Below are 72089 nucleotides of genomic sequence, written 5' to 3' on the forward strand. Positions count from 1 at the left end.
CACACCTCAAATGCTTCTGTGTATTCCTCATCTACTTGTACTGTCTTCTTCCCCTTGAGTTGTTTCGTCAATGGCTTTGTTATTGCCGCGAAATCTTTTATGAACTTCCTGTAGTAACCTAGCAACCCTAGGAATGATTTTATCTGCTTCCTAGTCCTCGGGACGGTGAATTTCTTAATCGCTTCAATCTTCCCTGGATTTGGTTTGATACCTTGTGGGGTCACTAAGTGCCCTAGGTATTCTACCTCGGTTCTTAGAAATTCCGTCTTATCTAGCTGCAGTTTAAAATTAGCTTCCGTAAGCTTCCTAAAAACCTTCTCCAAGTCTGTAATATGCTCCTGTAAGGACGCTGAGTACACCATTATGTCGTCCTAATAAATGAGACAACATTTACCCAACAATTCCCGAAGATGTTATTCATCAACCTCTGAAAGGTTGCGGGAGCATTGTTTAAACCGAACGGCATTCGGACGTACTCGAAATGGCCTCCTTCTGCGGAGAAGGCCGTTTTCGGAATGTCTGTTTCCTGTACCTCAATCTGATGATAACCACTTGCTAAGTCCAACGTCGAGAAGTACTTAGCTCTGCCCAGGTTATCTAACACGTCATTTATTATGGGCAATGGGTATCTATCCTTTACCACCTTCTCATTCAATTTCCTATAATCCACCACCATTCGCCATTTCCTTTCCCCAGAGGCGTCCTTCTTTTTAGGTACTAACCAGACTGGAGCACTCCATGGTGAATGGCTATGCCTGATTATCTTCTGGTCTAATAGCTTTTCCAACTGCCTTCTCACCTCTTGCCTTTCCTTAAAAGCATATCTATAAGGTCTGGCATAAATGGGCATATCATCCCTTGTTCTTATTTGATGTTTGACCGCATTTGTGAACGACAAGATGACTCCTTCCTTGTGGAATATACCCGGATACTTTTTGCAAATTCTGGAAAGTTCTCCAAGTTCCTCCTTGTTCAAATGGTCTGTTCTGATTTTATCAAATGGGATGCTGTTACTACATTTCCTCTCCCCTTCTATAGTGTTTAGTTCGAAATGTTGTGTGGACTTAAATTCTACAACATTTATTGGTTCTTCCAGAAATAATTCCTGGTCCGACTCCGCATAATTCGTCACCTCCATCCAGCACTGAAATTTCCAGGTCTTCCTTTAATATTGTTCTGTTTATTATGAAATCCCCATCGTTCAGTCGTACCGGAACAGATATAACCATTTTCGATTCGGCTTCTATCGTATACAATTCTGACGGTCTGTAGGCCTCAATCTGAATCTTCTGTTTCAAATTTGCTACCTCAAATCACCCGTTCTGCATATCGATAACCGCCTTCAACTGCTGTATCATATCTATCCCGATCAACCCCTCAAAGAATTGATGAAATTTAAAAAGGAACATTCTTTTTTTACCAACTCCGCCTAACTCCGCGAACATTGGTAAAAATGCCTCCCTTTCAACCTCATGCGACTGCGTGATGGTTTTAATGGCTATTGGGTCTTTTAGTTTCCTCACGTACTGTGGGTGCACTAATTCTGGTCGAATAAAAGAAAAGGTAGATCCTGTATCGATTAACAATTTTATTGATGTTTCTGGAGTAATCTTTACTACCAAATAGGGCAACGTTGAATGCCTTTTCCTAGGTCCTAAATATCCTGTGGATTGTTCGAGGCTGACTGTGGAAAATTTCCGTCATCCTCCTGAATGTTATGTAACTGGGCACTGACCGAGGCAGTGCCAGTTGAATTAAATGACCTCTTAGAATTGTTTGAGTTATACGACTGCCTGGACTGTCCCGAATTGTTGGAATTCCTGGACATCCTGGACTGGCCGCTGCCTTCCGTGTTTGATTGTGGTTCGATCGCTAACTGTCCCCTGCCATCGTTATTTCCATAACCAGTGCTGTTATACCCATTGTTGGAGTTGTTATAATTGTTACTATTATAACCGTTGTTGTTATTTCTATTATTATAATTGTTATTGTACTTGTTACTGTTGTAACCGTTCCACTGTCTATCTCGGTTTGCTTGGTTCTGATTCCATCTGGAGTTCCTGTTCTGATAACTGCGATAAGGACCTTGATAGTTTGAAGTATCACCCTGGTTAAAATTCTCTGACCTGAATGGATTACCCATCATCGGATAAGGGATTCCGAAACCTGTCCATCCATTCATACTGGGCATGGCAAATGGCATTGGAAATGGAGGAGGGTTGTTTCCCCCCCACTGGTACTGAGACCAAATGCCTGTCTCCCTGTGGGCCTCCAACACCTGGGGTTCCTCCTTCTCCTGCTCCTGTTTCTGAGTTTCTTTCTTGACCTTGTCTCCCGACTCTGGGCTCCGGACCATTAACTTCTAAGGAAGCTAACTTTTCCTCCCTACAAGCTATCTCATAAGCTTTGGCTATATTCGGGACTCCCATGTTCCTTATGGTTACTCCTATCGGTCCCTTTAAGGCCGAAATAAAAGCGTTGAGCACCATTTCCTCATACCATTTAATTTTCTCGCTCCTCAGCATTATGCTGTTCTCGCCTGTTTTGGTTAAACTCACTAAGGCTTTCTTTAGAGTCATAACCCTAGTGTAAAGGGCTTCTACGTCCAGTTTCATTTCCTTGATATGGGTCAGCTCCATTATCAAATCTTGCTCCGATCTCTTGTCTTTAAAATGGGAGACTAATATTCTCTTGATCTGATCCCAATTCAACTCTGACTCGTCCAAATCTAGGACCTTGTCCGCCGCTCCTACTATCTTGCTTCGGACAGCTCGAAGTGCTATCACTCCTTGTTTGGGAACGAGACACCCTGTATGCGCGAACAAGTCACCCTTTATCTTTGCTTACATTATCATTTGTCTGCAGCTTCAGCGGAGCTTATCAGCGGAATCAATGTAAGCATCGCACCGCTGTAATTGTCCGCGAGCTTGCCCAGTACTTTTCCAAACTTCTAACTCCCTTCTAACTGTAACTTGTTTACGTCTTATGCTAGTTTAATCGTATGGCGTGAGTACAGCCAAAGCTTAAGTTAGTCACATTTTTGATCTGCAAGAAAACGTACGCATCGGTGTCGAACTAATTAATATTAAGTGTCTGAAATTAACCAATAAATCAAACTAAACAGTAACACTGGCGGGTTTATTTATGAACACTCCTATATTCGATCTTTCTTCCCCCTTGATCAGGCTCAATACCTGTTCCACTGCTGCTATAAAACCATCTAACTTTCCCCCTTCGCCATCATATTTCGGAATAATTTCCACAAGGTCTATTACCTTGATGGCCTCTAGTACGCTCCCTGGCTTCCTAACGTCCTGTCCTTCTGTTGGATTCGACATAGTTATCTCACGTATATGTATTGTTTTGGTTAGTGCTACTGTCTTGTGTACCTTATCTCAATATTCTGACTTATTAATTAATAGAAGTGTGTTGTTTGTGTAAAGCGGTGAATCGCTGTGTGCTTAGTATAGCTGTGTAGTTTACTTAAAGATACGTGTTGAATTCCGAATTGCTTGTATATAGTGTGTGTAGTGGATCCTCGAGAGTCCGTGTGTGAAATGGAGTTCTGTAATTAATTATTATGAGTAATTATCTCCTTCTAAGGTTCAAAATTAATTTAGCAAAATGGGGTTTAATAATACTTGTCGCTTTTCCTTTCTTTATTTATTTGCTTATTTATTTTATTTATTTTATTTATTTTATTTATTTTATTTATTTATTTATTTTATTTATTTTTATTTATTTTATTTATTTTATTTATTTTATTTATTTTATTTATTTTATTTATTTTATTTATTTTATTTATTTTATTTATTTTATTTATTTTATTTATTTTATTTATTTTATTTATTTTATTTATTTTATTTATTTTATTTATTTTATTTTATTTATTTTATTTATTTTATTTATTTTATTTATTTATTGTCTAATACCCTGCATGCTGAAGCTAGCTGTTCGGCTGTGCGATACAGCCTCACAACCAATTGCGAACAGTCATTGCTATGGTATTGTCTACTCCCCTCTAACACCCTGCATGCTGAAGCTAGCTCCTTGGCTGTGCGATACAGCCTCTGAACCAAATGCGGACAGTCCTGCATCCTGGTGTTTTCCCTTGAGTATTGCTTAACCCTACCCATTCCTACGCTAAGCGGCCGCCCTGTGCATTACAGTGCGCCGCCTAATACGTGTGAATGTTAGGATCGCTGGATTTTAATTTATTCTTTCCAGTTTGATTCTTGTTAATATTCCACGATATATTTTCAGATAACCACCCCTACGCTAAGCGGCCGCCCTGTACATTACAGTGCGCCGCCCAATACGTGTGAATGGTTACCGCCCCTTCCTCTAATCAACCGAATTCTTCCTCATGCTAGGCGGCCGCCCTGTACAGTGCCCCGCCCAATACATGCGACCGAATCGGCTCTGTTTAACTTCTACATCGGGCCATTCGGCTCGACCATTTCCCCTTTCTGTCATACACTCGAACTTGTTGGCACTCCCCACAGCACACCAACTTCTCTTGCTCTCGACCGACGGCATGACGTCGTTCGACGATCGTTCGATCGGCGAGCCTCTTCGTCGCATCGAACTTCCGACAGCCAACACCATTCTCTACCGGTCATTCGTTTGATCGAACCGTTCTCTGCGACTTCGAGCCACGACATTTACCACCGGCCGTTTGTCCGTTCGAACCCATTTTCTTTCATTTCTTTAGACACAATTGAATTAATTTAATTCTTTATTTAAACCGCACCTCGGCTTTGCATTTCTTTGTGTGTTACACCAAGACTATGGCCTTAATTATGTAGTATTTCTTTATATATATATTATTTTGATTTGGCTCATTTAGCTTTCCTTTGTTACTATTATTTTTGGTTATATTGATTTGCACTTGCGTTTCTTATTTCCCACTGCTTTGGTCATTTCTAATTGGTCACTTGCGGCTCTTATTATTTCCACCTCCATTTTACACACTCCACTCTACTCACTGTTATTCCTTACAATGCTAATATTAATATTAACTGCATGTCCCGGTCGTCACGAAATCCTGTTGACTCGTTCTTAGGCCTGGAACTACCGACTGCGCCAGTTACCTCCCTTTAAGCGTAGGTTAGGGAGATTTGATGAGTAGTGGATAGAACCGTTCCCAAATAAACGCCTGTGGTTGTTAAGTTCTGAATTCTCAATGAATCTTATTTTATTTCCAAGCTTTTCATTTGCCTTCTACATTTGGTTTCTTATAATAATCTGCTGACCGGGCTAAAATGGAAGTGGAGCGGATGCGTTTCGATGGGGCTGGTGTTTGTTTGTTTCAGCTCTTAATGTTATTTGATACGACCACTCGGTTAATTATGTATAATATTCTGAAGATCGACAATAAAAAAAAAAAGAAAAATCTTCCGGGAGACTTCGATGTGATTGGTTGGCAAGCTAAGCGGCAAATAAAATAAAATTAAAAATAAAATGTTATATATTATTCAATAATTCTAAAAAAAAATGTCATATTATAAACAATAAATTAAAGTTAAGTTAAAAAAAAATGGAATAATAATATGCATAAATGGCCGAACCATTGCTGTTCAAAGTTTAATTTTAAAATTTTTTAGGGGTGTACGCAGAGATATGCGAGTGAGTGTACATCCCGAATTCCTTTGACCATTTACACCCTACGCTCCTTATAGAGGACGGTCCTAACTATGACCGCACCCGTGCAAAGTATTTATATATTAATATGCGACATTTTAAAATCTGTGGACGGACCTTGATTAACTTTGCGCTTGCTTTGCTATCAGTTGGCACACACTTCAAAACCATTACCTACTTTTGGCCCTACATTTCTTTTCCCTCTTTGTATCTTTTACATCGACCAGCGCACACTGGTTGCGTCCATAGGCCAAAAATCAAAAAATTCATCACAACAAATTTTTGCAAAGTATTTGCCAACTGTCTCTAAAAAGTCCAAACTTTTAAGTGGCAAACCGGTTTTTACTAGATTTGTAACGGGACTTTCAGAAAATTCCTCAAAGTTGTGAACACGTGTTCATCGGCGCGACGCAGCTGCAGTCGGTCGTTCAAAATAAAATTGTACTTTGAAGTGGTCAAACGTTTGCTATTGTGCTCCTATTTAATCGATTTTAAATGGATTTAAAAGTTGAAGGTATTGTTTTTTTATGTTCTTATTTATAATAAACTTGCATGCCATTTTGTCTTGTCCTGTGAAAATATTTTAATTGAACGACTTATTTTGTGTATTTTGTGAACGTCTTTTCTATGTTTAGCTAAAGTTTTAGTTAGGTTCCCGCCAAAACCCCCCAATGTGAAAATTTAATAATCCGCTGCGCAACGATATTGCAAGCCTTAGCATCAGGCTACACCATAGATGTTAAAAAATTTGAACGTGAGCTCTCAGAGGAAGCTGCAGAGTCAAACAATAAGGAAATTAAAAAAAAAAACCAACTGCAGCATACCCGAAAGATGTCTCGCATAATCACGAACAGGGATTTAACTAAAATACTTCTTTTGAGATCAGACCCCTACATAACAGGTCAAAGAAAAATAAAAAAGAATGACAAATCGAAATTATTATCGTCGACCTGTGATTTGTTAGAAAATGATTAAATTACAGGAACACGCTGTTGAAGCACTAAACTTTGCTAGGTATATTGTTAGCCACAATTCTTATATTTTTAATGCTTTAATTCTGAATTATTTTGTTTTGCTGTGTTTTTATTTTTAAATTAAATCATTTATAGATATAATAATATTAATATTTTTTTTATTTATTTATTAAGTGAAGAATATATCATAATAATATCATAATATTGTATCTTAACATCACAGGGGACAAATATCCTAGGGGTTACCAAACACTATATACAAATTAGTAAAGTAGGAAATAATAATAATACAAATAATAATAATGTTTCAAGAAAAAAAATGTAGCATGCTTTTAGGTGTATTTTTCGGTTTTTGCCTTCCTGTGGGCGTAAATATTATCGACCACGCCAATTTTTTACATTTTACCAATTCTTAATTTTTAGAGAACTTACTGTATCAATTTCAATACGCTATTACCACTAGAAGTATTTTTGGCCGCGACTCCATACAAGCCCAACCAGTGTGCAGCGCTTCTACAATAGATCGACCACACTAATGGAGCCCAAATTCAGTTTGGATATGCGGGCACACTATCCTCCGCCAAACCGCTAGCAGCAGCAGCTCGTTGCAAGCGCTTTCACCGATGAATGCCGCAGCTACAAAGAGTAAAACAAAGAAAAAGAAAACTTAAAACATCTAAACATTCGGTTTAGAGTACAAAAATGCAAACGACCAGCCTTCAAATTGTTTTCAAAAAGAAATGACGTTAGATTTGGATTTGAAAATGCAATAGGGAACTTCAAAAAAGCAAGTTAATTGTTTCATTGATTGTATGTATGTTTTTTTTTGTCCAGCCAAAATTAATATTCATTTAATGTTAGTTTTAAGAGAATTAATTATAATGCATTCTGAATAGATTTCTTTTAGTTGATGCAGTTCCGGTAAAATGGATAAAGGGGTCGTTGGAAAAGCCGGGAAGGAACGACCATAGGTAGGGTGGGCAGGTAATCACAACTCCAGCAGCCCACTAACGTTGTTCGTTACACACTACAGACAATAATGATACGAAGATATATTTATCGTTCCTTGTCAACTGGATGACTATAGATTTGCAATATATGCATTGACTTCTATAAAAGCCAACCTGCATTTCGTAACTGTTTTGTTTGCAAATCAATAGAAAAGAGGATGTAGCCCAAATGGCTGAGGAATTAGGAATTAGGAATTAGCACCCCAGTTGCAACAGTATGAGGATGGTGCCTACTTCTGTTTGGAGGCCAACATGGCGGTTGAACGACCAAGTACGTGGCAGGTGAAAATTAAAATTAAATTTTAAAAAAGAAATAATTTGAAAATTTCATGAATATGTAAATATGTTGTTATCTAAATCGCTAGAAAACAATATTGACAACCAAACTTCATTTAAGAATGTTGTAAAATGTCAATTTTAATTAAAGCAAGAGAGAACGATATAGTCGAGTTCCTCGACTGTCAGACCCCTTACTAAGCTAAAGCGATCGAGAAAGTAAAACATTCTTTTAACATTCCATCAAAAGAGTTTTTAATGAAAAATCACACAGACACTAACCTCGCGCCCAAAATTAAGCACAGTGTAGCCCTGGGATTCCCATGCAGTTGGCCACACTAAGCATACCAATTGATCCGTGCAGCCCTGGAATATCGATAACACGTTATCGGACACACTAAACATACCAGCTGACCAAGGCAACAGGACTTTCTCGACAGCGCGTTGTCGGAAGGTGCCCACAATCCAATAGAACGACCTGGGCACACTAGCTGTGGGCTATATAACAAGCGCAAAAATCCAAGCTAATCTTAGTCACGTTTGTACGGCAATAGAGTAACATCAGAAGTAGCAGTTGTGAAGATATGTAATCGTATCGATCCAGTCCTCATATGGATTACCACATGCTCTAGCAGTGGTATCGCTGAGGGCTCTCCCGTGCAAAAATGCGTTGAACGACCAGTGCCCAGTAAGCAAGAAAGACGCCTTCATCGAGAAACCAAACTTTTGATCCCGAAAACGAGAGTGATATTTGGGATAACCCTGTGCGTCACCCGTCCTGGTTCGCTATCGTCGTCTCATCTGTTATGCCAACTCAGCAGCAAGCACTCCTCCAAGCGAGTCTTTCTCTGCTCCCAGCTTAGACAAGCGATGTCCTCCCCTAGAGCCATTCGTTCTTTTCCAGCGGGTATCCACGCTTTAGATTATATTTGACCGCTAATTGCTTAGCAGCCAAGTCAAGCGGGGCGGCTCCACCAAGAACCTGCAGTGCCACGGTGGACACTGTTCGGCAAACCGGAAGGCATCCTAGCAGGATCAGCCTCTGGCAGGAGGCTAGTCGCCTCTTGGCAGCTACTTGCCCGGCGGTGTCATACCATACCGGGGCACCAAACAGCACACAAGGTCCGTCATATATGGTCCGCCTGACTGAAACCCCAGTCGGCTCGATGCACACGCGCCAATGCTCCAACGACTCCGGTCATCCCCTGGCGCAGCGAAGCAATGTGCGTGGGAAATTTCCTTCCTTCACTGATCGTGATGCCAAGGTACCGACAGCTACGCACATACGGCAGGTTCGCTCCAGCAAACCTTACCGTGGGCGCACGTCTCAAACTACCTTTGAGCAGCATTATTACCGTCTTGCTGGTCGAGACGGCAACGCCAACTTCCGCTTCCCACGTTTCTACGGTGGACATAAATTGCGCTCCTTTTTCCTTTAACACGACTCTGGAGTTGCCCTCGACGAGCAGAAGCAGATCATCCGCGTATGCACTCAGCAGGCAATACGGCTCGAGGCGCTGAAGCAGTACATCCATTAGCGTGTCCCAAATAAGTTGTTAAATGCTCCTTTGAAGGCACAAATGTGCCGGGCACGTATTGCGCCGGGCTGGCGTCAACACTGCTCTTCACGTGCCTCCAGGCATCCTCCAAACATCGTCCTTGGCGAAATCCGAATTGCCATCTGCAGCCATCCGGAAGAACTTTTTTCACACGATTAACCATGATTGCCTCGAGCACCTTACCAAAAACTGGCTTACACTTGTCCTTCGCGGCACCATTGATGCCGTCCAAGCACCGTGGTGAGGGTCTCCACTGGCATACAGATGGCATCCTGAAGATCCACTAGGATGGCTGCCTTCCCTCGCCGGTCGGTGAAGATCCTCATTCCTTCAGGCAGCACATCCATCCCATCGCCGCCAAGATACGGCTCCTGCACCAGTGCAAACATTGAGCCCGATCTCCTGAGTCGGACTCCGAGCTCGATGGTCGCAGCTCGGCCTCGGCCACAGTTCGCTTGGATAAAGCTAAACATTAATGTCTAGCTTGCACCCTCGCTAGCACCGCGCCGTATATCGGGCATACATCCGAGAGCATGTAATGCCACGAGGGTTGCCCTCTGTGACGGCAGTTCCGGCAGTCCACCGGGTTCTGGCACTTTGCCGCGGTGGCCTTGTTGCCCGCACTGGCGGCATACATTCGACTTCTGGCGGCATTCGCTGACCTTGTGGTCGAAACCCACACACCTATGGCAGGCATAAGTGCGAACCTGTGATCGGCATCGAAATGAGAACCACTTGATGTAGACCCGACCTACATCAAGTTTCGCCATCGCCTTGTCGCTGACCTCTAGCGTCACGTTAACGGTGGCGCCGTCAGTCACCGACCACGCCTTGGTGACCAGGTGCACCGACCTCTTGTACTCCGAGGCCGTCATCTCGCCGTCGAAGTTATTTTCGTGGAGCTCCTGCATAAACTCCTCGGGGCCGATTACTGTGTCGACGTCGTAGACGACGTTTAGCCCTACTTCGGCGAATTTTTTAGAAGTCACAACCTTCTGCAGCTCTCCGACTGAAGGAGTCCGGATAACTGCTCCACCACCTCGACGGAGCTCACGTACTTCATGCACCCCGACTCCGAGGGAGCCTTCCCCGATAGCGCTGGGTCGTTGCACTTCACCACTGCTGACCACGTCTCGCGAGCCTTCGTGGTCCGCGGGGCAGCAATGGGTGCAGCCTGAGGCGTCTGGGGAAGACGCGAAATTGCGGAAGTCAGCATAGACGGCGTCGGTGGGGGCGGCATAGCCAACCGCGTCTCCAGTTCTCCACACCGGAGCATAAACGCCATCACCAGCTCATCGTAGCGGCTAATGGCAAACGAGAGCTCATCTGTGTTTACTCCTCCTAGACTGCGAAAGCTGCTTCTCACCATGCGCTGCGTGGCCGACAGCTCTGCCGTCATGGCTGCTTGCCCAGCACGGGCGGCAGCTGAGGCAGCGGTGGCGGTGGCAATAGCAGGTGTAGCGGCGGGGGCAGCAGCAGTGGCAGCAGCGGGGGCAACGTGGTTGACGGCGATCGGGGCAGTGTTGGCAACAGAGACAGCTCGGGGGTCCTCCAGCGAAGAAGGCGCCTCGTCCAGCGCTCCCACAGGCTCGGGAACACCACGCGAGGCCACAGCAACGAGCTTAGGCTGCGTCGGTGCCGAGCTCTTTGAAGCCTGATGGCTTCTACGCCTGCCTCGCCCCGACTTCCGCGACGCACTGCTGGCGCTCATGGCACTCGCGCTACTGTCGCTTTCCATCGCACTTACCACGATTGTGGCTCCTCCTTTCGGCGACTCCAGTGACCGTGCGCTCACTGACACAAATTAGCTGCTGTGGTGCTCGAGCTTCACCTATTGGTAGATTTGCGCAACCATTCGGTCTGGTAGTACCGAACCGACCCAATACTCGAACCATAGCCGGAACAACAATTAATCAGCTGATTGCTGGTAGCGCAGGCACAAACCGAAAAGGCCCAACTGTTCAACAGCTGACCCAAAGCTTGCCTTGAACCACGTGCTGTCCACAATGGAAAATTTGCTATAATTAATAGTGACAGTGCGAAGGACAGTCAACACTGACAGTTTTTTGCGGTTTGTGGGCGTTAGAGTGGGCGGGGCAAAAAGTTTTTCTGCAGATCGAGAGAAATTTACAAAACTTATAAAAAAATGAAAAATATCAAAACATTTTTCAAAAGTGTGGGCGTGCCAGTTTTGGTCGTTTTGTGGGCGTTAGAGTGGGCGTGGCAACATGAATCGACAAACTTGCGCTGCGTCTATGTCTCTGGAGTCTGTATTCTTAATCTCAACTTTCTAGCTTTTTCCTGAGATCTTGACGCTCATACGAACGGACAGACGGACGGACAGAGAAAGATAGACTTGGCCATTGATGCTGATCAAGAATATATATATATATACTTACGTAGTTACTATTTTTGAGTCAAATAAATGATCCGTCTATAACGAAGACAAAGATCAACGCTGAAGCCAAGTATAAATTGAAACACGAACGATTTCGGTGAGCGTCTTTATTTTAAAACTGTCAGCTTAAGACTAAATGTACAGAGTTTTGATCGGCTCGAAGTGAGTCGCGAGAAACGGAAATGTGTTTGTCAGCAGTTTTATTTATTTGTGTTTAAGTGCATGCAAAAAGAATGATGAAGTTATACAACAATCATGCGCTTTACTTTTTTGTGGATTCAAGTTTCGTTACGTTATGTTGTGTATTTATGCACGCGCAAGATTGTATGCGCGTTGTTTTTGTTAGGTTTATGTTTATGTAAGCGTAATATGAGAAGCATATTATGCTACTTCCCTCTCCTTAAAAGGAAGCTTATGCTTCTGTTGGGGTTGACGCATATAATCTTGGTAATGCAGTTGGGTTTGTATCCTGTGTTTCCATAATTGTTTTTGTTGTTTTTAGTTTTAAGTAGATACAAACTATACAAAATGTGAGGCTAATGAGTGATACAATAATAGAGACTGTAATATTATTATTTGATATTAGCTTTACAATGTCCTTATGTTCTATTGGTTTTATTTTTATTAGTTCAATGGGTGTGTACAATGGGCTTAGATTTATTTCGGGATTTAGCTGGTTTTCGTTTAATGTTATCTTTCCTATTTTAATTTTACATTGTTTTATTGTTATTATTTTATTGCCGTTAATTGTTATATTTTTATTTATTTCTTGGCAATCTTGTTCTATAATAGTATTCTTTATGTTCCAAGTAAGGATATTGTTTGGTTCAACGTATTTAATTATCTGGTTAACTGTTGTGGGGACAAAATTGCAAATTGGTTTAGTTCTTTTTATAATGTTCTTAATACATTCGTTACTTATTTCTTTACAATTTTGATTATAAATTTTGCCATGTTCTTCAAAATAAGTATCTTTTTCGTTGTGATCGAGTTGGTACCCGTTATTATCTGGGTAAGGTATTATGTTAATTGTGTGGACAGTTTTTTGCTTAATGGGGATATGTGCTATGATAAGTATTTGGTTAGTATTAATCCAGGTTGATGTTTTAATTTGTAAGATGTTACTGTTGTCAACGTTCTCTAGTCTGTCGTAATTGAGTAATTTGGGATTAAATAGTCCTAGTCGTGAAAGTTGCATTCCCATTGCAATGTCTTCTATGTATATACTCGGTAAATTGGATACGTTCGTATATTAACTGTTCTCTGTTACTATGTTCGTCTAAGAATTCTTTTGTTCTTTGTATGTTACTGTTAATGAGTTGAATTATGTCATTTATTTCATGTAGATTTATTGAACTTGTTGCTACTGATTCTAATTGTTTTTCAATCTTTGTTCGGTCATTGTTATCTAATGTTCCAAATAAATATTTAAACGCTGATCCTACTATGTTGATTAGTCCTCGTTTCTGTCTATTTGTCTGGTGTAAAGTTATTCCGCTAAGTTCTCTTCGCATTTTATTGTACAAAAGGTCAATTTGGAGAATATTAGTGTAGTTAGTTATCTTATTGTTAAAATAGTGGGTTAGGTTATCTATATCGGAAAGGTTTACGCGAAGACAATGATGTTCGTATTCTGAAGGGATTTGAATCGATTTATCGGAAAATAGGAGGTATCCGTGGTTAGTGTCAATGTTGTTGATTTGAAGTTGTTGGGTTTGACATAATTTTGTAGACGTGAGGAGGAGTATTATGATGAACCAGGGGCCTGCAGAATGGGAAGTTCATTAATTTTATTCTGTTTTTTAAATTGAGTTTTGTAGTAATGTGTCTCTCTATTCCTATTGGTGATTTTATAATGGTCTTCGTCAGTTTGTTCGACGTTTTTTGTTAATTTAAAAGGGTTTTCTAATTTTCCTTTTTGTAATGGTCCCTTTCTGTATCTAGTGTCAACATTGTATTCGGTTCTGTTTTTGTTTATTTCGTTAATTTTAACTTCCTTATCGTGTTGTGTATCTAGAATTGGTTGTCCGGCATAAATGAATATGTGAGCGGGGGTTTGTCCAGTAGTGTCGTGTTTGGTCTTGTGATTGTAGATGTAAAGGATTGTTTTTATTTTACTTAACTTGGTCTCGTTGTCGTCAGAATTTTTTATGATGCGAATTTTTTCATTTATGGTCTTGTGTAGCCTCTCTATGTCAGCGACACCTGTTTTCGTAGGGTTAAGTTGTAATTCTACGTCTTCGGTTTCGAGCCAACGTTTAAGGGCTAGGCTGGAGAATGCGCCGTCTCTGTCTGCTTTAAGAAGTCTAGGTTTCCCCAACTGATTAAATATACGCATTAAGGCGTTTTTACATTCTATCCAGTCCTTTGTCTTTATCTGTTCGAGAGTGGCGAATTTGGAGTAAACATCGATACAGCTCAAATAGTGATTCCCTTCAGAAGAATAGATATCTATTACAAACTTATCGCGGGTTTAGGGGTAATTTTCATTGGCATTTTTGTATTGCGGTGTTCTGTCTTGGCTAAATTACAAACTTGACATTCATTGATTATATTTTGAATAAGGAGTTGGCTATTAGGAAAGTAGTAAGTTTCGCTAAAGAGTTTTACAGTTTTTTGAATTCCTGGGTGTAATAACTTTTCGTGTGTGTTTAGGATTAATTCTTTGAATTTTGCATAAGTAGGAATGTTTTTTAATAAGACGAGACTTCGGAAAATCTTTGTACACTTTGGATTCATGGTTTCTGTGTACGCGCTTTGAATCACTTCAAAGTCTGCATCGCTTTCGATGTAAAGGGCGCTATTCTTCGAACAAAAGTGGTTGAGTAAGTATTGTTTGGCTGTTTCGAAGGTCATTTCTGCATAGGAGATACGTACTATTTGTTTCTTGAAATAGGTTTCATATTCTGTATTATTATTGGGGCCTTTCGAAAAAATGATTTGTCTTTTATGGTAGTTTATTGCTTTTTCAGATAGTCCTATTAGTCCGCTACTATCTTCTTCCGCGCTATGTTGCGTAGATTCTCCGAAAAATGTCTGCTCTATTTTGGTTCTAGACAGTGCGTCCGCGACATGGTTTTCTTTCCCTTTGATGTACCTTATGTCGAAGTCGTACTCCGATAGTCTAATCTTCCATCTAGTCAACTTGGAGTTAGGCTCTTTTAGTTTGTGTAGCCAGCACAATGGTTGATGGTCAGAAGCTACTTCGAAGTGTCGCCCTAATAGATAATGTCTGAAAGTTTTGGTTGCCCAAACTATTGCTAATAATTCCTTTTCTATAGCGCTGTAATTGATTTCATGTTCATTTAGTGTTCTGCTGATGTAACTAATAGGGTGTCCGTCTTGTGATAAAACAGCTCCTAAAGCTACATTGCTGGCATCTGTTGTCAATGTAAATTTCCTCTCGAAATTCGGTATTTTTAGGATCGGATCTTCAGAGATTAATAATTTTAACTTTTGGAATGCTTCTAAGTATTCTAAACTGTTTATATCTATTGTTGCTCCTTTCTTTAGGCACTTGGTCAGGGGTTTGGCAATGTCTGAAAAGTTAGGTATAAATTTCCTATAATATCCTGTAAGTCCTAAAAAGGCTTTAATTTCTTTAGTTTTTCTTGGTAATGGATATTTAACTATAGCTTTGATTTTATCCGGGTTTGGTTTAATCCCGTCTTTAGTAATAACATGTCCTAAGAAAGTTGTCTCTTGTTTTAAGAACTCGCATTTATCTAGTTGTAATTTTAAGTTTGCCTGTGATAATTTTTCGAAAACAGCTTGTAAGGCTTGAAGATGTTCTTCTAAAGATGTGGAGAAAACTATGATGTCGTCTAGGTATACTAGACAGCATTTATTTAAAAGTGGACGGAGTAAATTGTTCATGCATCTTTGGAATGTAGCGGGGGCATTTTTAAGCCCAAATGGCATTCGTGTGTACTCGTAGTGTCCATATTTTGTAGAGAAGGCAGTTTTGGCTATTGACTCTGAGTCCATTTCTATTTGATGAAAGCCCTTTGCAAGATCTATTGTTGTGAAATAATTTGACTTCCCTAGTTTCCCTAATATTTCATCTATGTTTGGTATGGGGTATCTGTCGTTTATTGTTATTTCGTTCAATTTCCTATAATCTATTACGATACGAAGCTTCTGCTGTCCAGAAGCATCTAGTTTTTTAGGTACGACCCAAATGGGGCTACAGTATGGTGAATTACTTTCTCGGATAATGTCCTGTTCTAACATATCCTGGATCTGTTTTTCTACTTCCTTTTCATATGTCTGTTGGAAACTATAAACTTTAGAGTAGACGGGGATATTGTGTGTGGTGTTAATAATATGTTTTTCTTGGTTTGTGAACGTGAGCTTGTCACCTTCGCGAAATTGGATGTCTTGGTATTTTGTCAGTAGATTGGTTAGTTTCAGTTTTTCTTCTACGTTAAGGTGTTCTAATCGGAACAAGTTCTCCTGAAGTGTGGAGGTTTCTAAGTAAGTGGGGTCTTGTGGAAATGAAGTGTCCATTTGAATATGGTTCTGTTCTGTAATGTTGTTACCGTCTTTTATCTTGTATATTTTGTTAAATAGAGTGGCAGTTTTCTTTTTATAGTCGATTATTGCTTTGGCTTCGGACAACAATTTGCGTCCAATCAGCATGTCATAATGATCTGAGAACTGGTGGATCAAGAACTCTTGGGCAATAGGGAAGTAGTTGTTAGGTGGTATATTCGTAAGTTCATTAATTATTAACGGGCCATTACTGCTGTGGATTAGGTAATTGGTTTCTTGTGTTGGTGTTTGAAAAATATTTCGCGTGAGCATATTTATCGTAGATCCTGTATCAATAAGACATTTCAATTCGGTATTAATATGTTTGATCGTTATATATTGGCTTGATCCGGGGCTACTAGCCGAAAATTTTCTGCTTGTTCGGGGTCGTCTGGTTCGTTGTCATTTGTTGTCGGTGTCTCCTTTTCTGTTGTTTCTGAATTGTCATAGTTCTGTTCAGGAGGACATTGAATTAATTCTGGGGTATAGTTCGATTGATAGGGATAAGGCTGAGGTTGAAAATATTCTGGATAGTAGGGATAATAGTAATTATATTTATAAGGATATTCGGGTTGATTAGACGATACTTCTTGGTATCTTACCTCTTCTGTGCTCATTTTAGACTGTCCGCTGTCTGATGGTCTCTGTCTTTTTATTGGGTTATTAGTCTGTACGTTTCCGGTTTGTGGATATGTTGTAGGCATGTGAGTGTGGCTAGGTCCAAAGCGATTTTGGTCAAAAATATTTTGTCGGTTAAAAGCTGTGTTTGGTCTGGGTGCTTGTGTCAGAGGTATGTTAGGTTGTGGGTAGATAGGTCTATTTTGATATTGAGGTATCGGATTTGTGTTAAACCTGGGTACATGAGAATATGCTTGGTGTTAGGGTTGATAGACGTTGTTATAGAATGGTTGGAAGGGTGCAAGGGGTCTGGTTTGATAGCTCATTTGCCTGTTTTGGGGAGTGTTTGTTACTTTGTTTGGAATTGAAGTTGGCTTTATATTATCTTTATTTGAGGTTGGTGCCTCGTAAAGACCTTTTTCTTGTAATATGTTTATTAATGATCTCAGGTTTGGAATATTACAGTTAATTATTCTGAGATAAATGTGGCTTGGAAGTTTTTGAATTAGATTTTCGATGCTGGTTTGTATTAATCTAGTATATAGAGTGGTTTCAGTAATATTGTTTTCTAGTTCTAATTTACTTATAAGTATCTGCCGTTTTCTTTCGGCTTCTTCAAGGAAATGACGAATGTTACCTCGATATTGTGTGTTCCTGAATTCCTCTAGAAGTTGGTGGTTCGGTGCTTGGGGCTTGTAGTTAAGTATAAGTTGAGTCCTGAGTTCACTCCAGTTGCTGAGGTTGGTCACTCCGAGGGCGCGGATAACATCGCCACTGATGTTCCGTTCGATGTGTCCAAAGATTAACTTCTGCCTTTCATCTGTAGTCTGATAAAGAGCCTAGATGAAGTCGATGCGACTGATGAAAGTGTAAATTATATAAGTTCCGGTGGGTCCAGAGATCTTCCTTCTTTAGCTGAGGTTCGTCTTAGACACTGTTTACGGAGATTATGTTGGAGGGCTTGACTTCGCCCCCTTAGTTATTATCACTAGCCTTGTGGCGATAGCGATTTGATTGTAAATAAGAACAATTGTGTTTAACGGCAGTAAGCCGGAGCAAGTTGTGGTTTATTTCGACACAAGATTTGAACTGAGTAGAAGACAATATTGAAACTAAGTTTACCCTCGAGCAATGCATCGCGCCACCACAAGTCGGCAAGCCGACTCAGCATTTCTTGCAGCGTGAAGCAACACTCCCGATAGGAAGTGTCAGCTTTCCGCTGCCAGGCGTTCTTTGCGCGGAGCGCTGAACCCAATTCTGGCGCGTCAGCATTGTTTATACAAAGCTACTTAGTTGCTACGAAGCAATACATTGTTAATTGTTAACTACTCCCCCCTAAAGTTTATGGCCGTCCTCGGTCATATTGAAAGTGTCGATGGTGCGCTGTATCTCCCTGGAGGCTCGTCTTTTCCTTAATGCCAGATAAAGGGCGAGAGAGCCAATCAAGCCGAAGTTTAGGACCACACCAGCCACGAACCAGAGTCTAGGCGAGCCTTCAGATTCCATATCATCCATAAGGTTTTGGATGGAATGTAGGTTGTCGTTACTCATCCGGTGTAGCAGAGGGATGCTGAGCACAGGGTCGTGGCCAACGATGCTAAGTAGTGGTGAACGCACAATGCCTGGCTGCTTGCTTAGTGTTTTCCGTAGATTTACGAATTCTGAGCCGTTGATGGTTGCCGTTCGCTCGAAGGTTACCAGGTAGGTTCCCTCTATCAGTGTTTCGGGGCTGCCATCAGTGCTAACGTGAGCCGCGGCTTCGTTGATAATCACAACGCCGTCATCTACGGGGTTTACTTCTCGCAAGTGGCTGGGTTGAGTGTGGCATTGAGCAGCGTTTCCAGCATGGAGTGAGCGCACGCAAGTTTCGCGCCGAGACCGCTCGCAGAACGTGTAGTGTGTGGTATCTGTGCATCCGGTGACCGCAAAGGTGTCATGTTCGCATTCGGCCAGTGTGTCCTCGTCGAGGCGCAAGATGGTGTGTTGGTGAGATACAGGGTAGACGGCGACTTTCTTGCAACTGAACTTGACTCTAGGGTAGGCAATTAAAATATGAATGCTATTCTCGGACTGGAGGACTCTGATCTTAGATGCTTCTATTAAGCTGACAATTGGGGTATCCTGTTCTACAAGAGACTTCAAGTCGGCATGATCAAGAATTGTGGGATTTATAATGTTTGATTTGGCCAAAGTAATAGTGAGAATTAAATTTTGAATTTCTGTAGACAGCATCCTATTTCTTGCCAGTAGTGCTTCATATAAGTGCGGAGTGTCAACCAAGTCGCCTTTACGGGCAGTGATCACCTTATTGATGGTGTCAGTTAACTTATTTATCTGTTTCTGGGTTTCGGAGTTTATAGCTATCTGCCTGGAATTAGACTCTACTAGTTGGGCCTCTGTGATCTTAATCTTTAAGAGGTCCGTGGCATCGGGAGTGCCCGCCACCACCTTTAAGGCTGTACCTAAGAAATCTAGACTCCTAGCGATCCTATGGTGGACTTTGAGAACGGACAACAAGGTTCTAAGATGGTCAGTATCGACCTCTAGCAACTTACGCATATGTGAATGGGGAAAGGACTCAGACAGTTTCTGCGTTTCATCTATCATACTAGCGTACTCGGAAAGGTTACTCGAATGTTTCAAGAGGTCACGCTGTTCAAACACCAGCACATCCCCATCTAACACAGGAATGTAGTTGGCATGCGAAAAGTCGGTGATCCGAGCATTCGCTACTACCAAGGACATGAACATCATGAGGGTGAACCTGGAAATTAAAGACAAGGTGATACTACAGTGCTCGGGTTTTCCTTAACATAACTTACTACCTAACTGTAGAGGGGATGCCTACTTGAGGTTGTCCTTGTGGACCACCCTCCCCTTAATAAGAACAGACGTTCCCAGGTCTGCCTGCACTTTTTGCTCGGTGCATAGTGGAGTTAGCTTATTTCCTAACCTCTTGTTGTTTTTTACAAACACGTGTTCTCCCACCTCAAACACGCGGTTTTGCCGGGATGGGTTGCATCTTCCGATGCTGTCTTGCTGAGCCTTTACTAATCTTGCCTTGATTTCTAGGCAGCGCTCGTGGGCCCCTGGGTGAACCACCTCAATTGGTCTCTCACGAGTAACTGAGTGCACGGTTTTGTTATATTCTATCGTTGCCCTCAAGATTAGCTCTACTGTGTCATTCGTTTTTTTGTCCAACTTCAGGCACCTGGCGATTTCTGCCAATGTGCTGTGGAACCGTTCAACTTGGCCATTGGACGAGCTGTGGAGTGGGGGCGCATTTACTATGTCAATGCCGAAGCTGTTCTTGAGCATTGAGGTGACAGTTTCCGAGTTGAATGCGGGCTCATTGTCACAATAGACCGTTTTGATATTGGGGAACAGGTTAATGATCTGCAACAGGGGTGCTGTGATGTCCACTATTGTTCTAGACACCACTGGTTGCACTATTGCAAATTTAGAAAATTTGTCAACACACGTCAGGAATAGCTTCTTGTCGGTTGAGAATATGTCAATATGCACCATCTCACCTGTATAGCTGGGTATGGGCGTTTCCCCAAGCTCTTGCTTTTTCGGGTGCCTGTCATACTTTGCTTGGGTGCAAACCCTACAATTAGCTACTACTTCTTTAGCTAAACTGCCCATTTTAGGAAAGTAATAATCCCGAAGGACTTGTTTAATGTTTTCCTGCGCGGCTCTGTGAGCACGGTTATGCTCAGCAGTGACGATTTCGATCTGTTCGTTTTTGTCGGTTATGTCTAACACGACATTCTTACAGTGACGAAATTGGGTGGCTGGAAAGTGGGAAATGAGGTCGTGTTGGAAGTTTGCCAGAGTGGGCAAGTCGCAGTGAATAGCGTTCACGACGTCAGGATTTACCACCTCCTTAAGTGTTTTTAATAGCCAACTTTTATCAGTAAAGCTGATCAAGTGGCTAGATTTGCTTCGAAAGAGCACCAGGTTCCGTTTGAGCGGAAAACGTGCTGCCTCCAGAATGATCTGGTTCCTAAAGCAATTTAACGGTTTGTCCGTGGTCTCGACCGTGTAGGTCAGGGAGAGCTCACTGTGAATGGTCGCAGCGTCTGATTGGGGTTCGTTTTGTAAGGCATTCAAATTCTGCCTAGAGAGGGCGTCTGCCACGAAATTTTCTTTGCCAGGTTTGTAGAAAACCTTGGCATTGTGCTGGTCTATGTAAGATTTCCACCTCTTTATCTTGGCATTCGTGTTCCTGTCGGCAACAGCGAAAGTGAGGGGTTGATGGTCGGTAAATATATTAATTTCCCTAGAGCCATACAGGAAGTTCTGCAACTTACCTAGGGCCCATACAATCGCCAGCAATTCCCTTTCGTTTGTGGCGTAGTTCTGCTCGGGCTGTTTAAGGGTACGCGATATCATGGTGATTGGCCTGCCCTCCTGGGATAGGACTGCACCGATACCACTTGCCGAAGCATCTGTAGTAAGGTCAAAAGGCTTTTTAAAGTCGGGGTATTTGAGTATAACATCCTCGGATGCTAGTATGTTTCGCAGCCTTTGGAACGCGTTGCGTTGAGTTTCATTAAACTCAACAGGAATTTTTTTAGACATGTGTTTGCTCACCGAACCATTTTCCCCTTTTAGGATATCTGTGATCGGGCGGGCTATGGCAGCAAAGTCTTTGATGAAGACTCTGTAGTAGCTGGCTAAACCAAGGAAGGACCTAACCTTGTAAACGCTATCTGGTTCAGGGTACTCCTGAATGGCCTTCACCTTCTCCGGATCGGATTTAGTTCCGTCCTTACTGACAATAAAGCCGAGGTATTCTACACTCTCTTTAAAGAATCTAGTTTTCTCCTGGCTTACTCTCATGTTGGCATCGATTAGGCATTTTAACACCGTATCGATGTGGCGGACATGGTCGGCCTCATTTTCTGAGAAAATTATTACGTCATCTACATAGACGTAACATATTTTCCCAATTTGTTCTCTTAGTACATCGTCTAAGGCTCTTTGAAAAATGCTGCTTGCATTCCTCAAGCCGAACGGTAGACGACAAAACTCGTATTTGCCGCCGTTTACCGAGAACGACGTCTTCTCACGGTCATGTTCCGCGAGGTAAATTTGGTGATACCCTGATTTAAGATCAAGGGTAGTGAAGAATTTTGCCTTTCCCAGATTCGCTAGAATCATGGGAATGCTAGGCATAGGGTAACGGTCCGGGATAGTGCGCTCATTGAGCTTCCTGAAGTCTATTACCAACCTCTTGTTCGGGTTACCGAACGCGTCAGTGCCCTTTTTGTCAACAACCCACGTCGGGCTGTTATATGGAGACCTTGATGGCCTGATAATGCCATCTTTTAGCAATTGCTTGACTTCGTTATTCACGAAGTCAGAAACACCCATGAGGTTTGGGTAGGCTCTCGAGTACACCGGTTCGTTGTCTACTGTCCGAATTGTGGCAGTGACAGCGGTGTTGAAAGGAAGAGCTTCGTGTGAAGTAGAGAAGGCCTTTTTCCTTCTCAGAATTGTGTCCTTGAACTCCTTTTTAATGGAGGTAGGCACCACAATGTCATTCACATCCGTGAAGTTCACACTAGGGCAGCTGAAAAAATGAAGTTTTTCACAAATGCCCTGATACTCTAAAGACTCCTCAGCTAGGTTCAACTTGACTCCGGCCTGTGTTAACAGGTCTAAGCCTATAATAGCGTCGAACGAGTTAATGGAATTCAATAGGAAGAATGGAGCGTTGTGCTTGAAGACCTTCATAAAGCACTTTTGTTTGATTTCGGTGGAGCCATGTATAGAGCTCACCGAGAACGGACTGGCGACCGGCCTTACATTTTTTAGCTCCTTTACGGGCTTAATGTAATTTTTTGCCGCGCCGGTGTCAATTAACATCTTTAAAGTCCTCCCAGCCAACCGTCGTTCAATGAACGGCAACCGGGAGCGCCCCCTAAAAAATTCAATGAGTCATCGCTTGGAGCGTACTCATTGTCACTATCAATTTCCTCAACGGCAGCCTTTGCTGCCTTCTCATACTCCTGCTTGGGGTCTTTTGTCTTCGAGTCATTGGTTTTGGGGGTCTCTTGGACAATGTTGTTCAGGCGTTGACGTCTCGGCCCTGTGAAACGGTCCGAAGAATTTCTCCTCTTAGAGGCATTGGACTCATTGGGATTATTCATATTATATTCAGTGCGCTGCCTGAAATTGGAGCACGAGTCGACCTCCATAGGTTGAGGTGCTTGCGCCTGGTTGTCATTGTTGGTCTGACCATTACCATTACCCTTTTGTCGCCTGACAAAGTGTGGGTTTCTGTCCTGGCCTTGTTCCTCTTTGTTGTCTTTTCCCTGTCTACCCTGGAAGCGGCCCTTGCCGTTTCCAGACGTCTGCGCACGTTCCTCTACGGCCTTGGCGTAGGAAGTTGCGAACATGCTCCTTTCAATGCTTGCTTCTGCTTCTCTGGCCAGAGCCAGGGCAGATGGCAAGTCTTTAGGTTGAGCCGGGAAAACCACAGCTCTAAGGGACTTTTTGAGGCCCGAGGTGAAAGCATGGAGGGCATCGGCTCTAACCTCCGCGTTGAGCAAGTCAGCGCCCTCTTGTTCGTGTGTCATCACAATCTTATTGGTGACGAGCGTCAACTTCTTCTCGACTTCGTCATAGTACTGCATCAAAGGCAGGTCCCCTTGCCTGACCATCTCCAATCCCTGCCTCAGTAGGCGTAGGGATGTCTTATCTGAATACGTGCAGTCTAACCTGGCCAAAATGGCATCGAAATTCAGTACAGTGTTGTGAGACACGAGCAAGGCCCCAGCTGCGCCTCTAATTTTGTTTCGTAAGATAGCTACAGCTTGGTAATGCGCGAGTTAAGATGTAGGTCCGTTTAAGAGTTCGTGGAGTTCAAATTAGAATACGTCTTGGTTCTTTTAGGTTTAACTTCAGAATGAATTTATTTCTTTACTTCATACTTCTTTACGGCTATGTTTGATACAATTGGAATTTGCTGATGCGACAGTAAATGGAAATGGGAGCGGATGCGGTTCTGTAGCTTGGATGGATCAGCGTTTCGGTGGCCGATATTACGGTGTCGACTAAACCTCCGGCTGTCGAGAGGGTTTCGGCGGGGGACCGCCGAGGGTAAATGCTGAGGCGGTAACTCCTCCCCCCCCAGACTGAACTACCGACCATAGCGGGGATATAGTTGCTGGAACGGGTGAAGCGATGGTGGGAGTGAAGGTGGCATGTGGCGTAATCTCTGGTGTAAAAATGGTCGTCTTCTTCGGGAAATAGGCCACGACCACTACTATTATTAATAGTACGCCAAGCATCGTGTAGGTCGTTGTTTTATGGATCGTGGTTCCCCATTGTATTTTGTTGATCTGTATTTTTGTTTCAAGATCCTCCATCCTTAACTCATGTATCCCCAATTCTTGGGTTGTTCTGTTTCTCTTAATTGTCATTATTTGAGGTATGTCCAACTTCAACTCTGCTGCGCCAAGCCTCTCCACCGCTTCGTACTGCACGTTGTTCACCATCGCCTTGCAATGGGTGAATTTAATTAACGCCGATCCGTTCAGCGTCCTCTCCAGTCCGCAACTCGTCTGTAGCTTGACGTTTTCCCCGTTGAATATAGCGATATATCCGGCCTCCGGTTCGAATATTGTTGTGGTGAATCCTGCATCCTTCGTTTCGCATTCCGCCTCCTTTCCACTAACCAGTCTTCTAATACATTTCTCATTAACCTGATTTACAATTTTATCATTCTTACACATGTATATGTTTCTTATAAACTGACATTTTTGTTTGTAATAAAGTATTTCATCTCCATGAATCGCCACATAATTTGGTGTTATGACAAATTCTGTGTTATTCATGGGAAGTGGGATAAGTCTACGCAATGAAAATGTTTCGTTTTTGAATATCGGCAACCTGATAGAGAATATTATGTCTGTGTTGTTCATTATGGCTCTCAATTCTAAAAACTCGTACATGTGCTCTTCCGACACCAATTGTATCCCCTGGTTTTCTAACTCGTGAACACACTTGTCCGTTTCCTGTCTATTGAATAAAAACCTGGAGATTACCCCTATCTTTGCCAACAAGAGGCTCTCGGCAACGTCGTTTAAGTTCAATCCCAACATGTCTATTGTAAGTGAAATTCTATCGATGAATTCCAATCTGTAAATCCTCTTGTCCTCCTCTAAAAATGTTTTGCTTATGCTATTCTTATAATTGTTTATGAATGTGCTTACCCTACTCTGTTCTTCGTTAATGTACTTCGTTAGATTCTTGAACATTATATTAACCTTACTGCCTGTTTCTTCCTGCGTCCTTATGCTTTCCTTCAAATTCTCCTCTTCCTCTCGCATCTTCCTTATCTCTTCTTCCATCTTTACTGCGTCATCCGCATCTAAATTCCCTGTTATAGCTTTAACCACTGAGCCCAGACCATTTATCAATCCTCTAGCCCTTCTGTGCTTGGGACATATATTTTCCAATCTGGTCTTTATCATTTGCAGCTTGTTCTGCAGTGATTTGACCAGATCTCTGGTTTCAGCTTCTCTTGCAGCTTCCCGCAATGTACTTTCCATCCCCTCTACTATATCTTTATATTCTTGCAACCTTACAATGTGGACAAAAGTCTTGTGCGTCTGGACTACCCTTGCCACTCCTAGTTGTATTTGGGCCAATGGTTCATTCCCCCTCAAGGGAATTACCTCGAGTCCGCTCTCCTCGGCCACGGCGATTGACCACCTGGAATTAATATCATTCGTTTGGTTTATTAATTCGTCGGATCTTTTCTTTGTGTATTTTCTGTGGTTTCGCTGTCGCTATGGTTAGAACATTGTCCTCCACCACCTTGTGTTTTGAGAACCTGGAAGTGAGTTTATCTCTTCTGTTCTCCTTCCTAAATATTGTATTCCCCACTTGAATTGGTTCTGGTTCCTGCCTATCTGTGTTCGCTGCTTCGATTCTTCTCACCTTTTGATCGTGTACCCGTTGCTTAATCTTTGGGTATAATTCGGCCTGGAACGCATTGATTTTCTGTAAATAATCGTGTTCATTATTGAATGACACGTTATTCAGGAATTCATGCGTTCTGCCCGTAAATAGTTCCTGAGGAGTCAGCTTTGTTGCTGAGTGAATGGCGTTATTGTACGTTATAAACGCTTCACTCAGAGTCTCTTCATGTTTAAGCTCCAATCTCTTTTCCTTCTTATTTTCCAATATTAAACGGTATATTTCCGTAATCGTGGAGTGCAGTCTTTCGACTGTGGAGTTACTCGACGACTGCTGAAAGGACGTTGTATGCAGTTCGAGTTCGTACTGCCTACAAAAATCCTTAAAGAGGTTCGACGAGAACTCAACTCCCTGATCGCAAATTACCTTTTTGGGTATTCCGAATAGGGCCATAAAGTTCTTCATTGCTTTAACAATGTTGATACTCTCCTTGGCTGGGATAGTTATTCCCCATGCATATCTCGAAAATTTATCAATGATTGTGAAAACGTTTTTCTTGTTCACGAAATACAAATCGATATGCACTATCTCCAAGGGTCTGTCTGGAGTTTCGGTCACACTATACTTGATTTTATAGGGTCTCCTGTCGTATTTTTGAGTTTGACAGCTGTCACAGTTGTTGATTGTTTGTGCTATCACCTGTTTCATGTGAGGAAAAAACACCTTCCTCTTCAGGTGCGCTAGTGTCTCCTCTATTCCCCTGTGGTTACTCTTCAGGTGATAATCCTTGACCACTTCTTCTTGCTGGCCTCTCTCGATTATATCTGGCAACAATATTGTGCACCTTATCGCCCTATACAATCTACTGTAGGCAAAATACCTGCAGTATACCTCCTGAATGGTTAAAACCAATTCCTCCGGTATTAGCAATGCTACCGTTCTCTTTGGCTTTAAAATTTCCTTGAGTTTTCGGCCGATTGTCTCATAATCAAAGGTCTTCTCCGTCCAATTTATCCTAATCTTGTTCCTAAATGGAACTTGTTTAGTTACCTTGGACGTTTCTCCCTTTTCTATCACCACTTGGATGTTGTATTCATTTAGTGGCTTTTCCGAAATCGGAAAACCTAACTGTAAATCTTCTTCTGCAGAGTGTATTGTTTCTCCGTTAGTTGCATTTTCTGAGGCGTTTTCTAGCACGTTAAGCTCTGGCTGAACTCTACTTAATGCGTCTGCCACTACATTCAAGGACCCTTTCTTGTACACTATTTCGTAGTCGTATTCCAACATCTGAAGTCTCCACCTCACCAGTTTAGAGTCGGGTTCTTTAATACTCATTAACCAGGTTAATGGTCTATGATCCGTCACTATCTTGAACTTGGTACCAAACAAATAATGCCTGAAATGTTTTATTGACCAAATTATGGCAAGCATTTCCTTTTCTATGGTAGCATAATTTGTTTCTGATGTTGATAGGGTCCTACTTGCGTATGCTATTGGTCTGTCTGCCCCCAGGTTTCCCTGCGATAACACCGATCCAATAGCATAATTGCTGGCATCCGTGGTCAAGATGAATGGTTTTTCAAAATCGGGAAATTGTAAAATCGGGTCATTGCAAAGGAGTGTTTTACACACTTCAAATGCTTCAATATACTCTTCATCTATTTGCACCGTCTTTTTTCCTTTTAGCTGTTTCGTCAGCGGTTTTGTTATCGCTGCGAAATCCTTAATAAATTTCCTGTAGTAACCTAACAACCCCAGGAAGGACTTAATTTGCTTCCTAGTTCTCGGGATAGTGAACTTTTTTATTGCTTCGATCTTTCCCGGGTTCGGTTTTATGCCCTGCGGGGTTACTACGTGTCCTAAATATTCTACCTCTGTCCTTAGGAACTCTGTCTTGTCTAATTGTAATTTAAAATTGGCTCCCGTGAGCTTTTTAAATACCTTCTCTAAGTCAGTAATGTGTTCCTGCAACGATGCTGAAAACACCATGATGTCGTCCATGTATATGAGGCAACATTTGCCCAATAACTCCCCAAAGATGTTGTTCATTAACCTCTGGAAGGTCGCAGGAGCGTTGTTTAAGCCAAACGGCATTCGCACATACTCGAAGTGACCTCCCTCTGCTGAAAAAGCCGTCTTAGGAATGTCTGATTCCTGAACTTCGATCTGGTGGTATCCACTTGCTAAATCCAACGTCGAGAAGTATTTAGCTCGTCCTAAATTGTCCAACACATCACTTATTATTGGTAGTGGATACCTATCTTTTATCACCTTTTCATTCAATTTCCTATAATCAACTACCATTCGCCATTTCCTTTCTCCCGACGCATCTTTCTTCTTAGGTACAAGCCATACCGGTGCACTCCAGGGTGAATGGCTATGTCTGATTATGTTCTGGTCAAGTAACTTGTCTAGTTGTCTCCTCACCTCCTGTCTTTCCTTAAACGCATACCTATACGGTCTAGTATAGATGGGAATGTCGTCCCTTGTTCTTATCTCATGCTTGACTGCGTTTGTGAAAGACAAATTGTCTCCTTCTCTATGGAATATCTTTGGATATCTTCTACAAATTTTACTTAATTCTCTGAGCTCCTCTTCATTTAAGTGCTCTGTTCTGATTTTGTCCATTGGCACTCTACCAACTGAGCTGTCGAAGGTCCTAGCCTCTTCTATATTGTTTAACTCAAAATGTTGTGCGGGTTTGAATTCTATAACATTTATTGGTTCCTCTAAAAACAATTCCTGATCTGTCTCTGCATAATTCGTAACCTCTACCAAACTTTGTCCCGACTCTGCCTTGTAAAGACCCTCTGAAATTTCTACGTCCTTTTTTATTATTGTTCTGTTCAATATGAATTCTCCGTCTTCCAATTGTACCGGAATAGATATAACTCTTTTTGATTCGGCTTCTATTGTATAAAGTTCCGATGGTCTGTATGCGACAAAATGAATTTTTCGTTTCAAATTCGCCACGACAAACCATCCGTCCCGCATATCAATCACCGCCTTCAATTGTTGGAGTACATCAATTCCGATCAACCCCTCGAAGAATTGATGGAATTTAAAAAGAAACATTCTTATTTTTCCAACTCCTCCCAGTTCTGGAACGTTGGTAAAAATGCCTCTCTCTGAAGTTCGTGAGACTGTGTAATGGTTTTAATAGCTATTGGGTCTTTTAATTTCCTTATGTATTGAGGTCGTGCTAACTCGGGTCGGATAAATGAAAAGGTTGACCCTGTATCGATTAGCAGTTTTATTGATTTCCCTGATTCAATTTTTACCAATAAATAAGGCAGTGTCGAATGACTCTTCCTGGTTCCTAAATATCCTGTGGATTGTTCGAGGCTGGTTGGGAAAAATTTGCCTCGTCTTCTTGAATGTTATGCAGTTGTCCCCTGATCTGCGCTTGATTACCCGTCCTGTCGGAGGTATTACTTGAATTGAAAGACCGCCCTGAGTTGTTCGAGTTGTTCGAGTTGTTTGAATTGTACGAATTGTACGTCTGCCTAGATTGTCCTGAATTATTGGAATTATTAACATTTCTGGACATTCCAGACCTTCCGCTGCCCCTGTATTGTTTGGGGCTTCAATTGCTAGCTGACCTCTCTCCCTGCCATTGTTACTATTATGGCCATAATTGTTCCATGGTCTGTCCCTGTTTGCCTGTCCTTGATTCCATCTCTGATTCCTATTCTGATAATTGCGATATGGCCTTTGATAATTGTAGGCTTCTCGCTGGTTAAAATTATCTGTCCTAAATGGGTTTCCCATCATTGGGTATGAGAACCCAAATCCAGGCCATCCATTCGCATTCGGCATGGTAAATGGAATCGGAAACGGAGGTTGGTTATTACCACCCCACTGGTACTGTGACCAAAAGCCCGTTTCCCTTTGGGTTTCAATTGTCTGGGGCTCCTCTTTCTCCACTTGTTTCTGTACTTCCTCAGTAGTCTTACCTTGCGACTTCGTTGACTCCTGTGCTCCCTGATCTGAGTTTGTTTCTGCCAAGGCTATCAAGTTCTTTTCCCTGCAAGCTATCTCATAGGCTTTCGCTATGTTCAGCCCTTCCATATTTCTAATGGTCACCCCTATCGGACCTTTTAGTGCTGACACAAAGGCATTTAACGCCATTTCCTCATACCATTTAATCTTCTCTCCTTTCAGTATCATACTCTGCTCGTTAGCCTTAAGAAGGCTCACCAACGCCTTTTTCAATGTCATGACCTTGGTATACAAAGCCTCTAATTCCAACTTCTTTTCTTTAATATGGGTTAATTCCATTATTAGGTCCTGCTCCGACCTCTTGTCTTTAAAATGGGACACTAATGTCTTCTTAATCTGGTCCCAATTTAACTCTGTTTCATCTAGATCTAAGACCCTATCTGCTGCTCCTATTATCTTGCTCCTAACTGCTCTGAGTGCTATAACTCCTACATTCGACCTTTCCTCCCCTTTAATCAAACCTAATATCTGTTCTACCGCAGCTATAAATCCGTCTAGCTTACTTCCTTCCCCATCATACTTGGGAATAATCTCTACCAACTCGATCACCTTGATCGCTTCCAATACACCTGTAGTTGCCATTTTCTGCTACCTTGATTAACTTCCTACTTGCCTACTCTTTCAGAGTGTGTCTGTGTGTTATGTTTTGCTTAGTCTAGTCTTATGTCTTACAAATAATTAGTACTACTATTACTTAATAAAATGTTAAGATGTGTATTTGCCGATCTCCGTGTGTATGGAATATGTGTGTCTTATAAAGTGAATCCTTAAGTGTCCGCGGGTGAAATGGAGTTTCTGTAATTAATTTTCATGAATAACCTTTCAATATTTAATATTATTTAACAAAATGGGGTTTCCAAAATAATGTCGCAATGTAATGTTTTTTTTTTTTTTTTTTTTTTTTTTTTTTTTTTTCTTTTATCTTATTCTTTAAAATACCCTGCGTGCTGAAGCTAGCTGTTCAGCTGTACCATACAGCTTCACAACCAATTGCGGACAGTCACTGCTAAGGCATCCCCGTTTGCTTATTTCACCTTACATGCTGAAGCTAGTTCGTCGGCTGTGCGATACAGCCTCGGAACCAAATGCGGACAGTCATTGTAAAACCCTCCAGCCATACCTACGCTAGGCAGCCGCTCCGTGCGTTACAGTGCGCCGCCTAATACATGTGCATGGCCGGATTACTAAATCCTTTATTATTTCTTTTACTTTTCCATATGCAGTAATTTATTTAAAAATTTTTCCGATATTATTTCAGATTTATTATTCCGTTTTATTTTCCTCTATTTAAATTTGTAATTTTCTCAATATCCACTCCCATGCTAAGCGGCCGCCCTGTGCGTTACAGTGCGCCGCCCAATACATGTGAATGGCTATCCAATTTATTAAATTCCCACACTTCAGGCCCCACGGTGCCTTTCACTACGCCCTGTGCCTGTATGCAACGCTCGTTTCCATCGAACCGTTACCTACGACCGTTCTCTCATACTATCGAACTTTGTTGCACTGAACCTCGAGCTCCAACCGTCCGAACCGTCCGACCTGGCGTCGACCGACGGCCGTTCGCCCAACGAACTTCTCGTTGTATCGAACCGCCGACAACCACTGTTTCTTATGCGACGGTCGTTCGTCCGCTCGAGCCGTTCGACACGAACCGCCTGCCAACCACTGTTTTTGTGCGACGGTCGTTCGTCCGCTCGAGCTGTTCGACACGAACCGCCTGCCAACCACTGTTTTTGTGCGACGGTCGTTCGTCCGCTCGAGCCGTTCGACACGAACCGCCTGCCAACATCCGCCACCGAACATTCGACCGATCGAACCGAACTTCTTCTCGTGCATTTTATTGCCGATTTATTTCTTATATTCTTTCCTTTTATTTCGTGTTTATTTATTATTTTATATTTTCCATATTTCTTTCCATTGCATTACTTTCTTCATTGCGATTTATTATTTATTTTACACCTCCATTTCACTCACAAACACTCTACTCACTGTTTTGTTCTTCTTACAATGCTAATGTAACTATAACGATTTTCTCCATCCTTGTCGTCACGAATCCTTCCTTCTGTCGAATTCGTCCTTAGTCCAAGGGTCTACCGACTGCGCCAGTTAAGATGTAGGTCCGTTTAAGAGTTCGTGGAGTTCAAATTAGAATACGTCTTGGTTCTTTTAGGTTTAACTTCAGAATGAATTTATTTCTTTACTTCATACTTCTTTACGGCTATGTTTGATACAATTGGAATTTGCTGATGCGACAGTAAATGGAAATGGGAGCGGATGCGGTTCTGTAGCTTGGATGGATCAGCGTTTCGGTGGCCGATATTACGGTGTCGACTAAACCTCCGGCTGTCGAGAGGGTTTCGGCGGGGGACCGCCGAGGGTAAATGCTGAGGCGGTAACTCGCGCTACTGCCATTATAAGGCCTGAATAGGTCATAAGCGTATATGGCCGCCTGTCTCCAGGCCACATACTCGTCTTGGGTGCCAGAGAACTCTGGCACAGACTTGATTACGAGTATGTCTAATGGTAAGTCACACCTAACCTCAGGATTCACAGTAACCTTCTCGTACGTGATGATTTGCGGTGCTTCCACCTGCAAACTCTGTACCCGCGCAGCTAAGGTGTTTATTTGTGATTGAAACTGGGTCTGTTGTTGTGCCAATGCCTGTCTGACGGCATTGTCGATAAATGCTTGGATCTGAGCTGGGTCCATGGTGCTGTTTATAGGGGGGCTAGCTAACGGCTGATCTACTATCGGGCTTGCTTGTTCCTCCTCCCAACCGTCCTCACTATCGTATTCAACCTTTATGTCTCTATAAGTACCTGCCCAACTCATTGGTTGGTTGACACAACACAAATATGTATTTTCGCCGAGCACAAACGATCGGCTTATTATGTATGACAGGAAAAGGTATGCAATATAATAATCTTTTATTGGGTATGCAACGAAAATTTGTTTCGTCAAAGTATGCAATATTTTTTACTAAAAGAGGGTATGCAATGTATTTTATTAAAACTGGGTATGCAAATAAAAAAAAATTTTGGTTCCTCTAAAAAGTATGCAACACTTATTTTTTAATAAGGTATGCAACAAAAATGTACTCTGCCGAAAATATGCAATGCTTTTGCGATTAAATCCACAACGCACAACTATTACGTGGCCAGATACACAACTTTTTTCACTAGTAAATTTCTTGATTGCTTCAATGAAGTCACTTGTAAAACTTACATGGTCTTCTAACTTAACTACCCTGTTTGTCGCCTGACAAAGTGTGTTAAATTAGATTGGTGGGTTCAGATTGTTGGTTGGGCGCCAATTATATAAGTTCCGGTGGGTCCAGAGATCTTCCTTCTTTAGCTGAGGTTCGTCTTAGACACTGTTTACGGAGATTATGTTGGAGGGCTTGACTTCGCCCCCTTAGTTATTATCACTAGCCTTGTGGCGATAGCGATTTGATTGTAAATAAGAACAATTGTGTTTAACGGCAGTAAGCCGGAGCAAGTTGTGGTTTATTTCGACACAAGATTTGAACTGAGTAGAAGACAATATTGAAACTAAGTTTACCCTCGAGCAATGCATCGCGCCACCACAAGTCGGCAAGCCGACTCAGCATTTCTTGCAGCGTGAAGCAACACTCCCGATAGGAAGTGTCAGCTTTCCGCTGCCAGGCGTTCTTTGCGCGGAGCGCTGAACCCAATTCTGGCGCGTCAGCATTGTTTATACAAAGCTACTTAGTTGCTACGAAGCAATACATTGTTAATTGTTAACTTGTACAAGGTGTTAGGATCTCTGTTGAAAACCTCGATTGCGTGTATTTGTCTTTCGACTTGAATCATATTCGAGTCAGACAGTTCTATTTGTGTTGGCGCTGCTACTGCCATTGTGGGTTGTTGGCATTGAATTTTGATTAATGTTTGTGTATTTGCTGTTGGTTTATTTGTCGGTTCGTAACTTGGGTAGGGTTTCTTGTAGTTCGCTCACTTATTATTATAATATTTCACTTAGTTGCACTGTTATCGTTATAATTCGTTTTAGTTGTAATTGAGTTTATTTAGTCTTCATTTAATTTAGCTGTTATTATTATGGTTCACTTAGTTGTAATTAAGTTTATTTAGTTTTCACTAAGTTACACTTTTATTATTATTTTTCGTTTATTTCTGGTTGAGTTTATTTAGTTTTCGCTTAGGTTAACTGTTATTGTAGTTCACTTAGTTGTATTTACGTTTGTTTGGTTTTCACTTAGTTTAGCTGTTATTATTTGTTACACACTTTGCTATTTCGCTTTGTTTTGAGTAACCTTTTGTGGATTTACTACTCAGCGAATTCAAAGGCGTCTTCTTAAAATTTTTATAATTTTAAGTTGTTTCACGTTCACAATCACTTTGTGGGATTAGGTACACCGTTGGTTGGCACTATTTGTTGTGAACCGATTGTACCGATATTACCGACGCGATTTGCGAAAGTTCTTTAGCGGATGATGATTGAAGAATTGAATAGGGTTTCTATCGCATCAACAATGTTTCATCCTACCGACTGCGCCACTTACGTAGTTACTATTTTTGAGTCAAATAAATGATCCGTCTGTAACGAAGACAAAGATCAACGCTGAAGCCAAGTATAAATTGAAACACGAACGATTTCGGTGAGCGTCTTTATTTTAAAACTGTCAGCTTAAGACTAAATGTACAGAGTTTTGATCTGCTCGAAGTGAGTCGCGAGAAACGGAAATGTGTTTGTCAGCAGTGCATGCAAAAAGAATGATGAAGTTATACAACAATCATGCGCTTTACTTTTTTGTGGATTCAAGTTTCGTTACGTTATGTTGTGTATTTATGCACGCGCAAGATTGTATGCGCGTTGTTTTTGTTAGGTTTAAGTTTATGTAAGCGTAATATGAGAAGCATATTATGCTACTATATATATGTATATATAACGGGAATTAAAACTCAACAAAAGAACAGAATAGCATAGGAGACATTTTTTTATAAAGATAATTTTTACTATATATTTAATTAACTTATAATTTTTAGTTAAAACGTAAGATAACACTAATTAAGATTTCATAAGTGGAGAACTTTGAAAACAATTCGAACATAGCGCAAATATAATGTAGAAGCGATTTTCACGAGTTCACGAAAAAAATATTTTTGTGACACACACGGCAGGTCACTTTTCGGCGTTTAAATCTTTCTTGTAACAGCAGCAGCTCGTTGTAAGCGCTTTCACCGATGAATGCCGCAGCTACAAATAGTAAAACAAAGAAAAAGAAAACTTAAAACATCTAAACATTCGGTTTAGAGTACAAAAATGCAAACGACCAGCCTTCAAATTGTTTTCAAAAAGAAATGACGTTAGATTTGGATTTGAAAATGCAATAGGGAACACCTGGGAAAATCTACGAACTTCAAAAAAGCAAGTTAATTGTTTCATTGATTGTATGTATGTTTTTTTTTGTCCAGCCAAAATTAATATTCATTTAATGTTAGTTTTAAGAGAATTAATTATAATGCATTCTGAATAGATTTCTTTTAGTTGATGCAGTTCCGGTAAAATGGATAAAGGGGTCGTTGGAAAAGCCGAGAAGGAACGACCATAGGTAGGGTGGGCAGGTAATCACAACTCCAGCAGCCCACTAACGTTGTTCGTTACACACTACAGACAATAATGATACGAAGATTTATTTATCGTTCCTCGTCAACTTGATGACTATAGATTTGCAATATATGCATTGACTTCTATAAAAGCCAACCTGCATTTCGTAACTGTTTTCTTAGCAAATCAATAGAAAAGAGGATGTAGCCCAAATGGCTGAGGAATTAGGAATTAGGAATTAGCACCCCAGTTGCAACAGTATGAGGATGGTGCCTACTTCTGTTTGGAGACAAACATGGCGTTTGAACGACCAAGTACGTGGCAGGTGAAAATTAAAATTAAATTTTAAAAAAGAAATAATTTGAAAATTTCATGAATATGTAAATATGTTGTTATCTAAATCGCTAGAAAACAATATTGACAACCAAACTTCATTTAAGAATGTTGTAAAATGTCAATTTTAATTAAAGCAAGAGAGAACGATATAGTCGAGTTCCTCGACTGTCAGACCCCTTACTAAGCTAAAGCGATCGAGAAAGTAAAACATTCTTTTAACATTCCATCAAAAGAGTTTTTAATGAAAAATCACACAGACACTAACCTCGCGCCCAAAATTAAGCACAGTGTAGCCCTGGGATTCCCATGCAGTTGGCCACACTAAGCAAACCAATTGATCCGTGCAGCCCTGGAATATCGATAACACGTTATCGGACACACTAAACATACCAGCTGACCAAGGCAACTGGACGTTCTCGACAGCGCGTTGTCGGATATTGCCCACAATTCAATAGTACGACCTGGGCACACTAGCTGTGGGCTATATAATCAGCGCAAAATCCAAGCTAAGCTTAGTCACGTTTGTACGGCAATCGAGGAACATCAGAAGTAGCAGTTGTTTTTTTTTTTTTTTTTGGTATAGCTGTTTTATTTATTTAAAATCTGTCCTATTGGACAATAATTAAATTTTATGTGGGGGAACATTGACATAAGGGGAGTACTTAGAATGTACTTGGGTAAGGGTTACAAATATACATTAATGTTGCGTGTGGTCAAGCGGGTGCGTTCTCTGTAGGCGTCTTGTAGATTGGCTGTTGTCTAGCAGATTGATGGCCAGGTGGTTGGGGTGATTCTCCAGTCTTCTGGCGTATCTCTCACTGAGTCGGTAAATCTCGTCTTCCACCCACGAGCTCCTCGTGGATGGCAGCATTCTCGTGGTAGGGATGGGCGTTGGAGAATATTCTCAAGCATCGGTTCTGAAATAGCTGGATCTTCCTTCTATGTGAAGCACTTGTAGTGCCCCACAGCTGGATTCCATAGGTCCATATTGGCTTGAGAATAGTCTTGTAGACGAGCAGCTTCGTTTTGTCACGCAGCTTGGAACTTTTTCCAACGAGCCAGTGGAGTTGCTTAAGGCGTATGTTGGCCTGGATACGCTTACTATTAATGTGAGGGCCCCATGTAAGCCTTCTATCCAGGGTAAGCCCTAGGTATTTGGGGGTGCTGGTAGTAGGGATCGTGTCGCCGTCAAGAGTGACCGGAGGGCATTCTCCTCTGCGCAGGGAAAATGTTGTGTGGGAGGATTTTTCGGCGTTGACCGCAATATTCCATCGTTTCAGCCATGGATTCAGTGCATCCAGTTGCCTCTGGATGATGGCTGAAGCTCTATCAGGGTTAGTTGCGGTGGCGAGGAACGCGGTGTCGTCGGCATAGGTGGCTATTGCGAGGTGACGGGAGGGTATTATAGGAAGGTCTGCTGTGAACAGGGTGTAGAGGATGGGACCAAGGACGCTGCCTTGAGGTAATCCTGCTCTTATGGGCCTTGGCGTGCTGGATGAGGATCCGCACCGCACTTGGAATTCTCTTCCTTCAGTGTAAGATTTGAGTAGAGTGTAGTGGGAACTGGGAAGGTGGGACTTAAGTTTGTGGAGGAGTCCGGGATGCCACACTCTGTCAAACGCCTGCTTGACATCGAGGAAGACGGCCGAACAGTATCTTTTCTTCTCGAATGCATCGAGGATTCTTGATACGAGCCGGTGGCATTGCTCGGGTGTTCCATGAGATCGCCTGAAGCCAAACTGGTGATCCGGGATCAAACCAGCCTCGTCCAGTACTGGCAACACTCTGCGCAGAAAAACTCTTTCGAGTATTTTGGAGATGGCAATACTCGGTCTAATCGGTCTATATGAGGCAAGATTGGCTTCAGGTTTTCCAGGTTTGATGATGAGGATGACTTCTGCACGTTTCCATGATCTCGGGAAGTACCCTAGTGAGAAGCAGCTGTTGAAGATATTAGCCAACATCTGGGAACAAGGAGGAGGCATAATTTTGAGGGAAGTGGCGTCGATACGATCCAGTCCGGGGGATTTGCTGGCCTTTAGGGAGGCGATCTCCTGCGCAACCTCTTCAGGGGTGACGGGCTCTATCGGCAAGCTGGGTGGATATGGACTCTCAAGGAACCTGGTGGTGGCAGCACGCTCTTCACCAGTGCATCTGTTGAATGGGGTGAATGCAATCTGGAGATGATCTGCAAATGCTTCTGCTCTCTCATCATCGGAACGGCACCAAGAGCCATCCGCTTTGCGCACCGGCGACGCCTTTTTTGCAGGCCTCCTGATCTGACGCGTGACATGCCACAGATTGTGTTGCGGGTCACCAGGTTCCAACTCTTCAAGGAATCGATTGAATGAGTCCTGCCGTAGTGTACAAAGCTTGTCCTTAAGCTCCTTGCTGGCTCTGTTGAGTGCCGCTTTATCCCTTGGGTTGCGCGAGGAGAACCAGATACGTCTGAGGCGCCTCTTCTCCGCCACGAAGGCCGCAATTTCTGGAGACCAAAGATGGAGATCTCGCTCAGGTGTTCTCGGGGTAGTTGGAGGAGGAGTGTTGGCGAACTTAGCCGCATTGTGCATCTCCTCAGTGAGTGTCTTGATCGCCTCATCAATGTCACTTGGGGAGGAAAGAGGAGGATCCGGGTCCAGGGAGGATAGCATCCAGAAGGTAAATTTGGAGGAGTCGGTATGCTTCCCGGTGAGTCTTCTTGGCAGCTCTTTTTTGAGGACGGGGATATTGAGCAACATCTTTATTGCGCTGTGGTCAGATAGCAGCTTGTTGAAAGTGGTGCATGTGAGTCTGGCTTGTCCTTTGCCTTTGGAGATGGCAAAGTCCAAGAGGTCGGGAAGCAAGGCGGGGTTAGTAGGCCAGTGGAGTGGCAATCCAGTCTTCTGCTCTGCACGAACCTGTGGAGCGTTCTGCCTTTGGGGTTGATGGAGCGGGACCACCACCAAGAATGTTTGGCGTTAAAGTCACCGGCTGCTATAAAGAGATAGATATGGCCACTACAATGTGCATGTCTAATCTAATCTCTTTATCTTTAATAGTTTCCGAAATCTCCATTTTCATGTGGACATGCCGAGATCGACTTGGCTATTGCTCCTGATTATGAATAAACAAAATAATTGAGTTTTATTGAAGGATTTAAATTCTATAATAACTAAAATTAAAAGTCATTTGGAGTAAATTCTTCTTTAAATTTCACCAGAACAGATAGGACTTATCCATAATACTGGTCAAGTTTTATATCTAAGGGAATGTAACGAACAGCTATACTGATAAAAAAATACAACAGGCTAGATGTTAACTCGAGATCTTGCTCAGATCTCGGAATGCCTATACATAATTTCAATAAAAGATAGTTGCGTGCGACAATAAGCTAAAATAGAGATACCCACACACAAATAAATAACTGCTGCAAAAAGACAAATACTTTCACTTCGGCTGAACCCTCTCACCTCCTCGGATTTTATGGAGGCATTTTTCTTGCCCACCCTACCTATGGTCGCTCACACCCACAGCGCTGAACAGCCTGAGCGACCCCTTCTGCATGTGCTACCCTACATCACCAAGCAAAGCTAGCTGCGCCCACTTCAAAATTTCTTCAGAACATTATAAAATTTTTATTACAAGCTAAAAGGAAATGAATAACTTAGACTAAACAATAAACACATAATATAAATATTGATATATGTAAATGGTATACGATAGAATGGGAAATTATAATAGAGTATAAGAAGTCATTAAAACGTTTTTAAATTATTGAAATTATTTTTCTTTGAATTGCTGAATGAAATCGAAGGGAACGGCAATTCAAAATCGGATTTAGGTTCATCGGCAAAATTTTATGAACATTTAAAAAGAATATTGCCGCTGAAAGGGCATGCCTTTTTTTTTATATGCAAAAACAATTACTAGTGCCAAGCATAAAAGCTTTTAGCTCGGATAAAATGAGCTTACTTATACTGTTTTATCATCGTCACTTCTCCATTATCAATTTGGCACTCACCGCACCATCCACATCCACAGACGAAAGCGCTTTCTTCGTTGAAGTGCTATAATTGGGAGAAAAGATCACGGGCAAGGGGTATAACAAGGTATAAAACTGGGGAGATAACGATGACACGAACTTTACACTTGTTTAAATGACACTATTATTTTTTAAGACAACTACGAACATTCCATCCTCGTTGTCTATACGTATTTTTTTAGCTTTGTCAAACCTTATTTTACAGATTTTTTCTTCTCTTTTTCTCTTTCGGTTCTATATGGGTTTTTTTTTGTAACGTTGTGGTTTACATTTAGACGAATCTGAGCATAATTATTGGACCTTTTAAAAGGTTTATTCCCGGCGGGAAGATAGCGCGGGGGGTTCGCGGCGGCGACAACTAACCGGCGGGCGGATTAACTCATAACTAAAACGCTTGGCTCATCAAACTATGTTCCGTTGGTCCCCAGCATAAAAGCTTTTCTTCTGTCCGGGCTGCTTCTTCGAAGATTAACTCTCTTGGCCGAAAATGGGTTTCTTTAGGGATTTTAATTGTGTTTCCTGCTGCTGCCGCGGGTGGTGGCGACGATCGCTCCGGAGGCCAGCTCGGTTCCCAAATATTTGCTGCTCCTTGCAAATCGGCTGCGCTGTCCCCTCTAGCTTGCCCTATAATAATATTCCACAAATGTACCCATCTAACTGAGCGTTCGCTCCTTATCGCTTACCTCCAGATCCACAGCTCGGCACTAATATAAACCAAATACTTCCCGATGGCACTTATTCAATTTCAACTTTACTAAATCATTAGGTTTGGCTTGGACACAACCAACCTTTTTCCACGCTTGCCAAAAAGGAAATGGAAGATCATGCCGCCGTAAAAGTGGCGGTAAGCCCCTACGAGAAAGTAGGTGAAATGGACACCGTTGACGTTAGCCACTGTTACTCTCTCGCATCAATTCGTCTATGCCCTCTTTCTTACCGTATCTTAGCAGCGACACAGTTCCTAAAACTAAATCTGACCAACAGATGGCGCTAGAAAGTATCTTTTATCTAACGAGCGCTACAGAAATTAAGAAGTTAGTTATAAAATAATAAGGACTGATGCTTTACGTTCAAGGAAGCCAGAGTTCGCCGATTTATCTTCCAAAACTAATGATGAATATAATAAATCCTTTTAAATAACCAATTAAACGTTAGTCGACAGAAAGGAAAAAATTAGTTCCAGCGTATGTTTGAATTTGATGTCGCAAGGCACAACACGAATCAAAGGAAGCGTTTCCGAACCTTTTACTTTTCAGAAGTATACTGTAAATACGATCCCTTGATTAAAATTGATGAATACCTTACAAACTTAAAAACATTCAAAAACACAATAAATTTTTAAATGAGATCACTTCGGACCAGCTTTCAAAAACTATTTCAAAGCGTCTGGCTTAAATTATTGGAAACGCCTATGCTCAGATCAGCCCGGTACTCCATTTTTTTTTTTATTTCGAAAATTGCAGATCGGCAGAATTTTTCGACATCCTGAGAATAAGAAATTCGACATTTATAAAATAAATATTATAATAGGAAAGAATTTTTGGGATATAGTTTTCTTTGTAAATGTAACAAGAAATCTCTTAATAATTTCATAAAACATTTTAAGAGAAATGACTTTTTATATAATAATAAATTAATACTTGAAATGTTAATGTTAAAAAGTAAAAATTTAAAAAATTAAAAGCAAGCTATTTCAGAATAAATCTTTTGTTTAACTTATAATATTGAAGGCCTCGTCTCTTAGAATCGAAAGCCTATGACACTGGCACGTATCTGGTCCTTCCGAAGCGTAATCATCACTCTAGGCACAAAGCTTGTAGTGGAATCCATACCTAGAGTGGATCAGTTCCTTATCCTCCCAATCCTCGAGAGTGCTCTTCAAATATATAAGCTGCGTTACGTGTTCTTCAAAAATCATGTCTTCGAACTGCATCAAGAAGAGGACATTTTCTTTCGAGTCCATTTTAGGTTGATAGTTTTACTCTTTAAGGTTCTTTTAAAGACTGATGCTGGACTTAGAAAACTCAAACATTTATATGGGAAAATTTCATATACTTATTTATTTACTGATCAAAATTCAATTAGCACATACCTATTTCTGTTTTCAATATAGGCAAATTAAAAACCTAGATCAAATAAAACGTCTAGTAATGAATGGTCATTTTCGTTATTCATTATTCGTAAATAAATGTTGGGTTGACTTGGCTCGATGAACTGATCAAAGATATGATCATAATCAGGAAACTCATAGATTTTAGTATCTGTGTGCAGTATATCCAACTCGAATTGCTGTGCACATTGCATTTCTTGGTCGTCTCCATTGCCTCGTATAAGATCATTTAAAACGTCCTGCGTTGCCGCTCCAAAAGGAAAATTGCTCCACTCAAGAGACGCAAATTCACTTCCAATTTTTGTAGTGGGGGTAGATGATATAGAAGGGTCAAATACTCCTCTTAAGAATCGGTAGCTTCCACATAATCTTGCTCCGAGCCTTCAATTACTACGACATCAGAGTCTTGGGTTAATGTAACATTTATTTCATTTACTGAGTCGACAAACTCTACAATAAGACCCATTGGTGTGCAGTGCCGAGGTATTATAAGATGATCCATTTTTATGCACCCATTTTTTCCGTCTTTTGTCTGTGTATTATTCGTTTGTTTGCATTATATGATGAGTGTTTAGTGTTGTGAGACGTTGAAAACTCCGCCTTGGGGACAAGTGCAGGGAGCCAAAATATAGAAATTGAGATACCTTTGTTGCGACTGGCAGCTGATAGCTTGTCGTTTACTATTCTTCACTGTATAATGTTGCAAATTTGGTATGGGTTTTGTTATGGCCGAAATGGTCCTCGTAAAATTGGAGATTAAAACTGAATTAGCTTGTTTAGAGCTGGCATCAGAGACGCAAAGCAATTTACGTAAAATCCAAAATAGAATTAGCCGCCTAGTTTAAATACAATACTTGGTTTGGCCAAGAGTTTTTTGTTTTTAAACGTGCTGGACCATTCGGAAAAAAATGGGGCTAGTAATAATAATAGGTATAGCTCATAACTAGTTAACACGTACCAACTAAGACATTTTTTTCTTATGATTGTAGTAAATAATTTATTTTATCCTTCAATTCGTATTACCTTTTTCCTAGCTACTAATAAAACTACACGTCGTCCAGTTTTATTTTTTCATTTTTACGGGCGAGTCCACGACCACACACCCGCCCAACCGACGGAGGGGCGCTGCTGTGTATCGCACGGCTCGAATCGCGGGAGGATAGACGGGATATAAAAAATAGTAAAGGACGAGGAAATATTTGTATACTAGTAAGATCTAAGAATTTATTAAATACGTTAGTATTGATCGCTTTAAGAACGGCAGAGAGTCAGAATTAGAGATCATAGGATAGAGTCTATTATAGTCAGAACATAATACTCTGTGGGGATCATGCTACTAATAATTAGATCTACATTGATTTAAAATTAACGGTACGTAATTTCTAGTATATCTGCTTGGAACAGTGAAGTTTAGCCGACTAACCATGTTGTTCGACTAAGTTAATCATTCACTTTTTTTAAAAAAACTTGATTTATTAGGTTTCCCTATTGATCTCCTAAATTGGATTCTAAGTTATCTGAATGGCAGCACGCAACGGGTCCTTTTTAAAATTCTCTTTCTTGTATTCTCCGAGTCACATCCGGTGTCCCACAAGGGAGCCACCTAGGTCCGCTCCTTTTGTACTTATTCATTAACGAACTTTTCTTAATAATAAAGCATTCGCGTGTACTTATGTACACTGATGATGTAAATTATGTCTCCAGGAAGGCGAGAGCCATTTAGAATTACAATCCGATCTAGAAGGCTTTCAAACCTGGTGCTGTGATAACGTATTAAACTTAAATGGCTCTAAGTGTAAAGTTATGACCTTTTGTCGTGCTAACCCAATGCACGCGACTTACACTGTAAGTGGGTGCTCTTTGGACAGAATAACACATGTTGATGACCTTGGTGTTCTTCTGGATCCTAAACTTAAATTTTCAAACCATATTTCGTCTATTGTCATTAAGTCCAGGGGTGTGCTTGGTTTTATAAAACGGTGGTCAAAGGAATGTGGCACTTGCGGCAGAGCTAAAACTGCAACGCCATCTAGGTGTCATATTGCGAGGCGTGCGCCACCTGCATAACGCGTGAAGGGATTAGCGGCAGGGTCATGGGTCTTACAGGGCCAATTGTCAGATTTCCCGGAGAGAGAAAAATCTCTAAAAATCTGGCAGATGCTAGGTTGCCGCCTTATTCTGGCGTCATCAGCAGTCATTCTCAAGTTAAGGATCGGCGGAGAAAGTTCGTTTGGTGTTTGTGGGCAATTTAAGCCAAAAAAGTGCAAGTCCAAGAGGCGAACCAGATTGGAAAATAGCTTGAGCCGGCGGAGAGCTGGGGTAAAGGGCGGAAAAGGGTTGAAATAGCCAGACATTTATTGCCTAACTCTTGTGCAGGGTTTTAAAAGAACAAACTAGAGCCAGTTTACTGATCCGGAAGGAAGAAACGCTACAGCCAGGCAGCGCCAGAAATTTCAGTTTTTTTGTCAGGCCACAAAAGGGAATTAAAAGGCAAAGCGGACAACAAATCTTCGACTGCAGCTTCTGCGACCAAGGAAGGCCTACGGACCGCGGAAGAAGTAGCCGCCGATTAGTGGATTTTTGTCAGTTGGCTCGCGCGAGTTACCGATCCATCGGTACTATACACCACCCCTCCCCCTAAACCACCTCGCCTACACAAATAGAAGACATCGAACCGGGAAGCTTTGCGATACAAAGTTGCAACATAAACATCAACGGCGAGTCAGCTGCCGGCATCCGCCCAGAGAGCTGACACCACATTCTTTTCGCTCAGACAGGGCAACGCATACGATTCCATATACATACTTATAAACATACTTATACTTTCTGCTGTGTCAGATACTTTATTTCTAAGAACCTTAACATTGGAACACTTACATACATATTCACTGTTAGCTTATTTAAGACGAAAGGAAAATGCGACAGTCAGTCGATGTTGAGCACCAAGAACTTGTGGACATATCCATGTTAAAATCTCGAAATAAATCACTGATTCTCGCAACAAATTACTGATCGTATTCCTCCTCACAAACCCCCCCCTGTCTTCCGCATTACAATACCTCACGAAGCTCCCCGGAGGTAACTGGCGCAGCCGGGAAACTGGAATGGAAAATATATTGTTAAACCTTTTATTAGCCTTACTGTAAGTAGTTGTGGGAAAAGAGCGAGAATAAAAAATATGTTCAAACAAAACAAAAAGTGCAAAAATGTCTAAAAATTCTAAAAGTAATCACAACAAAAGTTCTACTACAATACATAAACCGCCTTAACAAACATACAAAACACTTATATATATAATAAAAAAAAAAATATAAAATACGCTGTATTCGTGAAATATGATGTGCGATGTACTTGTGTGAAATCAATCGCTGAAAGTCACTGCCGAAGTTTATTAAGGCCAAGTACCACATCATTATTTTTACGTGTACATATATATATGCGCAAAACAACTAAAGCAATATACACACACACAAAAATTTCAAATGCAGAAAATGTAGTGTACCTGTGTGGCATCAATCGCTGATAAACCACTGCCGAAATATTAAAGGCCAGGTACTACACCGCAACAATACATACACATACAACAAAAATATATACACAACATAACCATATATACATACGTGTAAAAGTGACGTGTAAAGTACTTGTGTGAAATCAATCGCTGATAGTCACTGCCGAAGTTTATTAAGGCCAAGTACCACATCATTATTTTCACGTGTACATATGTATATATGCGCAAAACAACTAAAGCAATATACACACACACAAAAATTTCAAATGCAGTGTACCTGTGTGGCATCAATCGCTGATAAACCACTGCCGAAATATTAAAGGCCTGGTACTACACCGCAACAATACATACACATACAACAAAAATATATACACAACATAACCATATATACATACGTGTAAAAGTGACGTGTAAAGTACTTGTGTGAAATCAATCGCTGATAGTCACTGCCGAAGTTTATTAAGGCCAAGTACCACATCATTATTTTCACGTGTACATATATATATGCGCAAAACAACTAAAGCAATATACACACACACAAATATTCCAAATGCAAATAACACTATTCGAGCAATAAAATGTATGATTCTTAAGGCGGGATACAAAACCACAAATTACATATAAATTGCACACCTTAATAAAAAGAAAAACAACAAGAAGTAATAATAAATAAAAAAATTTTTTTTTTTTTGAAACATGCACCCATATTCTCACTCTTTCAACACAAATAAATTATTTAAATTATACATACATACACTAATATCACTATATTACAGAAATTAACGCACAAGAAAACACACTATCCAACAATAAACACGTAATTAAGAGTAACTAAGTTCATTGTAAATTGTTTTTAAATGTCAAAAAAGTTAACACAAACTATAAAACAGACAACTCGCTCCGTATTAGGATCACAAACATTTCCAAAAAGAGTCACACGATCAGTTACTAAAACAAACACCCTCCCCGTAATTAGAGAAGATAAACCCTTACCCCCCCTTCAACCTATAAATATGGATTCGGGCAACGCCTCTGGAAACAATTCCGCCCCACTAACACCTACTGTCAGTGGCTTCAGCAGTATTGCTACGGCACTTAGTGCCACCGATATTTTAGCCTTTGTTAAAGAACTTCCGACTTTCGATGGGACCCCAGGCCAACTCGATAAATATATAACTAGCGTTGAGGAAATAATCATGCTCATTAGGGGTACCGACCAGACGCCGTACGGACTGTTAACACTCAGGGCAATTAGGAACAAAATAGTCGGAAGAGCAGACGAAGCTCTTAACCTAGCCAACACCAAACTTATATGGGACGATATAAAGAGTAACCTACTACGTTTATATTCTAGCAAGAAAAGCGAGGCTAGCCTCTTAGGCGAGCTCCAATCTTTCCCGGACAACCTAACTCTAGGGCAATTGTTTTTCGGCTTATCAAGGATTAGGAGCCAACTTATATCCACTACTTCCAATAGTGGACAGTCGGCTACAATCATTGAAGCCAAGAAAACACTATATGACGAAGTCTGTCTAAATGCCTTCATTTCAGGAATTAGAGAACCGCTTAAAACAATCATCAGATTGAAAGACCCCAAGACTATTGAAGCAGCTTACGAACTATGTCAAAGAGAAAGGGCTCGCTACCATAACAGAAACCCATACCCCCCTACACAAAACAACACCGAACGACGAACTAACAATTACAATAACAGTAACAATCGCAGAGACAACAATGACCGTAACAACCGTAACTCATCTTACACCCAAAACCACACTAATCATTATTCAAACCCCAATTCCCAATATCGTCAGGCCAACACTGGCAACAGGGCTAGTAACCCATTTAGGGACAATAAAACACCAAAATATGAACTACACAACATAGAGGAAAGAGAACTCACCCAACACTGCCCTACCAACCTAAATTTTCAAGCACCAGCCTCAGGAGCCCAACAGGATACTTAAATCCTACCACACATGCAACTTCCCTCCCATACATAACTCTAAATCTCCAACAAAAATCCCCTTTGTCATTTCTTATCGATACAGGATCCAATAACTCCTTCATTGACCCAGAATCCGCTAACCAACTAGAGTGCACAATCCTACCAATATCCACCTCAATTACAACAGCACTAAATAGTTTCAAAATAGAGGAAAAGGCAATATTCCCAATGCCACCCGAGTTCAAAACCGAAGGTCAAATTACCCTACTTAAATTCAAATTTCATTCGTACTTCAATGGTCTCATAGGAATGGACCTATTATCATACCTAGAAGCAAAAATAGACCTAGTAAACTTACGACTAGTAACTTCAAAGTCTACACTCCCAATATTCTTGTACACTAACCAAGCTTCGAATATTTTTAACATTCCTGCCTACAGTAAAGTTATCTTACCACTACCAGTAAAGACTAAGCATGGGGAATTCTATTGTTGTACCACACAACTAAACAACGAGTTATCGCTGTCAGAGGGACTATATAAATCAAACAATAATATTGCCAATGTTGAAATCTCTAACCAATCCGACTCAGATAAACTACTATACCTAGAATACCCCCTAGAAACCACCCCTTACAATAAAAATGACCATATTGAGCTCTTTAACATATCAGCCACACCCCTTGATAACGCTACACCCCAATTACAAATCTTAACAGAACACCTTAACCCAGAAGAAAAACTAGCCTTAACAACTCTATGCAAACAATTTCGTGACATATTCTACAACCCAGAAACACCATTAACTTTTACCAACAAAATCACACACTCCATCCCCACCATAGACAACACTCCAATCCACGCAAAATCCTACAGATACCCTTTTGTCCATAAAACAGAAGTCAAAAAACAAATCGAATCCATGTTAGACCAACAAATTATTAGATCTAGCCACTCCCCTTGGAGCGCCCCGGTGTGGGTGGTTCCAAAAAAGCTCGACGGAACAGGGAACAGGAAATGGCGACTTGTAATAGACTACCGCAAACTCAACGACAAAACCATTTCGGACAGATACCCCATCCCAAACATAAATGATATATTAGATAACATAGGCAAGGCAAAATACTTTTCAACGCTCGACCTAACTAGCGGTTTTCATCAAATCGAGATGAAACAAGAAGATATTGCCAAAACAGCCTTTACAGTCGAAGGGGGTCACTATGAATTCATACGAATGCCTTCGGCTTAAAAAACGCACCGGCTACCTTTCAACGGGTTATGGACAGCGTTCTTGGCGACCTTAACGGCACCATTTGCCTAGTTTATCTTGACGATATCATAATCTTCTCGCCTTCCCTACAAAAACACTTATTGGACATAAAAATGGTATTCGAAAAACTTAGAGCAGCAAACTTCAAACTACAACCTTCAAAATCAGAATTCCTAAGAAAAGAGATCGAATTCTTAGGCCACATAGTCACACAAGACGGGATAAAACCAAACCCGAATAAGATTAGTGCAATCCAAAAATTCCCTTGCCCCACCAACAGAAGAGCCATCAAATCTTTCCTCGGTCTACTGGGATATTATAGGAAGTTTATAAGGGACTTCGCACGAATAACAAAACCCATGACTAAACAGTTGAAAGGCAAAAGACAAGTTACTACAGACAAAGACTTCGTAGACGCATTCGAACAGTGCAAAACCCTTCTTTCCAACGATCCAATCCTCATACACCCAGATTTCGAAAAACCATTCATTCTTACTACGGATGCTAGTAACTTCGCGTTAGGAGCCGTACTATCTCAAGGTTCCCTACAAAACGATAGACCTGTATGCTTCGCCAGCAGGACCCTCTCCGACACCGAAGTTAACTATTCAACCATAGAAAAAGAAATGCTGGCCATAATATGGGCAGTAAAGTACTTCAGGCCATATATTTACGGCGTAAAATTTACTATTGTTACCGATCACAAGCCACTAATATGGCTTATGAACTTTAAAGAACCGAACTCTAAAATAATCCGTTGGAGACTCCAACTCATGGAATACAATTTCGAAATAATTCACAAAAAAGGTTCACAAAATGTAATCGCAGACGCCTTAAGTAGAGCGGACCCAAATTTAAATCACAACGAAACACTAACGGTTGAGCCTTGCCCCACTTCTGAAAAACCTATTAACGAATTTAACACACAACTCATACTAGAAATAGATACAAACACGTCTTGCCAAACTACAACACCATTTAAACAAAAGCTTAGGAAAAAATATTCACAACCCTCTTTCGACTTCGACAATATCGCTAAAATCTTGAAAGGAACCCTAAAACCTAACAGGATTTGCGCATTCTTGGCAGACGATAATAATTCCGCATTAATAGTAAAAGCTTTCTTAACGTATTTTGCACACAAAAAACACTTTAAAATTATCAGGTGCAAATCACTTCTCCACGAAATCGTAGGAACCCCCGAACAAAATAAATTCATTCACGAATATCACATTAATAGCAATCATAGAGGCATAGATGAAACATTCCTCCACCTCAAACGAGAAACCTACTTCCCTAATATGAAAAGCAAAATCTCTGAATTAATTAGAAATTGTGAAACCTGTCTAAAGTTTAAGTATGATAGGCAACCGCAAAACATTTTATTTGAAACCCCAGAAACCCCAACGAAACCCCTCGACATAATACACATAGACGTCTACACTATTAACAATAATTTTAACCTGACAATCATAGACAAGTTCTCCAAATTCGCAGCCGTTTACCCCATTCCAAATAGAAACGGTATCAATTGCATCAAAGCTATAAAAAACTTTTTCAGTCAATTTGGACTACCCAAAAAGTTAATACACGACCAAGGAGTAGAATTTTGCAACGACATATTTCGAAAGTTCTGCTCTCAATATAATATAATTCTCCATGTCACGTCATTCCAGCAGTCCTCAAGTAACTCCCCAGTAGAACGCCTACACTCCTCTTTGACAGAGATTTACAGAATAATACTAGACACACGAAAAAAACACAAACTACCTACAGACCACGAGGAAATAATGTCAGAAACCGTAATAACTTATAATAACGCAATCCACTCCGCCACTAACCACACCCCTTTTGAACTTTTTAATGGTAGGACCCATTTATTTGATAAAACAATAATACCCAATAATGAGCATGACTATTTAAATAAACTAAATACGTTCCAAGACAAACTATACTCCGAAATAAAAGAAAAATTGTCCACAAACGCCCAGCAAAGGACAGAAAAGCTAAACACAAACAGAGTAGAACCAACAACAATACAACCTAACAGCACAATTTTCAGAAAGGAGAACAGGAGAAATAAATTAACACCTCGGTTTTCCTTACACAGAACAGCAAAAGACAAAGGAAAAACCCTAGTAACTACAAAAAACCAAAAAATCCACAAATCAAAAATTAGGAAAGTATTCAAACCTCCAAATGACTTAAGCCTTTCCACCTGCATTCCAGATCCTTCCATGGGGCACACCAATCTATCTCCATCCACAACTTCAATAACACCAACCTCTTAGCAAAAGTGCCGCTAGGGAAAACACTCGTGATAGGAAACTATAAAAAAATTAGCCACATAATTGATCTGTCCGAATACACCAACTGTATCGAAAAATTATATCACACTATCGATACCCTAAGACACGATGAAACACTCACCGACTCTATATTAATACTAAATGCTAAGCTCGCCCAAACTCAAAGTAAAATAGACGCACTAACACCCTTTTCACGCCACAAAAGAGGTCTTATTAACGGGTTAGGTAGTTTAGTCAAAGTCGTCACTGGCAACATGGATGCCAATGATGCAAAGAATATAGAAACGGAAATTAACCACCTAAAAAGCCAATCCACCACCATCTCAAATAACTTCAAAATACAGAACTCATTTAACGATGAAGTTCAACTACGGTTCGAAAACTTAACAAGACACATTAACAACGAACAGAATTTAATTAAAAACTTCTTCGAAAACATTCAAAATACAATTTACAAAAAAATATATAACAATGAAGAAGAAATAAAGAAACTACAGTACATAAATAGGCTTAATTATAATATAGATTTATTACTTAGCCATTTAAACGACATTATCGAAAGTACACTGCTTGCCAAAATTAATGTTATCCCAAAACTCATCTTAGATAAGACAGAAATAACCAAAATCAAAAAAATTTTCGAAACCCAAAACTATACAATAAAATCCGAACAGCACATTTATAACCTGTTAAAAATGAACACAGTCAATTACCAAGACAAAATAATTTTCAATATCAAAATCCCTATTTTTATTAATTCTAACTATGAAATGGCAAGATTAATTCCTCTTCCAATTAACTCCACACAATTTGTAATAGCACCTAAGTACTTAATATATAATAATAAAAGTAATAGTATGTTTTCAACTATGTATAAATGCCCTGTAATCGAAGAACAATTCATCTGCGAAATCGATTCCATCAATAATCTTAAAAATAATACTTGCCTGGGACACCTTACCCAGAATAAAACCAGCTACTGCGACATAAAGGAAACGGGACTCACGACTGATGTCTTCGAACCGGAAAAAGGCTTCATATTTATATTTAACGGGTACAACCTCCCAATCATCTCCTCCAACCAAACCATAACGAACATCAACGGATCGGCCATAATTAAATATAATAATTGCACATTACGAATCAACGAAATTAACTACGACAACACAGTGGTATCAACAGAAGAGCATCCCGACTTCTTCCTACCACCAATGCGGAAACTAATAAAAAATGCCACTGTCAACGTACTTACCTTAGAAAGACTTCACCTGGATACGATCACAACATCCAACAAACTACTGGTCGTCACCGCAGGAAACGCTCGACACTCGACAACCCTGTACATCCTCTTCACCATATCCCTAATCGCCGTAATACTCACCTGGACACTTCGTAGGGACACCCACATCTTCCATACCGGGTCCGAACACATCCTTCCAATCGTCGCTCCACCAATTCCTCCGTTATGGCCGTCGCTCCAAACTGGGGGGGGAGGAGTTACCGATCCATCGGTACTATACACCACCCCTCCCCCTAAACCACCTCGCCTACACAAATAGAAGACATCGAACCGGGAAGCTTTGCGATACAAAGTTGCAACATAAACATCAACGGCGAGTCAGCTGCCGGCATCCGCCCAGAGAGCTGACACCACATTCTTTTCGCTCAGACAGGGCAACGCATACGATTCCATATACATACTTATAAACATACTTATACTTTCTGCTGTGTCAGATACTTTATTTCTAAGAACCTTAACATTGGAACACTTACATACATATTCACTGTTAGCTTATTTAAGACGAAAGGAAAATGCGACAGTCAGTCGATGTTGAGCACCAAGAACTTGTGGACATATCCATGTTAAAATCTCGAAATAAATCACTGATTCTCGCAACAAATTACTGATCGTATTCCTCCTCACAAACCCCCCCCCTGTCTTCCGCATTACAATACCTCACGAAGCTCCCCGGAGGTAACTCGCGCTTCTCCAGCAGCATGTATAAAGATTGAAAAACGAAAGAAAAGTCCGATCCGCTCGCGAATGCGCTGAACGCGATTTAAAACTAATAACTGTTATAAGACCCGCATTTAGGGCAAATTTAAAGAGAAAAAAAAAATCCAAAAAAAAAGGGAGAAAAACCCTAACTACGAAAAAAAGAAAAGATAATTATGTGTTAGTAAATTAGGTTAAGATTTTTTTTTATTATTGTGGAAAGATAATGTGCAAGTTAATGTGAGGAGAAGTGTCCGATTTCTTTGTTTTGTGTTTTATGTTTGTGTTAAATTTGTAAGCCACACGGGGAAAAAAAATGTCCCAACTTTAAAAGGAGAAAAAAAAAATAACAGGGATACCTCCTAAGAATGTGTGCGGAATAATCAATATTTTTATATTTTTATTCAAAAAAAAAAAAGAAAAACTTTACTCCCAAAAAAATAGCTGCCGTCGCCGAAAGCGCTTTCTCCGATGGAAGTTACAAAAGAAAAGGGTGAGTCACCAAAAACTATATTGAGTATATTGGCCAAATTAAAATGAGTTCAGCACTAAAAGCATTAACGTAGATGTCCCTATTGTTTTTTCTTGAAACGCTCAGATAAATAATAACGTAAAGATCATAAAGGAAATGCAAAAGAACTAAACATAATCACACTGAGAGAAATCCGAAACGATCGCTATTTAAATTCACGCATATTATTGTCTTGTAATTTTTTTCGTCAATTTTTTTTATATATTTTTAACCCTCACTTTGCGTTAATTCCAAAAACAATAGTTTAATTATATGCTAAAATTTATCTATTTACACTTTCATTCCTATTTATATTATATGCCTAGTTTTAAGAATGTTTACATATATTAGTAATAAAATCCAATTTATAATGTGGTAATACGCTAAGTTTTTGCCGCAGCTAGCATGAGGCCCTTGCGAATAGATTAGGTTTCAAAAGGGGCCATCAATGAAAATTATGATGATAAGATGGCCATTGGTAGGGTGGGTCAACGAAGGCCTCCAACAACACCGGAGGCTAGCCGAGATCGGTTTGGCGTAAACTATTTGAACATGTCTTCCTCTTCTATATGTCTGTAATATGAGTTCTCCTACTTCCGGATCAGGTTAGCTTGTCTAGCACGCGAAAATAAGTTTTATAATCAAAAATAGGCAAATATGGGATCGCAGCAAGACCACCACCCCCTTTTACCGACAAGCAGCAGCCGGACCATCGCTCGCGTGCGCTCGATACCCAATCGAACACCATGCCTGACTTTATTCTTGGATGTGATACGTTACAGGAATTTGATGATCCTTACATTACCAAAACCTAATTCATATCTCTAGTTCGTTCGATCCTCGAGTATGGATCACCTGTTTGGAGCCCACAATATAAAGTTTACTCGGACCGCGATGAATCGGTTCAAAAGAACATATTACTTTTTGCCTTACGACGCCTTAATTGGGATGCAAACCTTAGATTACCTCCTTACCCCCTCCTACCAAGTAGACTAATTTTAATTAACTTACTCTCCTTAGCTAACCGTAGAAACGTAGAACAGTCTTTATTTTCAATCTTATTCGTGGTGAAGTTAATAGTCCCGACTTGTTTTATTGTAATTATCACTCTGTTATTTTAATAAACACCCAAGAGAAGGTTTTAGTTTTATGGTTTATATTTTAGTTATTATTTTCCGCAACACCAGCACCACACACTTAGCAAGCACAAGAAAGAAGAGAACAACAGTAGTGTGACCGAAGGCCACGTATTCATAAAATACCATGAAGTGGTTAATACTTTAAAATGGTATTTCTGTAATAGGAATGGGACATTCCAACACGCCCCCTCAGAAATAGCATCTTTTAAATTATAAACTTAACATTATACATTCATTTGTAATTATTATTAATTTAGTGTGGGTGGTGTGCATTCTGGGAACTTATGTGATCCAGCATTTGCTGCAAGGATACGGGGAAAACCCAGAAAAACCCGATCAGATCACTTATATGAGTATACATATGTTTACAAAGAGTTAATTTTTAAATTTACAAAAAACGAGCAAGTCTTTCAATGAGATCAATTAAATAAAAATAAAAAACAGCATCAGCAGCAGTGGATTAATCATCTTGCAGTAATCCCAATTCACGACGTATTTCCAAAAACTTCGCTGGCGGCAATGGCTTTGTAAAGATGTCAGCAAGTTGGTTCTCTGTCGAAATATACTCAAGCAAATAGTGTTATTTTCAATTTGCTCTCTGGCAAAATGATATTTTATATCAATATGTTTGGCTCGTTTATGACATGAGGGGTTATTTGCTATATTAATACAGCCTTGGTTATCTTCATAAATTTTAATTGGATTTTCAAGGTTGATATTAACACTACTCAGAAGAGATTTAAGCCACAATGCTTCTCTCACAGCTTCGAATAAAGCCATGTACTCAGCTTCAGTTGATGATGCTGCTACTGAGTTCTGCCTCTTTGTGTTCCAACAAATTAGATTTATATTAAACATTTTAAATAAATACCCTGTGGTACTTTTTCTATCAATTTCGTTTCCTCCCCAATCGGAATCTACAAAACCAATTAGTGTATTTTTAAATTCTGTATTTCTTTTAAAAATAAGTTTCATTTCAATAATTCCCTTTAAATACCTAAGAACTCTTATTAAGCACTGCCATAACTCGGAATTATTCTTGCTACTATATCTACTTAAGATATTTACTGCAGTGGTTAAGTCTGGACGTGTATGTACATTAAACATCCTATGAGATTACGACATGGAGCATTGCAGTTTTCATCTGAGTTAAGTAACTCGTAATTTAGTTTGCTTGGTAAGGGAGTACTAACTGCTTTGCAATGACTCATGTTAAATTTATCTAAGATTCTTTTAACATATGCTGCTTGGCTCAAGTAAATTTTATCCTCATACATTTCTATTCTAATACCAATAAAGTGTTTTATTTCTTTAAGATCTATCATCCTAAACTTTTCCATTAAATAGCTTTTGAATTTATTCATTGTTATCATATTCACTGTAGTTATGACCACATCATCAACATATAACAGCACATAAATATTTTCCTTAATATCACCTTTATCAAGGAGATATATGCAGCGATCTACCGAAGAGTTTACAAACTTATAGTCTTTCAATGCTTGCTCAAACACTTCAAACCAGCATCTAGCCGCTTGTTTGAGTCCGTAGATTGCTTTATTTAATTTACACACTTTGTCACCTTTGCAATGTATCCCTTGAGGAAGTCTCATATATATTTCCTCTTTTAATGTGCCATTTAAGAATGCAGTTTTTACGTCCATTTGATGGACTTTCAAGTTATATTGTTCTGCCAACGATAATATAAATCGAAAACTGGATATTCTAGCTACAGGAGCAAAAGTCTCCTCATAGTCGACTTGGTATTTCTGCGTAAATCCTCGTGCAACCAATCTAGCTTTATATCTAGTAGGACTTCCCAGTTCGTTATATTTAATAGAAAATACCCATTTACTATCTACTATATTTTTATCTCTAGGACTTTCCGTGATTGTCCAGGTATTATTCAATTCATGAGCACTTAACTCTGCTTTTATGGCTTCCTCCCAAAGCAATTTGTCATTTCTATACTGAATTTCGTCGTATGTATTTGGAACATCGTTAAAGACAGTGTGAGCATTTAAAACAAATTTATTTAAATTATTATCATCCTCATTATATGATATCTGGGGCTTTGTTTTTATTCTCTCACTTCTTCTACTCGCTATTTCAATACCATCAGTTCCAATTGAATTCTTATCAGATATAGTTTGATCTAAATATTCAGCTGTTTCATTTTCCCTACTCTCATTCGGGTTGTTTAATCCCTTACTTTCATTCAGGAGATCATCTCGCTTTCTTTTCTTACTCTCATTCAGAAAATATTCACTCGTTTCCTTACTATCACTCAGGATGTGTGTGTTGTCGCATTCCTTACTTTCATTGGGGAATTTTATTTCCTTAATTTCCTTACTATCATTCGGGAATTTTGTTTCCACATCTCATAAGGGGTCATGCTATTAATAATTGCTCTACTTGGAATTCTGTTAATTAAGTAAGTTGCAGTTAACACTGCTTCACCCCAAAAGCTTTTGTCAAGTTGTGCACCACTAACCATAGCACGAGCCTTTTCTGTGATGGTTCTAATCATTCTTTCAGAAACACCATTTAACTGTGGTGTATGTGGCACTGTTAAGTGATAAGTAATACCCTTTTTAACACAAAATTGACGCATCTCATTTGAGAGATATTCTCTCCCATTGTCAATGTACAAATTAACAATTTTCAAATTAAAATGAGCTTCACATTTTTCTACAAAGTCTTCAAACATATTAAATACGTCAGACTTATGTTTTATTAAGTAAGTTACACAATAGTGATCAACAAAGATCACGAAGTAATTTTTGTCATTTAAAGTAACTGGAGAAATTGGTCCACAAACATCTGAGTGCACAACGAATAGGGGTCTTTTAATATGGGTCTTGTCTTTAAATTGTTTAAAAGGTAACCTGGCTTGTTTTCCATTTAAACATGATTCGCAAATTTCACTGGTAATCTCTAAATTATTTAAAAGTCTGTTATCACTAAACATATTATTTCGTTTTATTTCTAATAACTTGCCATTGCTTATATGACCAAGCCTCTCATGCCATAATCGAAAATTATTTTTATTCTTCGCATCTATATTATATGCTTGAAATTCAACAATGGGAATGTTGTTAAACATACCTGAATTATTGAACGTGTTCAACCCATTCTTAGAAATGGCTATACCGTTCTTGCCAAATTTAATCGACATTCCAGCCTCTTGTAGGCGTTTCACCGACATCAAGTTTCCAGCAGCCTGCTTGGAATACAGCACATCCTCCAGCGTTATGTCATGGTTATTGCGCAAACGGTGCATGGTAAAGCGAATCATGATTTATGAGATGATCACTTGCACCGGAATCGAGAATAGATCCACATTTATCTACCACGCGGTTCTCTTTTACTTTTACCATGAATGCAATGCCTTGTGATGTTGCGGTTTTAGCTTGTTTATTGTAGTTTGTATTATTGTTATTTCTTTCATTTAGTATACGTTTATAGTGGTAACAATCCTTTTTAATGTGTCCCTCTTTGTCACAATGGTGAAATCTAACCCTATTCTTAGAATTTCCCTTAAATGTTTTCTTTTGTTCATTAACGCGATTTTTAAATGAATTGTTTTTATTGCTGTAGTTTTTATTTTGCACAATCGTATTTAAAACTTTCCTGCTGGTGTCATTATGATAATTTTTAATTTTTATTTCCTGATCTAGTAATCTATTCTTTACAAATCCCAATGTTAAATTTCCCTCTGACAACGTCTCTATTGCTGTGATGACACCATCGTAAGCCAAAGGCAATGTAATTAACAAATGAGACACTTTATCTAATTCTTCTATTTTTGCACCTGCGGCCAACAACTCATTTATCAAATCATCGAAAATAGTAAAATTAGACAATAGGGACATTTCGCCTGATAGTTTTAGAGAAAGCAAGCGTTTGCGAATGGCCAACTGCGATGCCAAATTTTTTCTTTCATATATCGAGTACAAGTTTCCAAGAATTTGACGCGCCGTTATTTCGCTTGTCGCAAAGTTCAGAAATGAATCGCTTAGGTACTCGATTATTGTGCTTTTTGCACAACGCTCAGCTTTCATCCACTGTTCATCTAATTCATCAGGTTTGTCTTGATCGATGACCCTAAGCACATCCAGTTCGGTCAACAAAGCCCTAGTTCTGAATTTCCAAATTGCGTACTTCTCGCCATAGAATGGCTTTATATTTCGTTTTGTCTTGTCCATGTTAGCGTGAGTTATGATTCAGGATGCTTGTCCTGAACAAAGTTGGTGGTTCTGCGAGTATGTTGAAGGTTGGTCCGAAGTTCCGAGTTTGGTCTTTGATTAGAAGGCGTGTTACTTGTTCGAATGTAAAAATCAATCTGATCTTTATTTGCAGCGGCGGTCACAATGAGACAAAGTACATAGGAAATACATAGGGTCTTAAATACTACATGTGTAAGTGTTATAGTTAAATGCTGCGTCGCACACTCTTAAGTGGGTGAGTCGGGTTGCCGAAAATGTGGAGTGCTGTGTGGTCTATTCTTGAGTAGGTCAATTCTTGCTGATGTTTTGCTCCTATTACCCAGTCCGGAGAAGTGGGGGTTTCCTGTGTAAATGTCATGTAAACATTTCCCCGCTGTTGACAACGGCCGTTCGCCGAACGGTCGTTGGGTGGCCTAATTTAAACCATTGCTTATACTCTGGTTACTCTGTACCAATTCCAGGGTAAGCCGGGGTGGCTTCACTGGAGGGTTTGTGTGCCGGTTGGAACCGGTAACTCCTCCCCTCCCGGATTGAAGTGACGGCCACAGCGAAGGAGTTGTCGTCACGAAACTTGGCTCTGGTATTGTAGTAAACTCCACCCTCCTTCTCGCGTAGATAAGTCATGTTGTCGTCGTTGCTCCAACTATTAATAATATATATAATGCTCCCAGATTTGTTGTTGTAAAGTTCTTCCAATAAATAATTGAGTTAGAAGCGTGGATAGATCTTAAATTTAACTTTTGCAAATTAATGTCTTCTGTATTCTCGGTGAAATTTATATTCTTTATAATTGGGATATGGACGTCTAACTTCTCCTCATATGATGATAGTTCCTTGTCATAAGGAATCTGGTTTATCAAAACCTTGCAGTTTTCGAACGTTACTAGAGCGGAACCTTTTATGGAAATTCTTGTGGTACAATTAGATTCAATAACTGTGTTTTGTGTATTTAATATTAAAATGTGTGCTGGTTCTATTTCAGTTATTATTTCTTGGCTACTTATATCTTTTGTTTTACAATTTGCCGTCTCCATAGTGAGTATGCCACTGAGGCATTCGGCTTTGACATTATCTTTGATAGACATTGAGTTTTCGCAAATATAATATTTATATATCTTGTTACATACTTCGGAAAAATAATAGACCTCCTTAGCATTAAGATAAGCCATATAATTGGGTACAACCAAAAACTTGGACTCATTGATGGGTAGTGGAATAATGTGTGTGAACTTATAAAAGTGTTGCTTAAAAGTAGGTATTCTTATCCTAAAGTGAATCTTAATTCCAATCATGAAAGTGTCTAATTCTAACATTTGAAATATATATTCATCAGATAACTCCCGTAACTCTGGGTCGTTTAATTCTTTTCGGATTATTTCTACTTCCTCCGCAGATACAATAAAAGTGGGTACGATTTTCAGTTTGGCTAATAATAAGCTGTCTTCTATATTCTTTAAATGGTCCTATAAAATCTCCAAATTCATATTTATTCTAGAGGCATATTGCATTGTATGTAAAAGATGGTGTTCAGCGTTAACCGTTTTAAACATGCTATCTTTATAGGAATTCAAAAAAACTATTAATTATCTGTTGCTCCCTATTGATGTGTTCCGTTATGTTGTCGAATCTATTTAGAATGTCGTTGTTGATCACCTCCTGTTTGTTTACGTTTACTGTGAGGTCTCTCTGATTCTCCGAGATTGTCTTTAAACTATCTTGAATTCTGCGTCCATCTGAGTCATCTAGATTCCCTGTTACGATCTTAATCACATTTCCCAAACCATTGAATAATCCCCTCTTCTGTCTCCGATTCGGCAGCAATTTTTCCACCCTAGCCTGCAACTGTCCCACCTTTGTTGACAAACTTTCAATTGCATACCCTGATTGTATGTTCCTCTCCAGCTTGTTAATAGCCCGCTGGAAGTTGACCGTACCATCGATAAATTCCTGGAGATTAATTCTATGGATAAGGAATTTATGGGACTGAACGACTCTTGCTTGTCCCAGGTTAATTTTTAGTAGGGGTGTATCTTTTCCTAAATTCTGGACTTTTAAGTCCTGTGCTGCGATGGAAGTGAACCTGTAAGATCAATAGGGATTTGTTTCTTAATAATTTTGTTTCTAATTTTTGCTTTGTGTAATTTTTGTTTTTTTGCTGAAACTAGTGTGATCCTGTTATCCTTTAGTACTTTATGCTTTGAAAAACGAGGTGTGAGTTTATTTCTTCTATTTTCTTTTCTAAAACTGTATCTTCTGAATCTACTGCGATTGGCTGGGACCTATCCTTGTTTAATTTGTCAATTCTAGCCTCCATCTTCTGCTGTACCAGAGCTTTGACTCTAGGGTACAATGTGTTTTGAAATTCATTTAGTTTTTGCAAGTAATCGTGTTCCGTATCGAACGTAACTTCTTTATTGAACACGTGCGTTCTCCCTGAAAGTAATTCAAACGGCGTAAATTTCGTGGCTGAATGTATGGCGTTATTATATGTAATTAACGTTTCGCATAAAATTTCTTCGTGGTCGCAGTCCAGCTTTTCAGCCTTCCTGTTTTCGAAGATAATTCTGTAAATTTCAGTGAGCGATGAATGTAGTCTTTCCACCGGAGAATTGCTAGAAGATTGCTGGAACGAAGTCATGTGTGTCTCGATATTATATTGTTTACAAAAATCCGTAAAAATCTTCCCAGAGAATTCCGTGCCCTGATCAAATACCAGCTTTGTTGGTATACCCACGACACAAAAATAGTGTCTTAAGGATTTGACCACATTTATACAACTCCTTGCTGGGATTGTATAAGCGCTGGCAAACCTTGAAAATTTGTCAATCAATGTCAGTATGGTCCGTCCATTTATGGTATAGATATCCATATGAACAATCTGCAACGGTCTTCTGTCATACTTGAGAGTTTGACACGTATCGCACCTATTAACAAACTGGGTGATTTTCTGTTTCATATATGGAAAATACAGGGTTCCCTTCAGGTGATTCAAGGTCTCTTCAATTCCCCGATGATTATTCTTTACATGGTACTCTTTAATAGCCTGTTCTTGTTCTTCCCTACCAGTAACATCCATTAGAAGGGATTTACATCTGATTAGTTTGTACTCTTTAAAATGTTGGGCGTGTGATTCCTTTATTAGGTCAAAGATTGGGTCGGATGCGAAAATAGCGTGTAATCTTTTAGGTGTAAGAATTTCTTTCAAAATTTCGGTTATTATAGATAAGTCGAACTTGACTTTAATTATCGAACGTCTAAATTTGTTTTTGAATAAAATTTAACTTCTAGTCCTGTCCTCATTCCCAAGCTCGAAAGTGTATTGTGATTTAAATTCATTTAATGGTCTATCGGCTGTCCTAATTATTTCATCGTGTGAGCCTGAATTGGAAATGCAGTTTGTCTCTATTCTTACGCGACTCAGCGCATCAGCTACTACATTCTGTGGTCCCTTCTTGTACTCTACCTCGTAGTCGTATTCCATCAACTGAAGTTTCCATCGAACCAACTTTGAATTTGGTTCTTTGAAATTCATTAACCAGGTCAATGGTCTATGGTCAGTAATGATCTTAAATTTTTGACCAAATAGGTACGGACGGAAATATTTGGTGGCCCAAATGATTGCTAGCATTTCTTTCTCCACGGTGGAATAATTTTCTTCCCGCGGATTTAGTGTTCTACTCGCAAAGGAAACTGGCCTGTCTGAGCCTACCATACCTTGTGACAGTACCGCCCCTATTGCCACATTACTAGCATCTGTTGTCAATATAAAGGGTTTCTTGAAGTCGGGGTATTTTAACAATGGGTCGTTACACAGCAGGGTCTTACATGTTTCAAACGATTTCTTGAAGTCCTCCGATACTAATACCGGTGCCTTGCCCTTTAACTGTGTCATTGGCTTGGTGATCTTGGCAAAATCCCGAATGAATTTCCTATAATATCCCAGAAGGCCTAGGAAGGATTTGATCTCCTTTCTGGTAGTCGGAATTGGGAACGCCTTCACTGCCGCAATCTTCTTAGGATTTGGCTTAATTCCATCCTCCGTGACAATATGCCTCAAATACTCGATCTCCTTCCTTAAAAATTCCGATTTATCTTGTTGAATTTTTAAATTAGCCTGACTTAATCTGCGAAACACTGCGTCCAAATGGGTGATGTGATCTTGCAAGGATGGCGAAAAAATTATGATGTCATCTAGGTAAACTAAACAGCATACTCCGATGAGGTCGGCTAACACGCTATCCATCACTCTTTGAAATGTTGCTGGGGCGTTCGTGAGCCCGAATGGCATACGAATAAACTCGTAATGCCCCCCTAATGCCGTGAAGGCCGTTTTAGGCGTGTCATTGGGATCCATTTCAATTTGGTGGTGACCGCTGGCCAAATCCAACGCCGTGAAATATTTCGCCCTACCGATTCTGTCGAGTACATCGTTAATGTTGGGCATGGGGTACCTATCCTTAATCGTCTCTTCGTTCAGTTTCCTGAAATCCACTACCATTCTCCATTTCTTTGTATTTGAAGCGTCCATCTTCTTAGAAACAAGAAACACTGGGGCGCTCCATGGTGAATGACTGTGTTTAATAATGTTTTGCTGCAACAGTTTATCTATCTGATTGTGGATCTCCGTGGATTCCGTCGGACTGAACCTAAATGGTCTACAAAATATGGGTCTTTCATCCGTCGTCCTTATTTCGTGCTTCACCTGATTGGTAAATGAGAGTTTATCCCCCTCCCGAACTACTAAGTTTGTAAATCTTCTGCATAGTCGATAAAGTTGTTGTTTTTCTTCCTCATTGAGATGCTCCGCACGAATGGCGTCTAGCATGGAAGAATGGTCCTCATTCCTGTACTCGATGTTATTGGTCATCACATTGTAATATTTAGTTGTTGAAATAGGTATTGTAATAACTTTTAGTTGTAATTTAGATTTGGTAAGTTAGATTTGGTTGACAGAGCTCATAGCATCTGCTCTGTTTGAATCGCTTTATTTGAATGAATTCATATTGCTGTTCTTGGGTACAGCTACCCGTACATGGTGTGCTTAAGACTATGTGTTTGTTATATTGTATACATATACATGTGTATGCAGAGGGCATACATAGCTTGTGTATAGCTTGACCACTTGAGCTGCAAAGTGCATGCTCAGCATTCTCACGCTCCGCGATCGGCTTATGTATAAGCGTTAGATCGTATTTCAAGAGTTGGAGTGTGTATGTAGGTGTTGGTGGTCTTTTGATATTATTTGTGCTTATTATCATTTATGTGACAAAGTGTCACAATGTATATACTTTACTTACATATTAACTCTACTCTAAATATTGAGGGTAGATACACTACACCTCCCTTTTTAAAGAAATGACGTAATATATGTAGTCATTTTTAAAAAAAAAATTATTATTTTTTTTTTTTTTCATTATTTTATATTTTTGTTTTTCGTTTTTTTTTTTTTTTTTATTATAATATACATTTAAAATTTTTTTTTTTTTTATTGTTGTGTATATAAAATTGTATTTTGATTTGTTATTTATTTATATGTATTGTGTAGATTTAAAAATATTGTGTCTCTTTGTAAATTCATGAAATTTTTGTATTTTTTAATTTTTGTATATTATTGTCATCATTATACGTATATTCCCACTACTACCCGAAAACAGGCCAAAACCGCCGATTCGGTATATGCTATGGGGATCCCTCTCTAAAAAAAAAAAAAAAAGAAGTTGGGTGTCATTGGAAAGGATTTTTCAAGCCCTTTCCAATGGTATGCTTTTCACGATTCTGAAATTAAAAATACGACTTTTCATAAAAACTCTCAAAATTACAATTGCACTTCTTCGCGCACAAGCAATCTTGGAAGGGGGTGCGCACAAGCAATCTTGGAAGGGGGTGTACCTGCGCGCACAAGCAGTCATAAGGATGATCGCAAGGGTGGGGGTGAGATTTCTGTTCAAGGCTATGCACCTTACTGTGTCCTCAATTTTCTGGGAAGGTAACTGGTGGTTGGATTATTAGTTGAGAAATATTTAGAAATATCAAACAAACTGGTTATAGGGTCGTGTATACGTATATATAAAAAATCATATAATCATAAAACCGTTAAAAAACCGTCGTTACCGTATATTCCAGCTACTTTCAGCTAAAAGCTATGGAGCCGTTGAGAAGAAAATCTAAACCATCTGAAGTCATAGCGACTTTCAGCTTAAGGCTACCCACGTTTTAAATGTATGCCTTGCAAAATGTTACTTATAAAGTAACAATGACTAGTAGTCACCAATAATTTCATGATCCCTGACTGCGGTCATCCGAAATAATTCCCTACAGAGATATGTATTTCAAATTATCTGTGATCTGTCTCCATTTTCATTATGCTTGGAGACCCCATAAAATCAAATATTTATGACTCTTTGAACCTATTATCGAGAAAGTCAAGCGGCTATTTACCTGCATCCAAACCCATAGCTCGCCCTCCTTTTCTGACTTCCCCATTGCAGTCTGTGCAGTCTGCAGTCTGTGAAGGCTCCTTAAATCGAGAACCAATCAGGTGGATTCTAAGAGTAGACACCCCCTGTAGATGTCAAACTCTCTAATCCTCGTGTATAAAAATGGATCCCCTTAAATTGCTCAGGATCAGTTCTTATAATACCTCAGCACTGCATTCTTATAATACACATAATTTCTGTCGAACTTGCTCGGGATATCACGTCTAACCGTTTTAATTGTTTGTGTGGACTCAAACCATTTACTGTGAAAAACTTAAAAACGAATTAAAATATATAAATAAAATATATTTATAAAAAATTCAAAATGGAATCATCAGTGGCTTGTGATTTGTGCAACCAATGCATCGAAATTAGTGAGTTTGTCTCTCATTACGCGAAGTGCTCAGAACCCAGTAAAGCCTGCGAGGCTTTAATGTTAAACTCTAACATTAGATGTGACTTATGCTCTAATCTAGTAAAAAATTGTGAATTTGATGATCACTACCAACGCTGTGAAGGACCCCGAAATGCATTTAGCATTTTAATGGGTAGAGGAAAACTGGATGAAGAAGACCGCCCTATGACATCAGCTAAGTCTATAAAACGATTGAGGATGGAAGAGGATAAGGAAATATCTAACCCCCCAAAAAGAAAACAAATTGACTTCAGAAGGGAACTCTTATGTCCTACTTGCGGTGAAAAGTACTCGGCATCCAGAGAACGTCAACATATTTTGACCGATATACATAAAAATGCGTCGGCCAGAGAAGTTAAGAACAATGCGAATATCATATTGCTTACATCAGAGACGACATTTCCCGTAAAATCATATCGAATTGATAGTCAATTTAATAATATGATTGATTTAAAAGAGTTTTATCAGCAGTGTCAAAAAGATATAGTTGAAGTTATAAAGCATTGTATGATAGACTACAGAACCATTAAATTTACCCTAAGTGTATATGGTACATATATAAAGCAAACAGATGAAGGAGTTACAGTGGAAACAATGAAGCACTTTAAAACTGCCTACAAATCTGTATACATAAATGAAGATATTATTGATGAGCTAAATTCGGCCATAGATTGCTTACTTACATTAAGCAGCGAATTTCAAGAAAAAGACTCAGGCTGGGCTATTAAAAATTTTAACTATTTTGAAACTACTATAATAAAACTGGAAAACATTCCTGCCAGCGGATACATTAAAGCTCCTCAAAAAATAAGAGCCCGAAATGCGCTAATAAACGTGCAGAATGCCGACGTATTTTGTTTCAAGTGGTGTATACTAGCATTTATAGCTAATCAAAACCATGAAAATAGGACTTTTACAACCCCCCAGCAAAGGAAATATTCGAGAGAAAGGATGACAAAGCCTCAAAGCTATAACATTAATATTAATGATGAAACTATTGTGTATGGCGGAATGACTTTAGATTTTTCGGGAATTAAATTTCCAATCGAAAAAATAGGTGTTCGACATTTTGAGAAAAACAATGTCAACTTTAGTATAAATATTTATGAAATTGATGAAGCAGGTGAAAAAATTGTTGGTCCTACGATTAAAACAAAAGAAAGAAAACGGAATCACATTAATATATTGGGAATCGATAATATTACCCAAAACATTATGCATTATGCGTATATAACAAATCTTTATACATTATGCTCTTCACAATTTTCTAAAGGAAAATCGGGAGGATATTTTTGTGAGAACTGTCTTCAGTGTTATCACGTGAAAAGCACTACTCACAACAAACTGGAATGCGGAAAAGTGTCCTCATTTTATCCCGATCCTAATACGACAACATCGTTTAAAGGATATCACAAAAAATTATCTCCTCCAGTGGTAATTTATGCAGACATTGAGGCTGTTCTTGAAAATTACAAAACATGCTTGAATTCTTCTGCTTCCTCGTCAACCACGCAAGTACAAAAGCATACGGCATGTGCCGTATCTTTTTATGTTGCCCATAAAGATTATCCTAATCTTAACGAACTGTGGACCTACGAAGGTGAATAGAACAACATTTTTATAAAATTATATTTAACTAACATATTTAAATTTTATAATTTTATAGGCGTTGATTGCATACAAAAATTTTGTAAAACTCTTAAAGAAAAAACTTTAAGCCTGTATTACAAATATTGGGTTAACTCCAAGAAACCGAGGGATGACACTTTCGATGAACAGCTTCAAAAGGGAAATTGTTGCGCCTGCGAGAAAGAAATAAATGCGAGCGACCTGGACAAATTCTTTGATCAATTTTCTGGAGAATACGTAGGTCCTATCCATAGAAATTGTAAGCCTAAGTTTAGATTAAGTGACCCTTTCTTTCCTGTAGTGTTCCATAATTTATCTAAGTATGATATTCATTTATTTATTACTGAATTAGAGGGGGACTTAAGTCCCATACCTTGCAATAAAGAGCTCTATATAGCACTTACGCAAACTATAAAAATCAATGCTACAAGCAGATTCAAAATAAGATACATAGATTCAGTCCGATTTTTAAATTCAAGTTTAGATAAACTATCAAGCTATATGGAAGATAAAGACTTTAAAATTCTAAGTACGAAATTTCAGGGAGAAAAATTTAAGCAAATGAGGAGGAAGGGGGTGTTTCCCTATGACTACTTAGATAGTTTTGAAAAGTTTAATGACACCCAACTTCCAAGCATTGATAGTTTTTATAATTCTCTTAGTGAAGAAAATTGTAGTATAGACAACTTTAATTTCGCACAGAAAGTCTGGGAGACATTTAACTGTCGAACTATTAAAGACTATTTAAAACTATATTTAGAAAGCGATGTTTTAATTTTAGCAGATGTGTTTGAAAATTTTAGGAAAATTTGCAAAAAAATTTATAAGTTAGATCCCATTAATTATGTTACTGCGCCATCAATATCATGGGATGCTATGCTTAAGTTCACTAATGTAAGTTTAGAACTAATAAGTGATGGGGATATGTACAATTTTTTAAAAAGAGCAATTCGGGGAGGGTTGACTCAATGCACTCAGCGCATTTCTATAGCAAATAATAAATACTTAAAAAACTTCGATCCAAAAAAACCGAACAATTTTTTAAGTTATATTGATGCCAATAATTTATATGGGTGGGCTATGAGTCAACCCTTACCACTATCCGGGTTTCAGTTTTTGGATAAAGAAGAAGTTGATTCATTCGACTATAAAAATATAGCATGTGATGGTAGTATAGGGTATATGCTAGAAGTTGATCTGGAGTATCCTGCCGATAAGCATGATTTACATAATTATTTACCATTCTGTCCTGAAAATAAAATTCCACCCGGGGGCAAGCAAAGAAAGCTTATAGCTGATTTAACTAATAAAAGTGAATACATAATTCACTTAAAACAGCTTCAACTTTGTTTAGAGCATGGTCTTATTGTAAGAAAGGTACACCGAGTTTTGTCCTTTACGCAATCATGCTGGCTGAAGCCTTATATTGACCTAAACACACAGCAGAGAAAATTGGCTGAAAATGATTTTGAAAAAAATTTTTTTAAGCTAATGAATAATGCTGTTTACGGAAAAACAATGGAGAATGTAGCAAAGCGTCGTCAAGTAGCTTTAGTTAAACATTATCAATCAAAACAAAATTCTTCCGGTTTTAGACAGCGCATAGCTAGAAATGATTTTCATAGCGTAGAAATATTTGGTTCAGACTTAGCAGCAATTGAGTCAACACCGTCCAAAATTATGTATGATAAACCCATATATATAGGAGTAACGGTTTTAGAACTCTCAAAATGGTTAATGTATGAATTTTATTATGACTTCCTATTAATTAAAAGTCCATCTACGAAAATAATATATATGGATACAGATTCATTTATACTATCTTCAGAAGAAGATTTTTATCAAACTATAAAAGACAACCCACAACGCTTTGATACTTCTAACTATAAGCAAGAAAACCAATTTAATATAATACAGGCTAATAATAAAGAACCAGGAAAAATGAAAGATGAACATGCCGGTAAGGTTATGACCTCTTTTGCGGGACTTAAGGCTAAGGCATACTCTTGTTTAGTTGATGGAGAAGGAAATGACCCCGAATGTATAAAAAAAATTAAAGGTGTAAAAAAATCTGTTATTAAGAGGCTGAATCATGTAGATTATATTGAATGTATTAAGTATAAAAAGACATTTTATGGCTCACAGAGAGTAATTCGTAGTAGGTCTCACATTCTTTATACCGAAATTGTAAATAAAATTAGTCTTAACTATAAGGATGATAAGAGATATATTTCACCAGATAATTGTAACACTTTAGCCCACGGTCATTATAATATAGATAATATAATTAGCAGTAACTTTACTAATACTCAATAATAAAAAATTATTGTATACCCTTGTAAATTACAAAACAATACAGAAATGTAAATAAACAAAAACCAAATTGAATTTGAAATTATTTTATTGTGTTTGATTACTTAAGCATATCATTTACAGATACCCATGAGTTGTGGCTGGAGTCGAAACCGCTCCACTTTACAAGCACCTGGTTCTTTTTTCTTTTAATTATTTTCTCTATTAGAAACGCATTTTTATCTTTTACTTTCTGAAGTTCCTCTTCATAAAACGAACCTTGAATAGGGTTACTCATATAATCTTCTATTTCATACGTTACAGGCCTTGTTGACTTAACTTTTAAAACTTTAAAAACTTCTGTAGTCCAATTAGGTTCATATCCCTTCATAAATACTCCCTTGTATTTACTTATTCTAACGAAATCCCCTACTGAAAATTTATGTTTTGGGAATATTTTTGGTATATTATATACTGATTTTAAAATGAACTCTTAATTTTTGACACCCACATCCACAGGCTTCATTTTAATAGTTCGATGATAAGAATTATTGTATTGATCTACAAGAAATTTGATTTTATGAATCCATTTATAGTCACCCTTCATACTGAACATTTTCCACATACGATTTTTTAGAGTTCGATTGAAGCGTTCACATATAGAAGCCTTTAGGTGTGTATAAGTATGGTAATGATTTATATGAAATTTTGTCATTAATTCCCTAAAAGCGGAATTAAAAAACTCTTTTCCTTGATCTGACTGAATGTTCTTAGGTCTACATTTACTAGTTCTAAAAACAGTTTCCATTGCCTGTACTACATCGGGGGCAGACTTTGTCTTAACCGCTTCGGCGAACGCATACTTTGAAAACGTGTCAATAACGGTTAGTAAATATTTATATCCCTTATTTTCTTTACTAAATGGAATCATTTCAACCAAATCAATTTGCCATGTATCATTTATTCCTTTTTGAACGAATTTTCGGCGTTTAAAATTTTTCCGAGCAGGCTTATGAATTTCATTAACAACTTGTTGTTTGCTCATGATCAGGATTTGATTTCTTTGAGTTACTTTTTATTATAAGACGTTGCTTGATTAGATAATAGTGATTGCTTATATACTAGTACATCCCGTTTTATTTCAACACGCATCTTTTTAGAAATTTCAAAACATAATCGAGTTAAATCTATTTGTACATCTTTATCATAGGAACCCTCCAAATCAGACAGTTGAATATCTAACTTTTGTAAGGATGCACACTTAGGAATTATATGTTTGTGATAAAGATAAATAACTTGTTGTCGTAATATGGAATTCCAACACAAAAATGTGGTAAAAAAGATACCCAATCTTAATAAAGATCTCCAGGACTCACAATCGAACTCAATTTTGTTACCATATTGATTAATTACTAAAACGTACTGCTTATCTGATTTCCTAAATCTAAAATTACACTTTATTGAGGGCATGCAAGGATGATCAATAATAGTATCTGGCATCAGGAAGTCATACTGGTCAAGTTTCAGCTGTATATATTCCTTATATGTGAGCAGTTGCATCCATTCGTCTTTATCAAATCCAACGTAATTGTTTTTACTTTGTTGCATCCAAATCATGGCCGAAAAATTACGAGAAGTTGACAGACCACATTTCAACTTTAAGTTATGACCTACATAATATTCGAAACCAAAAATGACTTCATGATCCTGGGTCTTTCGAGAAGATTTCATTCTTTTAGTTATGCACGTATCCATTGGCTTAGAGTGCTTTATTCAAACTAAAAGTATATTCTGATCTTGGCGGTATATAAAGGAGGAAGCCCTTCCAAACTCACCCTCAGTTGATTAAAAAGTCTCAACCAATCATCATGAACACTGTAGATCGAAATTCAAGCACTATAGTAGACTTTCAATATTTACTTGGAAACAACAAACAAGTTTTTGTAAAAGAGTTAGCGTTTATGCCGGCCGGAACTGTCATACCTAATTACTTTCATTTTAAACCACCATTTAACATTAAGGAATTGGATAATGAAACTCTTAAGCAACAACATCTTAATCATCAGAAAATAAACGGATTGGACTGGTCAGCTGGAGATATTCCGTATACATGTCTTGAAGAAATACTTTCACCGCTAAACAAATACCGTACAGTTATCGTTCGTGGTGAAATTAAGAAAATCTTTTTAAGCAAGTACTTAACAGCAAACATAATTGATATAGATATTGGAAAAAGTTTAACTCAGCTACCCAATTTTTTTACCAATTGTAGAATACATAAGAAAAAACTTCCACTTCGCTGTTCATTAAATAATTTGTTTAAGTTATTTGTATTCTTAGAAAACTCTAATTATG

The 72089-nt window shown here is 39.4% G+C and overlaps 2 protein-coding genes across 2 annotated transcripts; both read right to left on the reverse strand.

Moving 5' to 3' along the window:
• Positions 1-1654: 1654 nt before the first annotated feature.
• Positions 1655-2356, reverse strand: LOC122756539 (ABC transporter H family member 2-like). The gene has a single exon (XM_044006591.1). The coding sequence runs from the start codon at positions 2354-2356 to the stop codon at positions 1655-1657; it is 702 nt and encodes a 233-aa protein (XP_043862526.1).
• Positions 2357-29267: 26911 nt separating this feature from the next.
• Positions 29268-30532, reverse strand: LOC122756540 (GATA zinc finger domain-containing protein 16-like). Its single transcript, XM_044006592.1, has 2 exons — positions 29551-30532; positions 29268-29464 (listed from the first exon to the last, which is right to left on the reverse strand). The coding sequence occupies exons 1-2, from the start codon at positions 30530-30532 to the stop codon at positions 29268-29270; spliced, it is 1179 nt and encodes a 392-aa protein (XP_043862527.1).
• Positions 30533-72089: the final 41557 nt, after the last annotated feature.

This window comes from Drosophila santomea, chromosome X (assembly GCF_016746245.2).
Source record: "Drosophila santomea strain STO CAGO 1482 chromosome X, Prin_Dsan_1.1, whole genome shotgun sequence".
NCBI lineage: Eukaryota > Metazoa > Arthropoda > Insecta > Diptera > Drosophilidae > Drosophila > Drosophila santomea.

What these genes read in the sequence shown, in the direction of transcription:
- LOC122756539 (XM_044006591.1), bottom strand. Translation starts at nt 2,356, where the DNA reads ATGGTCCGGAGCCCAGAGTCGGGAGACAAGGTCAAGAAAGAAACTCAG.
- LOC122756540 (XM_044006592.1), bottom strand. Translation starts at nt 30,532, where the DNA reads ATGGCAACTACAGGTGTATTGGAAGCGATCAAGGTGATCGAGTTGGTA. An exon ending in TAACAATGGCAGGGAGAGAG is followed by an intron (nt 29,465 to 29,550) that starts GTCAGCTAGCAA and finishes CCAATAATTCAG; the next exon opens with GACAATCTAGGCAGACGTAC.